The following is a 72,089-nucleotide window of genomic DNA, read 5'->3' as shown; positions in this document are numbered from 1 at the left end:
GAAAGGACTACAAAACTGAACAATTAGAAAGCTCAATCCAATCCCTTTAGAGATATAATACCTCTCTTAGCCCATGACTATCTAAACTGTACCTTCATTCATGCTCAGTAACTTCAGGACAATAGAATAAACTGCAAAGGAAACCGCAAAAAATAGCTTTAGGATATAGCATCACATAACATTTAGAGGATCTGTGATTGAAATTTGTAATACTGGCGTATGTAGATATGTAAGAAGTAATGGAAAACTGACAGCAGATGAACCCCCACACCATTTCTGAAATCAAAAGACGGAAGTTCTTACTTAAGGAAGGGAGAGTTCTGCTGGTCAGGCAGTCTCTCTAAGCAAAGCAAACCTCTTTAGTGGTTTTTTGGGGGTTATGCTGGTTGTAGAGACAGCAATGGTAGGCCTTAGCAGCATGGCCCTGGAGCGAGTCCATGGCCGATCAGCTGTCAAAGTGTGAGGCTGTCGCTGGCTGGCTGTCAGGGGGCTCTATGAAGATCAGACAGCTTTAGAACCTGTTCTGGGGTTTGCTTATCACCATGGCTAGAGAATGGTCTGTCTTTTCCTAGGAATGTGGGGGCTTCCGGTACATTCTAGAACTGTGTGGACTAATGCGGGACACTGCAAAGGCTGAATCGTCATGGCCTTATATGGGAAAAGTCACCATTTCACAGTAAGCTTTGTGAGAAGTCCCTACCTCACGGGGTGTGGCTCCTCTGTGAGGTCACGTCTGCCCAAGTATAAATTCAGGGCCACGTCTCATCTCAACCTAAGACGACGCCCTCTCTCTACACAGAGAAGTGGACCTTGCCCATTGCTGCCCGGGCATTACGATGAAGAGAAGCAAAGTAGTTCATCAAAGAAACAGGCACTCTGAGTGCCTCAAGAACAGAGCTAAAAAGAATAATAAGAGAAGGCGCGGGATACTGAAGAAGAAAAGGGGGAAGAAAATAAGAAAGCAAGGTAAAGGTAAGGTACTCTCATCTACAACTACATTTAGAGTGAGAACAGACTCAGACAGCTGGTTAACTCCAGTTTTTATATACTCGTAGGAAAGAGGGCCTGACTCCCATGACTGACTTTTCCCCCTTCAATAGCACATCCCTAGACTTGGGTGAAATAGGATATAAGGTATCTCCGCAGAAATACGAAGCCCCAGTTAGGTGTCATATGAAATCCCCCTCTCCTGACTTCTCATGTAAAAAGTGTCATAGGCAGCCTTAAGAGAAGATTCCCAAAGAGGGCCACAGGGGTAGGTGAGAAGAGGAGGAAGAACCTGCTGGGCATGCAGTACCAAATGGCAATGCCACATTTTCAGTCTACCCTTATACCTAAAGTCTACCTATCTACCCTTGCAGTATGAAATCTACCTCTACTCCCCACCAAATTGGTAGGATGCAAAGAATGGCCTTTAAGCTATATGACAACAGGACAAGTTATTTCTCACAAATGCCCATACATGCATCTGTTCCTCAAATATATACTGAGCACTTACTAAAGGCAGAGGATTCAAGGCAAAATAGTACCATGGTCTTCATTTGGGGTGATGGGAAAGTTCTGGTAATGAATGGTGGTGAGGGTAGCACATTGTCACTGTGATTAATCCTATGGAATGATATGCTTGCAAGTAGTTGAGATGGGAAAGTTTGTTGTATATATGGTTTTACAATTTAAAAAATTAAAGAGACAGTGGAATATTATGGGGAAGAAAATGCCCAAAAGGACATTGGGATATGTGAAAAAACTTGTGTTCATCACCTGATGAATGGGTAAACAAATGTGGTATAACCTCACAATGGAATATTATTGAGTCATGTTAAGGGTGGAGGAGTGGGGTGAGGGGGGTGAGGGGCATATGGGGACCTCATATTTTTTTAATGTAACATTAAAATAAAGAGAAAAAAAGGCAATGAAGTACTGATACGTGCTACAACACAGATGAACCTCCAAAAAACATTACACACTGGGGAGCTGGTGTAGCTCAGTGGTTGAATACTGGCTTCACACATCCAAAGTAGGGGTGGAAAGGAAAAAGCCTCATGAGGGGGTTTTCTGAGGTAGAAGGGATGGGATTTGTTGAAGGGACACACAGCGGTGAGAAAAATTATGATAAGCTGTGAAAACTGGGTGGAGGGTGGACGGGGGATGCATGGAGACTAGAGGAAAATCAGGTTTCAGGAAGGCCCACTGATGGATGCGGCAGGCATAAACCTATTTAGAAAGCGAGGTTTCCATAAAGAGTGAAGAAAGGGAGCACTAGGAAGGTGTGAATGGTGTGGTGATGGTTAAGCCTGGGGGCGAGTGGATAAAGAGGGCATGAAGGAGTGGCTTAGAAGGTGGGAGTCCGTGGCAGAGACAACTAGCCAGAAGAAGGGGAGAAGGCCATTCTGGATGGAACTAACTAACACTCATGTGGAGGGTGTGTTGACTCCACATGTTTAACCAAGGATGCCTTCTCTGCCCAGCATTCACCTGCATTCCAATTAGTTAAGCGTTGGGAGCATGCTGTGCTTCTCTCTAGAGCTAACAACGTTACTATGGGCAAAGGCCCCATTCAGACAGTGGCCCTCATGCTTCTCCTGCTTGCTTTACAGTTACATTTAGAAGAACGGCTGTCTTTGAAGGGAATGTTCCACCAACTAGAGCAAGCCGGAAGTCCACCCGATCCATGATGTCTTCTAAGAAATAAAGCAGCCGAGTCCTTTCAGTTACCAGGAAAAAAACAATGGTTAAAATCAAGGTCCCTTACTTCAGAAAACATCAAAACCAGACTCAATAAACCTTGTGTGATTAATTCTTTGTGTGGTTCACAGTGATTGTGATAGCAATAGTCTCCCATACCAGGCTTGCCTCTTTTCAGTTCATTCTCCAAAATTTAGCCAGGAAGATATATTTTGAATGAATTTCAATCTTTTTTTTTAAAGATTTATTTCTCTCCCCTTACCCCCTCAACCCTGTCTGTTCTCTGTGTCCATTTGCTGCGTCTTTGTCTGCCTCTGTTGTTGTCAGAGGCACGGGAATCTGTTTCTTTTTGTTGCATCATCTTGTTTTGTCAGCTCTCCGTGTGTGTGGCACCATCCCTGGGCAGGCTGTGCTTTCTTTCGCGCTGGGCGGCTCTCCTTATGGGGCACACTCCTTGCGCATGGGGCTCCCCTACACAGGGGACACCCCTGCATGGCAGGACACTCCTTGCGCGCATCAGCACTGCGCATGGGCCAGCTCCACACGGGTCAAGGAGGCCTGGGGTTTGAACCACGGACCTTCCTTGTGGTAGACAGACGCCCTATCCACTGGGCCAAGTCCACTGCCTGAGTTTCAATCTTTATTTCACTTACTTTAACCCTTGAATGACTTTCTCAGAATAAAGTCCAAACTTTAACATGGCTTATAGGGCACTGAGCAATCTAGCCCTGGTCTCCCTTTCTAATCTGAGTTGAGACCACTCTCCTCTGAACACTTGTATTTCAGAGTGGTCTAGACAGAGGTTGGAAAGGTAGGCCAGTGCTAGATTGCTCAGTGCCTCATAAGCTACAGTAGAAGGCCCTTCTCCTTGATATGACTTTATTCTATGACCCAATTCCACCCCTAGCTATCTACTCAACATTTGTTGTTCACCAAAGCATGCACAGGATGTTCATATTATACTACATGTAATAGCCCCAAACCAGTAACATAAATGAATAAATTGTGGTATCTTCTTCAAAGGGAATACACTATACAGCCATGGAACAAAATGTAACTACAGCTCTACACAACAACCTGAATGAATCTTACAAGCACAGCATTGGGCCAGGTATAGAAACCAGGTACGGAAGAGCACATACTACATTATTCCAATAAGAACAGTCAAAACTAAACAAGTCAGGACAGCGTTACCCTTGAGGCAGGTGGGGTGGGGCTGGGGAGGTCAGGTTACTGTCTGGAATGGGGCACAGGACAGGATTCTGGGGGTCTGGTAATACTCTGCTTCTTGATCTGGGTGGTGATAGTTGCATGGGAGCTCACTTTGTCAAACTTAGGATTTGTGCACTCTTCTGTAAGTCATAACACAGTAGTTTTACATTTTTAAAAAATTCTATGCCTTCTTCTGGAATACTCTTCATCTCTCCTAACTCCTGCTCTTTCAACTCTCAAAATTACTTCCTCCAGAAGCCCTTAACCTGAGTTGCTAAGACTATTTTAACTCTCCCTGCTGTGTGTTCTAAAATACCCTGTTTTTCTCCTATTCTAACAGCTATCCACATTTAATTGCAACTGCTCGTTAAATCAGATTTTGCAAAGTGGCTTTATACATCTTTTCAGACACATTATGAAAGTGCAAAAGTTTTAACAAAAGGCATTTGAAGACAATAAAATTTAATAATTCCCTTCCAAGGGTAGAATAGTGGCCCTAATGCTGTAAAAAAGATAAAAGTGTGTACCGTTAGTTATCTATGGCTGTGTAACAAATTACCATAAACCTAGCAGCTTAAAACAATGCACGTTTATTATCTCACAGTTTCCATGAGTCAGAAGTCCAGGCACAGCTTAGCCGGGTCCTCTGCAACCTCACAAGGCCACAAGGTGTCAGCTGGGCTGTGTCCCTTTCTGGAGCCTCAGGACCCTCTTGCAAGCTCACATGGGTGCTGATGGAATTCAGTTCCTTGCCACTGTAGGACTGAGGTCCCCGATTTCTTACTGGCCATCATCCAAAGGCCACTCTCTACTTCTAGAGCCCACCCACATGCCTTGCTTCCTCACAGGCCTCTCAACATGGCAGCTTACTTCAGGGCAGTCTCAGGGTCCAGTCTTCTAAGAGGGATTGTATTGTAATATAATGCAATCACAGGACTGACAGCCCACCAACATTGTCATATTCTATTGGCTAGAAGTAGTCACAGGCTCCACCTGCACTCAAGGACTGGCATTATAAAAGGGCATGACTCATTGGGGGATCTTTAAAATCTGTCTACCACAAAAGGATAATATATAGAGTGTGGGGAGGGTTTTTCCAGCAATATTCAAATCCCACAGACTAGGGTTTGGGAGCAGCCTCCAAGATGACACCCAGTGATCACACCCTCCTGTATCCTCTCCCATGCTGTATCAGGGTTGGTCTATATGACCAATAGAAAAGGGCAGAGGTGATAGCAGGTGACTTCAGAAACTAGATCATAAAAGCCATTATGACTTCTACCCCTCTGCTGTCACTTGTTCTCAGGGAAGCCAGCCACCATCTCAAGGCGATGCTCAAACAACTCCTTGGAGAGGCCCATGTGGTGAGAAACTGAGGCCTGCCAGTGTGGTCCCCAGATAAATTACAGAATGCCAGTGAAATCTGAAGTTCAGATAAACAACAAATAATTTTTTTGTATAAGTATGTCCCAAATAATGCATGTAGCATCCTTATACTAAAAAAATATTGTTCATCAGAAGTTCAAATTTAACTTAGTATCTTGATTTTTGTTTGTTTTCCAAAATCTGGCAAACATATCTGCCAATAGCCATATGAGTGAGGTGAATCTCCCAGTCCAGCTTTGGTCAAATCTCCATCTGATGGCAGTCCCAGCTAATATCTTGACTGCAACCTCCCGAGATACCCTAAATCAGAACCTCCTGGCTAAGCTGCTCCCAAATTCCTGACACATGGAAACTGGGATATTGCATATTTGTCATTTAGAGCCACTAAATTTGGAAAGCAATTTGTTTCAGTGTTTTAGTTTTCCTGTCTATTACAAATACCACAATATGGGTTGGCTCAAACAATGGGAATTTATTGGCTTATGGTTTGAGGCTAGAAAAGTCCAAACTTTAGGTATCACAAGGCAATGCTGTCTCCCCAAAGTCTCTAACATTCTGGTGCTGGCTGCCAGCGATACTTGGGGTTTCTTGGCTTGTATCTCTGCTTCCCATCATCCTATGGCAATGTCCTCCTTTTCCTTCCAGGCTCCATTGACTTCCAGCTTCCGGCTTCTCATCTAAGCCTGAATTTCTTCTGTTTATAAAGGCCTCCAGTAATCTGGATTAAGTCCCACCCTCATTCAGTCAGGCCACACCTTAACTAAAAATAGCTTCTTCAAGGGATTCTATTTACAATGGGTTGGCACCCACAGGAATGCAGATTAAGATTAAGAACATGGCTAAATGGGGTATGGAAGTCAATCTATCACACAGTAACAGATAATGAATATAAGAGGTAACTATACACCTTTTATCTTGGCCAAGCTGTCTGTCTCTTTTTTGAGACACAACAATAGAGAATGGTTGGGTTATTTAAGAAGCAAAAGCTAGTTAAAGAGTAAGAAGATAGCTCAGAAATGAAGGTTAAGATCATCTTTTTTTAAATGAAATGCCTAAGTAGCTATTTGATTGAATTAAATCTCTCAAATAGGACTTCTTTGTTAGGGAAGTCAGAAGGAATTTTTGTTGTTCTTGCTTACTGAAGTTGGCAACAGCGGCTTCAACGTAACAAAGTCTGACGGCTTCATTCAGCCTCAAAATGCTTTGACAGCCAAGTGATATCTGTTGTAAATAGAACGTTCTGCAGTTCCTCAAGCAAATTGACAGGTAACCTCTCTCCACATCAGAGGTCCTCAGGATCGAATCCCGGTGAATCCTAGAGGAAAGGAAATGAGAAGAGAAAACAACACAGACAGCAAAAACAGCTGGGTGGGAGGGGAAGGGGAGAAAGTAAATAAATAAATAAATCTTTAAAAAAGAGAGAGACACAGAGGAGAGAGAATAAGAGACACAGCAGATCAGGGAGCTGAGGTGGTGCAAAAGAATGATAGCTTCTCTCCCACTCCGGAAGGTCCGAGGATTGGTTCCCAGAGCCACCTAATGAGAATACAAGCAGACACAGAAGAACACACAACGAATGGACACAGAAAGCAAACAATGGGGTGTGGGGGGGAGATAAATAAATAAATAAATCTTTTTAAAAAATGAAATAAAATAACATTTAAAAGGTCCCTTTGAAGGTTACTTCTAATTATTCTAATCTGCACTGTGACTGTTGTGGAATTTAAGAGAAGTTCAATTATTTGAGTATAGAGAGGCCAGGACTCAGGAATGATTTTGAGAAGGAAAAATGGTTTATTGACGGCCGGCCGGACTCGGGAGCTTTCAGTTTGAATCCCGAGCCCCGAACAAGATTTTCAAACGTCTTTTATACAGAGAGGAAAGGCCAAATGGTCCCTTTGTTTCAGTTCTCAATAGGCTTCAATTAGCATATATCTCTTCCACATCTTAGGTAAGCTTTTAGCATGGACTCCAGACATTCTAGATAAGCCTTGGTTTTTGCATTTCCCCTAAATACTTAAAGTTTATAGCCCTTGCATTGTTAAACATTTCCTGGGACTGGAGCCGCTGTCACTGTCCCTAAGGGCAGGACTGCAGCCTCTTACCGTTCCACACCCACAAGTCAAACAACTTAGTTATCTCTGAAGAGACACAGAGCCTTCCACCCATAGCCCACATCATGACCATGCAGTTTTTCACAAGAATTTCATTCTTTTTAGTAATAGAGTAGTTACCATCACAATGGTGAACAAGTACAGGTGAGGTGAGTCCTGAAATAACCATGAGCAAAGGCAAACTCAATTTAGAATAACCATTACTAAAGCAAGCATACACAAGGGTAAGGTTAGACCTGAAGAAACCATAAACAAAGGTAAATTAGTCTAAGATCACCATCACAGTAATAGGTCTAGGCTAAATCCACCCAGTTATAGAAATTTCAGCTTTTGCTATTTTATAATATAAAGGCATCTATGAAACTACAATGTAAAGTATAACCCATGCTGTGTAGCAATGCTCCCAAATCATCAATTGTAATGAATGTACCACACTAATGAAAGAAGTTGTTGATGTGGGAAAAGCGGGGAGTGTGGGGAGTGGGGCATGTGGGAATCCCCTATATTTTTTTAATGTAGCATTTTGTGTGATCTATGTATCTTTTTAAAATAAATTTAAAAATATATTTTTAAAAGGCATCTATATAATGATTTTAACTCTTTGTTACAGTTTCTAGTAAGTTTTCACTTTAAAAATAAATTGGGCACCTTTGTTTATTAACTAAGCAACTAAAATTATTTTATTAGTAGCATTAATGTTGCTGTTTCCTTGCTTTTCCAGCAGTCGAACTAATCCCACTTGTGATTTATACATCAAATCCAATTGCAAGATAGTACTGACATTTTTTTTTTAAGATTTTGTTTATTTATTTATTGCGCTGCCCCAGTTGTCTGTTCTGTGTGTCCATTTGCTGCGTGTTCTTCTTTGTCCTCTTCTGCTGTTGTCAGCGGCACGGGAATCTGTGTTTCTTCTTGTTGCATCATCTTGTTGTGTCAGCTCTCCGTGTGTGTGGTGCCATTCCTGGGCAGACTGCACTTTCTTTTGTGCTGGGTGGCTCTCCTTACAGGGCACATTCCTTGCGTGTGGGGCTTCCCTACGCGGGGGACACCCCTGTGTAGCCCGGGCACTGCTTGAGCGCATCAGCACTGCATGTGGGCCAGCTCCACACGGGTCAAGGAGGTCTGGAGTTTGAACCGCGGACCTCCCATGTGGTAGACAGATGCCTTAACCACTGGGCCAAGTCCGCCGCTCAGTACTGACATTTAAAGACTCATTTTTAGGTTACCTTTCACCATTATCCAGTTTGTTACAGGAGAACCCCAAATCCAATTTACAAGTTCCCAGGACTTGGCTCTTTGTCTCCTGGCTTGGATCAGCCAAATATGTTGGCAGAAGGCTCAGGGTACTGGGCTTCCAGGTTATTGGCTTATGTCACATGAAAGAATTTAAGGACACGCCACAGGGAGTAAAGAGTTTATTAAGAAATATGAAAAGCGTACACAGTCCTAGGCATGGATACATATGTGCTGCAGAGTGAGATGCACCTGTATATTTTAAAGACATTAAATTTGAAAACAAAGAAAAAAGTACTTTATATTTATGCAAATATTTATCCTTACTGATGCTTTTTATTTCTTTTATATTAGATACACCCTTCAACCTAAATAACTTCCTTCCTCATTTCTTGTAGTGCAGTTCTATTTGCAACAAATTTCCTTGGTTTTTGTTTATCTGAAAATATTTTTAATTTTTTCTTTTATTTTTAAAGAACAGGATATAGATTTCTGTGTTGATTTTTGTTTGTTTGTTTTTACTGGCTAAGAATTCTGGTTGAATTTCTGGTGTTTTTTTTCTTCCAGCACTTTAAAATTTTCATTCCATCGTCTTTGGTTCTCTGTTACTTCTGATAAGAAGTCAGTGGTCATTCATATCATTCTTTTGAGATATGTGACATATCCCCTTCCCTATCAGCTGTTTTTAAGTTTCTCTCTACCTTTGGTTTTCAGCAGTTTGATTGTGCTATGCCTAGGTGTGGTTTTCTTTGTATATTTTCTCCAGTTCTGGTGTTCACTGAGATTCTTGGATTTGTAAATTGATCATATTCATTATTGGGAACTTTTCAGCCATTATTTCTTCAAATATTTTTTCCTACCCCTTTCTCTCCAGTCCTCCTCAGACACCAGTTACCGTATGTTAGATGACTTAATTATTGGCTGACTTGTCACTGAAGCTGTTCATTTTTTTCAATATTCTTTTCTCCCTAAACCGCAATTGGGATAACATATATTGATTTGTATTTAAATTCATGGATCCTTTCTTCTGCCCATTCCAAGTTGCTGTTAATTACATCCAGTGAAATTTTCATTTTTGTTATTTGATGTTTCAATTTTAGAATTTCATTTGGTTCTTTTACATGCTTTTTTATTTCTCTGCTATGATTCCCCCATGTTCACTCATTTTTATCATTTTTTCAATTAAGTTATTGAATGTGACTATAATAGCCCTTTCAATGTCCCTGTCCATGAGTTTGGGCCATTTTATCCATTACTTTCTTTCTTGACTTTGGGTCACATGTTTCTGTTTCTTGTATATCTTGTAATTTTTTATTATATAGCATATCTTATGGATAGTGTGTTTTTGAGACTCTGTATTCTGTTTTCTTTCAAGAAAAATGGTTGACTTTTGTTTTGCCAGGTAGCTAAAACTGGCTGATAACCTTGAACATGAGGAGACTTGGTTTTATTCTTTAAGATGGATCTGTTTTGATTTGTCCTTAATCTTAGGGCTAATCTCTTGGTTATAACACCTCAGCATAGCCTTTCTGGGGTTTCGCTAGAAACCCCAAAGTACTAACCAAACCCATATAGGTTGGCAGGGCTAAAACCTTAAACTTCTATCTCTGCTATGGTGAGAAGAGGCTTAAATTGCTGCCCTCCACCAGTATCCTAGGACTCTTCTTGGTACAATGTCAGTTAAGGGATCAGCTGAGGTTTTAAGGGGAGATTATAGGCAGATCTGGGGGCTCCACCTCTGTGACCCCTCCTTTCTATGTTTTTAACCCTCAAATTCCAGCCATTCTTGCATTTCCTAACTGCATTTTCTAACACATCTAATCAATATTCACTTCAGCTTTCTACTTGAATTTTAGCATGGGATAGGGAATACCTTCTGGGGAAAAAAAATAAACTTGAGTTTCATCCAATGTAACTCCCTTCTTGCAAGAGTAAAATCCAGTTTCTGCCTTCTTTTGGTCACTCTTCAATGCCTTCAAACAGTTGTTTTGTTAAAATTTTGTCAAAAGTTTACAACCTCTATAAGGATAATTTGTCCAAGCTATGTGCTGCCATAACTAAAACTGGAAGTCCTTTGTACATACTGTTTGGAAACTTGCTTTGTTCACTTAATGATTTAGCTTGAATATTTTCCTATGTAGTTAGGGTTTTCTTCTACAATACAATTTTTCAAATTCCAGTATAACTTTTCAAATAAACCTCACTACCTTTCTGTGTGAATAATGGAAACCACAAAAATACCCAACTTTAGTTTCCTCATAAGGTCATGACGACGGTCTGATTTGCAGCACCCTGAAGATGAATAGCAGAAAATATTAAGTAACCTTTTGTGAAAATTAAGAACTTCACAAATAATTCCAGACAGTTCAAAAAACTTGTATGATTTCTGTGTATTTTGGCTATACCTTAACTGATATACCAACCTTAAGGATATTGAAAGACTGTGACTCAGATTCTAAAGGCAACCCCTCTCTCTCTTTCTCAAAAAGAGTTCTATACACTTTCCATTCCTCAGTATGTGTTCTCTCTACTCACTAGCATTTTCCTCATGGGAGTCTGAGGTAAGGGTGTAGAACTCAAAAATTGAGACAAATGGCATCCCTTCACCAGTCATCAAATATCAACATTACTTTATATTTCATATACACTCTGTGATTTACAAACACAGTAAAACAAGAGAGCTTGGCAGGATATGCTAAGTCTGTGGGGAATTCTTTACAAATAATACTGACTGATACATCCCCTATCTGATCTGAAACAAACTGGGGTGCTTTTCCTAATGCACTCTGGCGCCTCTCACGTCTTAGAGTAGATAAAGATTTGAAGCCCTAGTTATCAGATCTGACAAGATTTATATTCAGGTTTTACTTTTTTAATTCCAGAATTTGCTAGGCAATTCCATATCCTGAAAAAGAATCTCTCTCTACAGTTTATGTCCATGTTTATTATTCACCATGGAAAGTAAACAGCTGAAATGAAATGACTACAAAATGAGGTCTCTCTTGAATCATCAGAATGTGGGGGACAGCTTTTCCTATATTATCAGTATGCTGTTGGGGTTTCGGAAATGGAGCTGCAATCATCTTTACTCACGACACCTGAGCCCCTGCATTAAAAACCTCAGCATACTGGAAAATATGAGATTCCCCAGGCCTCAAATCATTAAATACTCAGGATCAGGTTCTGCAAGGATCCCACCGCAGTTCTCCATTGCTTGGATAGAAATGCTGGCTGAAACTACAAGTAAAAAATGTTATAAATTATGCCATAGTGCTTACACTAAGATGTTTTAATAAAAAGCATTTAGTTTTAAGGACAAAATGTATGTTTTATCTTTATTGCAATCAACACGTATTGAGTAAGCCACGTATACTGATCAGTGACTTGGACCAAACACCACTACCACCCAGAGGTAAGATGGCTGAATTGCAGGTGAGGAGATAATCTTGTTTTCTGGGGTTATTGTTCGTTTTAGGGATGAATAAAACACCTGAAGCTATCACATCATTCATGAGGAAAATCAGGCATCTGTCTAGTGACTGCCATTAGAATAGCCTATACTCTGGATTTTGGGGAGCTGTTGTCAATGTACTACAATTGTAGGAATTTTCCCAGCCTGCTCTTAGGAAGAGGTTTAATTCTAAGGTACAAGGATGATCTGTAGGTACTCATTAAGCAACACGAAGCTGGCCTAAATAAGCAATAGAGGTTTTTTTTTTAAGGCACAATATGATGTTTCACCCCAAAGCAGAATGTACTAAATGAGCAATGGTGCCATTTGAAGAGCAGGATTAATCAAAACAATCGGAAATAACACCTGCTGTAGGAGAAATAAGGACAACTGACTATGTAAACAAGACCCCCTAGATCTGCAGTGAAAGATGGGTTCATGAGTGCAAAGTGATAACCTGAAGTGACTTATAAGAAAAGGAAAAACTGAGAGATAGTTGTGGGGAAAAAAGTGAAAGACAAACCTGGGTGTTAGACAGCAGCCTAATATAAATTCTGTATTGCCACAAAGTATTTTGCTTCAGCTCATTGTTGGTAAAAACAGCTTCAAACTGTAATCAAGAGAAGGACAGGAGAAACCTCATATGTTCCCAAAGAAGTTTCTGGGGACTGTTTAGGTCTACAATGTAAAATGAGATACCTAGCAAAAAGAGTCTGGAAGAACATTCCCTTTCTAAGAATGAAGTAGTGTGACATTTAGAAAATGCTTCCTCGGAGCTGGGAGCTTTATATGTTACTTCACTTAATCTTCTACTAAAAAAGGAGGAGGTATTATATTCTTTTTAAAAAAATGAAATGAAAGTTTGACTACCATTTACTGAGCTCTTTATGTGTTGCTTTACAAGTATTATCTCAGTGTATCTTCACAACAACCTTCAAAGAGGGTCTATTAGTCAGCCAAAAGGGTGCAAAATACCAGAAATTGGTTGGTTTTTATAAAGGGTATTTATCTGGGGTAGGAGCTTACAGATACTAGGCCATAAGGCATAAGTTTCTTCCCTCACCAAAGTCTATTTTCACGTGTTGGAGCAAGACGGATGCCGATGTCTCTGAGAGTTCAGGCTTCCTGGGTTCCTTTCTTCCCAGGGTTTGCTTCTTTCCAGGCTTAGAGTTCCTCTCTTCCCAGGGCTCCAGCTTAAGGCTTCAGCATCAAACTCCAGCATCAAAACTCCAACATCAAAAACCCTCAACTCTGTTCTTTGCTTTTTATCTGTGAGTCCCCACCCACCAAAGGGTGGGGACTCAATGCCCTGCTGGCACAAGAGGTTTACATAATTCCTTAATCAAGTAAACCTATGAATCCAATATAATCTAATATGCCCAGAGGAAAAGATCAATTTACAAACATAATCCAATATTTCTTTTTGGAATTCAACAATGATATCAAACTGCTACACTCTACCCTCTGAATTCCAAAAAGACATTATAATATTCAAAAAGAAAACCTAAAATCAGTAACAATGCAAGTACTGAATCATATCACAATCAATTTAAAGAAATACAGGTTGTCTTAGGGCAAAGTCCTGTCTGCTATAGACCTCTGAACCTTACAAAACAATTCATCTGCTTCCAATACACACATGGACAGACAAAGGATAAACATTTTCATTACAATAAGGAGAAATTGGGAGGGAAACATGAGTCACAGTTTCTCTACAGTTCAGTAGACCTGCAGGGCATCCTCTATTCCATTTCAAAGTCTGAGAGTCATTCTTAAGATGATGGTTTCTATTCCTTGGGGTCTCATGGGAACCCATCCTTTCCACATGCTTGCCCAATGGCCATTTTCTTGGTTCCATCCTCATCAAGCATCTGGGTGTGGACCAAGCTCCAGACCTCACTCTCCAAGAGTGTTGGGGTGATTGCCACACCTTACCCAAACTTTGGGCTAGTCTTAACTCCCCTCACACAGTGATGTGAAGACAACATTCCCCCTAACCTTTGGCATACAGGCTCAACCCTCTCAGAGCAATGCGTTGACCACCTGGCCTTCCCTAACCTTTGGCATGTAGGCTCAACCTACTCAGAGCAACGAGTTGACCACCTGGTCTTCCCTAACCTTTGGGGGACAGGTCCACTACTGTCAGACCTGTGGGGTGCTGACCTTAACCACCATAATCCTTGGGGAATGTGCTCCACCCTCTCTGTACCCTGGGGCAGCAAAACTCCCCCAGAATATTGGGCAGGAACATCCATCCTCTTCAACTGCTGGGGCAAACACACCCTCTCTGAACACATGAGTGGGGTTCTTCTCTTGGCCCAAGGTGATGTCCTAATTCCAGATCTCAGCTTCCATGGTTTTCCTCTTGAAGTCATTTCCCCTCCATTCTCTCCTTTTGATGTCCCTTTTATTCCAGGCTGACAGTGGTTTTGTTCATACAGCTCTCTCAAAAAGTCTGTTGGTTTAGCATACAAAAAGCAGGGGTCCAAGCCATCAGACAGTAAGACTTTCCATAAGTCTTTCTGACATAACTTCATCTTCAATCCTTATTTACAAGTTCCAACTTTGGTTAAGTCCTCCAGTGGGGCACTTTCATCTGAGATCTTGATTTCCAGAGGTTTGGGATTTCCAGATCAGTTTCTGTTTTCTTTGCACCCAACAGTTCAGTCCTTAGCATATCTCTCTCATCTAACATTTTGCTATAAGCTGCAAGCAGAAGTCAAGCTATGCGCATTCTCAGGGTTTACTTTGGAAATATCTTCAGCTAAATGCCCAGGCTCACCATTTTCAAATTCTGCCTTCCATAAAACACCAGGAGTTAATCTTGCTAAGTTCTCTGCAACTTTAAAACATGAATTGCCTTTCCTCCAGATTCCAATGATAGTTTCATTTACTTCTAAGGCATCATAAAAAGTCTCCTTAGCATCAATATTCCTATCAACAGTCTCTTCAAAGCAATCTAGACCTTTTCCATCAAGCATCTCACAATTCCTCCAAAAAATACCTCTTACCCATTTATAAAACTGTTCCAGCATTTCATTAATTACAAAAGTACTTCCCCACTCCTCAGTACCAAATTCTGTATTAGTCAGCCAAAGGGGTGCTGATGCAAAATACCAGAAATTGGTTGGTTTTTATAAAGGGTATTTATTTGGGGTAGGAGCTTACAGAGACCAGGCCATAAAGCATAAGTTACTTCCCTCACCAAAGTCTATTTTCACGTGTTGGAGCAAGATGGATGCCGACATCTGTGAGGGTTCAGGCTTCCTGGGTTCCTCTCTTCCCAGGGTTTGCTTCTTTCCAGGCTTAGGGTTCTCTTCCCAGGGCTCCAGCTTAAGGCTTCAGCATCAAACTCCAATATTAAAAACCCTCAACTCTGTCCTTTGCCATGCCTTTTATCCCCACTCTTTAGTGGGTGCCCTGCTGGCACAAGAGGTTTACCTGATTACTTAATCAAGTAAACCTATGAATCCAATATAATCTAATATGCCCAGAGGAAAAGACCAGTTTACAAACATAATCAAATATTTCTTTTCGGAATTCATCAATAGTATCAAACTGCTACAGAGGGATTCTTTTTTATTTTATATATTATACAAGTATCAGTAGGAGATAACCCTGCCCTTTAAGATCTATAAAAGCTCTGTGTGGATTCTGGGATGGTGATGCCCAGTCCATCTCTAATTGAGAGGGGGCTTAGATCTCATGGGGTAGATGTATGGGACTTTCTTGCTTGCAGTTGCGGACTCTCTGTTCTTTGAGATGGATGTTATCAGTCATCATCTCCTTGTTAGTTGTCCTGGGTGAATCCAATGAACTGAAGAGTAGGTGTTGCAAGTCTGTTGAGATTCAGGGCCCAGCTGGCACATGGACAGCCCAAAGAGTTAAGTCTCTTGGGCATGCAACTATCAATTCTAGTACTAACTATAGGTTCAAATAGAAGGGCAGTGGAGCCATGTGTAGGGAAACCACAATGAAGTCCAACTCTGTCACCACACTGGGGAGCGTAAATTCCAAAGTAGGGTCCACTGGCACAGCACCAACCTCCTGAGCTGTCTGCCTGGCCTATAGTGTCTGGGTGTCTCCAGAGCCCTCAGGAACCCTGCTATTTGAGGCAATATTTACTGTGGCAGTCAAAGAGATCCTGCTGAGACATGCATAAGCATAACATCTGGAATGACTTCCCAACTCACTTTGAAGTCCCTTAGCCATATAAACTCATTTGTCTTTACCTTTTCTTTAAAAATAAAAATTAAAAAGTATATTTTTAAAATAAATAAAAGCTTGGTGTGAACCCTCAATTCATGATTTATAGAAAATCAGTGCTAGCCCCATTCTGTCTAAAACTTCCTTAAGGAATTGCTTTCTTTTTTTTCTCTCTCTCTTTTTTTTTAAAATTCTACTCAATTTATTCATTTTTTTAAAAAATATTACATTAAAAAAATATGAGGTCCCCATTCACCCCCACCTCCCCCACCCCACCACTCCCCCCACAGTAACACTCTCCCCCATCATCATGACACATCCATTGCATCTGGTGAGTACATCTCTGGGCATCGCTGCACCCCATGGCCTATGGTCCACACCATAACCCACACTCTCCCACGAGGAATTGCTTTCTTATGTTTTCCTCTGCCTCTGAATTTTTTAGTTTATTTGCTGTCTTGCTGGGTCCATGTTCTTTTTTCCTATTCTGTTCCACTCTAAATCCTGAGCCCATTCCCTCTGCTTAATTCACACACACAAACACCACACACCAGTCCACCCAAGTCATTTGTGTTTAAGCAAATTTCACCAAAGGCTTGGAAAGACAAAATCAGTTTACAACATAGTAATGTAAAACTAATATTACCACTCCCTGTTCCTAAGAGTCCTTTAGGCCACCCCAACCTTCCACGTGGCCCCAACCCTTCTGCTGGCTTCTCTTTCCCCTTCTTTCCTTACCCACTCAGGGTCAACAGTAATGAATGATTTCTCCCATGTGCTTATATAATGACAGTATTCTACCTATACCTTCTAGATGCTCTCGGAGGCCTATGTTTTCATAGCCTTATTACTTATCAAGGTTTTTTCCCGAACAAAGACATTTCCATCCTCTAGCTGGAATTCTGATGCCAGCATATAAGAAATATAGATGGAGGAACAGAAGAAGCTTAGAAACTTGCCAGAGATTAAGCAGGTAGTAAATGACAGCCAAGGTCCTTACTCTAGAATTGTGCTGTCCCATAACGAAACCACTGGCCTCGTGGAGCTATTTAAAGTCAAATTGTACCGAATTAAAATGAAGTAAGATGAAAAGTGTCATTCCTCAGTTGCCCGAGTCACATTTCAGGTGCTCACGAGCTCAAGTGGCTAGTGGCTCTCACACTGGACGCGGTAGATATCAACTATTTCCATCACCCCAGAAAGTTCTGACAGTGCTTCTCCAGATCCTGCATGGTTCACACACTCTGCTATCTCTTGCCTATGTGCCACCTCTGGAGGTGACGACATGGTCATCCCATTCTTTTCATGTCGGGCTGCCATCTCCCGCACCTGGTATAAATGAGAATAAACACACCACACTTAGACGGGTGGAGCAGATGCCAAACCCCGCTGCTGTCTTCTCTAAGGACCGCATAGGCCAGCCTCTCACTGCACACGTGTCCTGCCTCTGCAGTGAAGAAACGACCAGACCAGACCGGGACCCTCGGGAGGTTCGACCTGTCCTGGAAGACTGTTGAGAGTGCTTCTCCTATGGAAACAATGGCCCCATTTCATAATCAAGCCTCTAGCTCACTTTCTGAACCTTAAAGAACAACAGGCCTCTTAGAGGGTTATTTTGCCGCTCCTCCCCCATCTTTGAATGATCAGCTACACTTGTCTTTAAGAGAAAGCACACTTAATTGTCTAGCATTGATAATGAGGCCCCATCTGCTCCCTCTGTCTGCCCTGAATTGTTTCTTCTGTAATTCTATGACACGATCTGTCCAACCGCCCCCAGTGCTCCATTTTGCACTTCACTAGCAAGATTCATCAAGAGCCAGTGGGTCGCAACTTGGCTGCCCATTGGAATCGCCTGTGAGCTTGGCCAACTCCCAGTGCCCAGGTGGTACCCCAGACCAATTACCTCCGAATCTCTAGGGGTGCGACGTGCGCATCAGCATTTGTAATGACCCGCAGGTGAGTCCAAGGACACACTGACTTAAATTAAATGAGAGCCCCATCGTAGTTGCCAACCCTGGCTGCGCATGAGCATTGCCTGGGGCGTCTTCGTGAAAACACAGATTCCCCAGCTCCTCACCCACCATCCGAGTCATGATCCTGACTCCCGGTCAAGCTCATTGGTTTTGTTGTTGTGTCTTGTTTAGTTTTTTTTAAAGAGGCACAGGACATTCCCTAGGAAGGAAGACAGCTTTGCCAACACTTGCCTTGGGGCAACTGCTGCTCTCTAGGGGCCAGGACAAAATTGTGAAGTGAGAGTAATGTGCTTCTCCTCCTCTTTGGGCCCTTCAGCCTTGGCGCCCCTCTCCACCCTTGTGCAGACACTGCAGCCTCAGACACTGCTCTCAGGCGGGGGCCCCCTCCCCTGCTTCCTTCGTGTTTGGATTTTATCTCTGCTTTCTAAAAAGAGAAACCAAAATAAAGCTGGCATCTAGAAAATCCTGGGACTCCCTATGCAATGGACTCTCTTCCATTCATCATATAACTGTTCTCCTGTCATATTTGTCTCGTTTCTCCATAGTACCCGGGCCATTTTGTCACTGAGCCCATAGTCTGTAGCATCTTGCCTTACATGCTATAGGTGCTCGATAACTGTTTGAATGTGAATGCTAAATGTGTAGGAGTATTCCCGTGTTCATAATTTGGCATTCAAAGGTTTTTAAGAGTCCCTTTTTTTGTGTGCAATCAAAATAAGTCCCTTTGGTGACAACCAAATTAGTTCAGTGACACATCTTTGCATACAAAGCAGGTAAAGTAAAACTTAGAAAAATTACTTAAATTAGCAGAGGATGGACCCTGCAAGCTGTCTAATTAATGCATTGGGAATCAATGTCATTCTGATTTTAAATCAATTTTCTAAATAAAAGAGCTCACTGAAACTTTCTTCCACATATTTGTATGAATTTTTCTCTTAAATACATTTAAACTAACCAGATGGGGGTGAGTTTTATTTCCTTCCTTTTATTTATTGTACAGTATTACCTGGTTTTCATAAAATAAAAATATGCCTTTATATAATAATAAATTTAAGTGTTCTAGCGCATGAGTTACTACTGGGATGCACCTCAGTTCAGTTTTATTCAAGCAAAAGTCAAAGAGGAGCTTTTCATTTCTGTTTAAAGATGGATTAGATGGCCAAACCAGTATTGACTACTTGGTTGGAATCTTCTTTATTGGGAGCTTTCTGCCACTTTAGGCATTTGGGGATACATTTTAATACATGCAAGAATATTTTCTCCATCACACAACATTTTCCAGTTTCCATTCTTCATGGATACAGAGATTTTCAAAATGAATCTTGAATCTAGCATAGGAAAACAAACTAAACATTAGAAAATCTATATTCAGGAAAATCTGTTTATAATGCTAAAAATTTGAAGACCACTCACATGTCCACGGATAGAAGAATGGCTCTGCAAACTATGATATAACCATCTGAAGAAAGATAAGGAAGCCATTTAAAATGTTGACTATGAAAGAGGAATTGCAACCTGGAAAACGCATATCAGATAACATTTTTTTTAAAAAGTACAATCAAGACCACAGTGAGATACCACTTCACATCCACTGGGATGACTATAATCAAAAAGACAGGTAATAACATGTGGAGACATCAGAACCTTCATACACAACCACCAGGAAGGTGAAATGGTGCAGCCACTGTGGAAAATAGTCTGGAAGTTCTTCATAGAATTACCATATGGTTCAGTCAATCCACTCCTAGGTTTCCATCCAAGAAAAACGACCACATTTGTCCATGCAAAATCTTGTACAGAAATACTCATGGCAGCATTATCAAGAATAGCCAAAAAGCAGAAACAACCCAAATGTCCATCAACTGATGAATGGATAAATGAAATGTGGTCTGTCAACGGCCTATCATTCAGCATAAAAAGGAATGAAGTACTGATACATAGTACAGCATGGGCTAACCCTTCCCTAATGTGGAGTGAAAGAAGCCATTCACAAAAGACCGCACATTAAATGATTCCTGGTATATGAAATGTTCCGAATAGGCAAATTCATAGTGGCAGAAAGGAGATTGGTAGAGTGGGGAGTAAAGGCTAAGGGGTATGGGGTTTCCTTTATGGTGGAAATATTCTAACAGTGATTGTAGTGATGCTTACACAACTCGATGAATATACTAAAATCCATTTAATTGTGTACTTTAAATGGGTGAACTATATCTCAATAAAGCTGTTATTTTTAAGAAATAGCATACCTAGCCATATGAACACTATGATTAAAATAAGAGAACAAGTATGTGCATAGAGAAAATTTTTAATTTTCTAATAATTTATAATATAATTATATTATCACTATAATGGGAAAACTTATTTAAATGAAGCTTAGTGGAGAGTAATCAATACAGGGATTTCCAGGCCAGCTTTGTAAGTGTTCCATATTGTTTTCAGTAGAGATTCATTGTGTTAGTTTCAAGGCACATTTACTACACTTGGGAATGAGGACTTGGGGAGTAAGGGATGACATTCCCTAAAAATCAAATGTACCATAATAGATTAGAAAGGGGACTGGCAAGCACACAGTAGGTTTGCAATGAATCTTAGCTGAGCTGTTATTTCTCAGAGTATATCCTGAGCCCTCTTCTCTCTTCTCCCTGTACTCTCCCTCCAAGGTCATTCTCTTCCATTACCTGGACTCCTTAAGTAGTAATGATTCTCAAACCTCTATTTCCATCATGGGGCTTGTTCCAGAGGTTCAGCCTCCTGTAGCCATCTGCCTCCCATCAGTAATAAATATGAAACTTGTTAATAAACCGTGTTTGTTGGCTATTAAGACTTCTTCCCTTATAATCAGCACTTGCAAGAATATCTTTGATTTTTTATTTGACCCAATGCAAGCTTGTTTATTTGAGAATTCCACCTCAACACAAGTATCAGGCCAGTGGGGTGTGTGTGTGTGAAGTGGGGGGAGCATGAAAGGTGGGGGGGGAGGAATTTAACAGTATTCTGTAGGACTGTCTCCTCTGAACTACCACTTGCTATCTAAAGCAGGTGCACATTCAAAGACAACTCCCTCTAACCGTTTCCTCCTACGACCACACCGTGAAATATTAATATTAATGCTGAGATTGTCAAGAGAAGGATCAAACAAACGGTCTCAAGGACCCTGACGAGGGGCCATAAAGCACTGTACAGCCTGTCCCGGAATAGAAGAAGACATATTTTGGTGTTCCTACTACCCAGCCCCTTGTAGATGCTCCATGTGCACTAGCCCATCGAATCTCACAGCACCTCCAAGGTGAGTGCTAACAATACCTGCGTTTTCAGATGGGATTCAGGCCAGAAGTCTCATTTGCTCAAGGAAGTGGTGGAACCAGAATCTGAATGCAGGCAGGCAGACAGAGCCTCACTCTGTAGATGAGGGTTTTTCCACCACGCCACCACTGACGTTGGGGTGGGGCAACTCTTTGTGGTAGGGACTGCTCTGTGAACTGTAGGACGTTTACCAGCATGCTTGGCCTCTACCTACTAGATGCCAGAAGCACCCTCCCTGTCCAGTTATGCTAACCAAAATGTCACCAGACATTATTACCACGTCTCCTGGATGACCAGATTTTGCACCACCACCACCAGCACCACTGAAAGATGGGAAAAAACATAAATTAGAGATTGGGGGAAAAGCATAGCTTGGACATTAAACAAATTGCCAATCTGTGACAACTAGTAACTAGCCCAACCTTTACTCAAACTAGGACGATCTGACTCCATGTGCCAATGTTGTATGTATCAATGTGGCAGAAAAGACCAAGAGTGAAGAAAAAGGGGGGAGAATTAAAGAAGTCAAATAAGATTATTCTTTTGGAATGGTTTGCTTTTGTTTAAAGCAAAAGAAATAGAAACATTCCCCAAAGGCCATTTTTTAAAAAGTCTGCTAAAGTGGTTAAAGAAAAAGAAACAGTCCCTAAAGTACTTAAGCTTAACTAAGAATAAACAGGGATATTACCTAAAGTGGCATTTCCTACCCTTAGCTACATATGAGAATCATCTAGTGAGCTTGATAAATACAGATTCTGGGTCCCATCCCCAAAAGATTCTGGTTTAATTGGTGTGGAGTGCTGTCTGGGTTTGGGATTTTTTAAAGCTCCCCAAGTGCTTCTAATGTGATGCCAAGGCTAAAAACTACTGCAATAAGTGATTAAACTAGTGCTTTACTTTTATGGGGTTTATCAATTATGCATATCAAATTGATTGCACTTGTTTACCTTAATGGAAATGCAAATGGTTACCTAATAAATTGAGTACATACATTATCCTCAACACTCAGTGATTCTTTATTGAGCTACTGATCATCAAGTTTATAGATGTTCATCACATCCTTCAGCTGGAAGGGAACATCTTCTCTAGTTCTTAGCCTTCAGACCATTTTGTCTCTCATCATCATTTCCAGCAGAAAACGAGCAAAAAAGATGGAAAGGGTATAGGTTATATAGATTTTTTCACCGCACTGTAAAAGTGTGATGGAAGCATTTTTCTAGCTACTGGGTAGAACGTGGCTTGATTTCAGAGCTCTGAACACTTTCTTTTGGATTATTCTAATATGGCTGGTGAGATGATTTTTCTAAAAGTTAACCTTGCCCCTACTACCATAAGTAATCCAAAATTCAATGGATGCATCCATTTCTAATATGTGATTTATTCAGAGAACACAGCAGGACATTGGAGGCTTCCACTAACAGAGCCTTCAAAGACAGAGGAGAGAACCATTCTCACAAATTGGTTCCTATCACAGTGACCTCACCAACCTGGCCTATTCGCAACACGACACTGCTGTTCACTCCAAACGTGTTCCCCTTTGTTCCCTGGACAGTTTTCACCTGCACACGGTAAGTCATAAGAGTGTGGATCTTCTGATCATTTCCCCAGCATTGATATTCATTTCCAAGCACAATGAACAAAAATGTGTCCCGCAATTGCCACTGATTCTTTACGAGATGGTCACTTCTCATATATTGATCTACATGTACTGTCCCTTCCCATGTATTGATCCCTGGACTCTGGAAGGTTCTGGAGAGTGAAGCAATAGCAACCAAAAATGTCGTCCCATTCCAAGTTACTCATTAACCACTGCTCCAAAGATTAGGGGGGCAGGTGTGTGCTTATTTTGTTTTGTGGTCATTGGCCATTTTGTTGGACGGTTTGGAAGAAAGAGAAGGCTAAGGCGTATTATATGTTTTTCCAGGTCCTGGAAGTGCATAAATACCTTCAAGAGTAGGGTGGAATTCAACAGATTACAGCAGAAACTCTCATCAAAAGAGTATCTACGGGGAAGTAGATTTGGCTCAACAGATAGAGTGTCTGCCTACCACATGGGAGGTCCAAGGTTCAAACCCAGGGCCTCCTGACCTGTGTGGTGACCTGGCTCATGTGCAGTTCTGATGTGCACAAGGAGTGCTGTGCCACACAGGGGTGTCCCCTGCATAGGAGAGCCCCACGTGCAAGGAGTGCACCCCGTAAAGAGAGCCGCCCTGTGAAAAAAGCACAGCCTGCCCAGGGTGGTGCCACACACACGGAGAGCTGACGCAGCAAGATGACACAACAAAAAGAGACATAGATTCCTGGTGCCGCTGACAAGAATACAAGCAGACACAGAAGAACACACAGCGAATGGACACAGAGAGCAGACAACTGGGGGGGGGGGGGGGCGGGCAGGGAAGAGGAGAGAAATAAATAAAAAATAAATCTTTAAAAAAAAAAAGAGTATCTACACATCCATCATGGCTAAGGGTGACCTGGAATCTTACTTTAGACACCAGAGCCAAAAGAAAACAGCACCGACCCCTGGGTAGCAGAAATACCTGCCATTATATAGAAATTGTAGTCCCAGAAAGTTGTGAATACTTTAAAATGGCATATTTTTTAAAGATTTATTTATCTCCCCCTTGTTGTTTGTGCTCACTGTCTGCTTTCCATGCCCATTTGCTGTGTGCTCTCTTTGTCTGCTCATCATCTCCTTAGGAGGCACCAGGAATCAAGACTGGGACCTCCCATGTGGGAGTGAGGTGCTCAATTGCTTGAGCCATGTCAGCTTCCTGCTTTGTTGTGTCTCTCGGTGTCTTTTCTCTTTGTGTCTCCTGTCGCATCATCTTGTTGCATCAGCTCACTTCGCCTGCCCATCACACCTGCCCATCGCACCAGCTCACTGTCTTGCTTGTCTTCTCCAGGAGGCACCAGGAACTGAACCCAGGACCTCCCATATGGTAGGTGGGAGCTCAATCGCTTGAGCCACATCCACTTCCCATAAAATAGCATACATTTTAATTAAATTTTAATTGCACAAATGGTCCACTCCACCCCTCTAGTTTATTCTTGGGCAAAAAAAGAAAGAAAAAAGATGGGGGTAGGGAGCCTAAATACTTCTTTTGAGCTATCGCCACAGCATCTAGCAACCTATTTTATATGTTCAAAATTGTATAAATTCAAAATATGGTTACTTATTGGTTGGCTAAAGGAAAGGATCCTTGAATCACATAAGTTGGGAAGCGGACTTGTCCCAGTGGTTTAGGGCGTCCGTCTACCACATGGGAGGTCCGCGGTTCAAACCCCGGGCCTCCTTGACCCGTGTGGAGCTGGCCCATGCGCAGTGCTGATGCGCGCAAGGAGTGCCGTGCCACGCAGGGGTGTCACCCGCGTAAGGGAGCCCCACACGCAAGGAGTGTGCCCCATAAGGAGAGCTGCCCAGGAATGGCACCGCATATACCGCATACACAACAAGATGACACAACAAAAAGAAACACAGATTCCCATGCCGCTGACAACAGAAGCGGACAAAGAAGACGACGCAGCAAATAGACACAGAGAACAGACAACCGGGGTGGGGGGGAAGCGAAAATAAATAAATAAATAAATAAATCTTTTTTAAAAATCACAAGTTATTTTTTATAATTTCCTCCATTCCTCATGCCATTGCTCCTTTCTAAAATTGAGGTGAAGTGTTACTAGGATAAAGTCAAGAATGGAAAGGATGAAATAAAATGGAAACAGAATTGAGCAGGTGTAAGCATGGGTATTTTATGACTATTGATTGCTTGCCTCTGCTTTCAGTTCCCATTGATTTGTTGGCGTTGACTGGATTTACTACAACCATGCTCTCCTTCTGTGAGCCAGTATTTCTTTCCCCTGCAGCAGCATCTCCCTTAGGCAGGGGTCGTTTCCCTGAGAACTCAGCCTACCCAGGAAATGGCCAAGAACTGAGAAGAAAGCCCAAAATACCTCTGAGCAACCAAGATCGATCCCGCCATGTCTCCACTCTGATGACCACGCACTTAAATAAAGTGGAAAGCCCTTTGGAGCTCTCTGCTCATCATTGTAGTCAACTCGACTGTGTGATTTTCTAACAAGACTTGTGAGAAGCAGCAACTTTATTTGGAGGTTAGGAAAGGAAGGCGAATAGAGACTGGGACATGGGCAGCCCTAAAAATGATACCCAACAGACCAAAAGAGAGAAAAAACTCAAGCAACGATAGAAAGCAAACCTGTAAAAATAAGAATCAAGGAAGCAAAAATCAGAGGCGCTCTGATCGCTCTGGGTAGAGGCAAACTGCCCTTTACTTGAACTGCCCCTAAAGGTGCCATTACATTCTAGCATGGGAGAGAACTTGACTTTCAGCATGGTGACCCTGAGATACAAAAGAAAGGATAAAATATGTTCCAGAGACTGTTGAAGAAGGCAGGAAAATACACAATACATTTTAGAAAGATTTCTAGCCCAAATGGTGGTGGTGGGTGTACTTTTGATATTTAGATGAGTAAACAAATTCATGGGTAAAACCAAATTCATTTAAGTATGCCACTAATTCCCTATAATACTGGAAAATTGGGCATTGCTGCATTTTGAACAAACCAGGAAAATCTTCTTAGAGGTGCCTCATTCTACAAATATCTCCGTAATAGCAATAATACGATTTGTTTATTTTTATGGTTAATTTTATTTTTCATCTCCCCCCCCATTGTTGTTTGTACTCACTGTCTGCTCTCTGTGTCCATTCACTGAGTGTTCTTCCATGTCTGCCTGTCTTTCCTTCTCGTCTTTCTCTTTAGGAGGCACCAGAAACTGATCCCAGTACCTCTGGTGTGGGAGAGAGGCACGCAATTGTTTGAGCCACCCCATCTCCCTGGTCTGCTGCATCTCTCACTGTCTCTCCTCTCTGTCTCCCCTTGTTACGTCATCTGGCTATGCCGGCTCTCCATGGCACATGTCATCAAGTCTCTGTGGCGCGGGCCAGTTCGCCCTCACTGGGAGACTCTGGGAATTGAACCCAGGGCCTCCCATATGGTAGACAGGAGCCCAAGCACTTGAGCCACATCCGCTTCCCAATAATACGATTTAGAAAAGAGAGGGGGGGAGGGGGAGGGGAGGGGAGGGGAAGTAGATATGCTAACTCCCTGGCATAGCAAGTGGTTTTTCCATTCCATCTTCCTTGCCATTTTTTCCCCAACCAAGTATGCTCTTGATTTCTACCTAGTTATAAACACGGCCTATCATTTATTCTGTTTTTATTTTGTTTATCATTAAGCAGACTTACTTTTCACGCACCTACCTCAAAGTCCAAATTTTCCTCTTGAAGGCTGCCTGAGAGTCCATGTTCCTAAGTTGCTTCCAATTTCACTAATTATCCATCCATACCACATAAACATCTCCACCTATACAGCTTTTCTGTTCTTTTCTGATTTTGAACTACTCTCCAAGGATAAATTCCCAACAGTGGAGTTGGAAACACTGCTAAAGTCAAGTAAGAAATGTGTGTGAAAGCTGGCCTGCTTGTGAGGTTGGGGACAGCTAAGGTTCCGACCCCCATCAGGCCCCTCCTCCCAGCTTAGTGGAAACTCACCTCTCCCTGCACTGCCCAAGAACCTGGATACTCAGCCAAACCTTCCACATTGAGAAAATCAGAGAAGCCCACCAGGGTCCAGGGACACTTCACGACAGCTGCTATCACCCTGGTTACTCCCACACGAGGTCCCACATGCCCCCATGCAGCTGCTGCACCATGTCCACGGCCCTTAGGCCCTGAAGACAGATCACCCACTGGGAAAAGGGCCCGGTGGCCAGGACCGTTCCTCCAATAACAGGTAAAGAAAGAGAAGCTCTGAGAAGTAGTGACTTGATCGAAGTCACCCAACCATCCCCTAGCATAGGCCTTCGTCCGTGACACCACACCGGCTCATCGTGCTCAACCTCCGTGCCCAGCAAGGTCTGAAAATATGGGGAGGTGAGCCCGATGGAGCTGATCTTTCTTCGCCACTAAAGTTGAGGCTGCCCAGGACATGCACGTATGCTTGACTTCTCTGTCAATGGCCCGTACACCATCCTGTGAGGACAGATTATGGAGCATGGATGAAACTGTGCTCTCCAAAAGCCTGCCAGGGAAGCGGACTTGGCCCAACGGATAGGGCATCTGCCTACCACATGGGAGGTCCACAGTTCAAATCCAGGGCCTCCTGACCCGTGTGATGAGCTGGCCCACGTGCAGTGCTGATACACGCGAGGGGTGCCCTGCCATGCAAGGATGTCCCCCGCATAGGGGAGCCCCACGCGCAAGGAGTGTGCCCCATAAGGAGAGTTGCCCCACGTGAAAAAAGTGCAGCCTGCCCGGGAATGGCGCCACACACACAGAGAGCTGACACAGCAAGATGACGCAACAAAAAGAGACACAGATTCCCAGTGCCACTGACAAGAATGCAAACGGACACAGAAGATCACACAGAGAGCAGACAACAGGGAGGGCGGGAAAGGGGAGAGAAATAAATAAAAAATAAATCTTAAAAAAAAAAAAAGCCTGTCACCTTGTTGGGTTCCAATGGCTTTAGTCAGGAGGTGAAATGAACAATATTGTTTCGAGATGAACTTAAACCTAATCCTGATCTTGTGGAACATGGAATCACTTTTCAAACAATGTGAAAGACTCGAGTTGGAAATGCAGTAATGGAAAACCATCTACAAATGATATATCATTGACCTTTAGATGTATAATTAGACTCATTTACATATGGGTGACCTGTACCACTACAGTATGTGACTGGAAAATGAACACCCTTTTTACTTTATCTGAAAGTCTTTCTCCATCTGGAGCTATGCACAGCTGCGCCCTCTGGTGGATGATAGTTGGTACTATTTTGTGGAATTAGACATAGGCAAAAGATAATGCTTTATAGTTGTATCTATTCAAGCAAAAATTTCATTACTTGAATTCTGAATAATATTTCAGTAATTAGTTGGTTCTATTCCACACCAATCTCCTAATCCTCTTTTTAAATTACTGATAAAGAATCTCTTCTACAGAAGATTCAAGACACTGTTAAAGCTTAACTCAGTGTTGTTCAGAATTATCAGCTACCAGTGACTCCTGTTAACTTGGCAAAAAAGTCATTATCATTAAATAGAATAATCTCGATAGGGATTAATCTTTTGGGAGGTTCCCAAGCCCGAAGAAAATGCAAAATGAAGCCTTCCGTTAAAGCACTTAAGATTGCAAATAGCCAAAGAACCACAGCTATTGTCCCATCTCATTTCATTGTTTCCTTTACCCAGTATTTCTTCCCATGTAGTATACTGGGTTTGATGATACAGCATTGAATAGGGCACCATCCCCTTTCTCAGGATTGTGATCATTTAGTGGAAGATGCTGGAAAAGACGTGAACAATCGTAGTGGAACACACGGTGTGGGCACTGGGGTGACCCAGATCCCCCTTCAAGGAAGGGCTTGGTGCTCGAGTCACAGTCTACCCCTTGCGGGGGGGGGGGGGGGGGGGGGGGCGGCCAGTCGGATGACTGATCCACACAGGAAAACAAAGACCAGCCATCTCAGCCCAGCTTCCAACGACCCCAAGGACCCTTGCTGGCTGCACACCCATCCCCCTGGGGACCACCAAGGCTGCCTTAGGGCCACATCACAGCTCAACATTTCCCTCTACCCAATGGTTCTTAACTAGGGTGTGATTTTGCCCCCAAGGGACAGTTAACAACATCTGGAGAAACAACAGTTGACAACATCTGGAGAAGGGATAGTTGCAAGTCGGAGAAGGGGCAGCTGACAATGTCTGGAGACATTCGCAGTTGTCCCAACTCGGGAGAGAGTGCTCCTGGCATCTCTACTTTAGAGGGAAGGGGCACAGCCCTGGTTTCCCCTTTCCCCTTCCCACTACCTGGAAGGTAGGTGGGGTGGGCGCCATCTTGGGCCACGTGGGCCCAGGCAATCACCCAGGGGTGGCGGGGCTCCAGCTTAGGTGGAATTTGAGTGTCTGACCCCGGGAAGTGCTCCTGGCATCCAGGGATGCTGCTCAGCTCCCCGCCCCCTGGCAATGCCCAGGATGGCCCAGGCCTGCTAGGGCATGTGCTTGGGAAGCTCCACCCAGCTTCAAAGAAGGAACTCAGGACTGTTTGGGGGATGGCTCAGTACCACACACATGACACAGGTAAGGGGCCTGGGTCCCAACCAGGTGGCATAAGGGTACCGGATGGATCCAAAGTGCCCCTTGAGATAAGCTACAGCATCCCACACATGACAGGGTCATCCGTATCTCCACATCCCTGAGGGGCGCCGGGTCCCCGGCACCTCGGTCTGGAATCATTCTGTGCCACCGCCTGGGCTATGGAAAGGATTTTGTCGCTTTTCTTCCCGTGGGGATTTAAAGAAACTCGGCGGCCTCTCACGGTGCCTTTTGTCTCCCTCACCGCCCACGTTGGGACAAGCAGGCCGCAAGGTTCTCCAAAGTGTAAGGAAAAGGACATGGCCCACAGCAGGTGGCACCTCCCGGCACTGTTCCCCATCCCTCCCCCATACATTCGCCTTTCCCAGTGCCAGGAGGCGCTGACAGGAGCCTGCTGTGGGCTATGCATGGCCCTACAAGACCTCCAGTGGAATTTCAGGGGCTTTGTTTAAAGAAGTGGTTCTCAACTGGGAGCAGCTTCCCTGCAGGGGACATTTGGCGGTGTCAGGAGACACTGGGCAGTCACAGCTGGGGCATGTGGGGAGGGGGAGCTGTGGGCCACCAGTGTGTGGAGGCCAGGCGTGGGGCTACAGCCTCCCCTGCCCCGTACAGCCCCTGCAAAGAGTGCTCCGGCTTCAAATACCCGAATAGCAAAGGTGCCGTGGTCTAGAACCCTGATCTAAAGAGTTCTGTATCTGAAAGGACCCTTTAGACTTTTGCTATTATCCATTTAAGAGTTATTTTTAAGTTGAGTTTATGCCTGGTACAAATGAGAGAAATGAACAGAAAAGTGGCTAACGGCAGGATGTATGCATTTCCACCAGATGGCGCCAAAACACAAGTTAAAAATCCAACCTCCTCCAGCTCTCATTTCAGAATCCAGTTTCTCTCCCTGGTCATCCCTCTTGAGTAACAACGCCCATCATTTTCAAATGGGATTGCCATTTTTTAGGCACTTAGCACTCCCCATCACCAATATTTTTTATGCAAGTGAATGAAAATGAATAATTATTAAAACTCATCCTGGAATTCCCATTCACTGTAGCAACAAGAAGGTGAGAGAATCTGCAAGCATCGCGCTTTCTGGAGCTAACTTTTAGCTAGGCATGTGGCCACTGGAAAGAAAGACAATTCCTAGCCTCCTTTACCCTTGGGTGGGCCGAGTGATGAGCTTCTGACCATCAGTGGGATGTGAGCAGGTGTGTTGTGGGAGACTGCCGGGTAGGATCCTTAAAGCAGTGCTTCTCAACCAGCGCTGACTGCATCCCCCAGGAGACATTTGGCAAGATCTGGGGACATTCTTATTGTCAAAACTGGGGGGTGCTACTGGCATCCAGTGGGTGGAGGCCAGGGATGCTGCTAAACATCCCACAATGCACAGGGAAGCCTTCCCAAGAAGGAAGCACCCTGTCCCAAATGTCAGTAGTGCCGAGGTTGAGAAACTACTTTAGCGGGAAGGGGCACACCCCTGGTTTCCCCTTCCCACTTCCCGCTGCCTGGAAGGGGTGGGCGCCATCCTGGACCACGTGGGCCTAGGCAGTCAACCAGGATGGTGGCGCCGCAGCTTAGGTGGACTTTGAGTACCTGACCTCAGGGAGCTGCCAAAGCACTCGGATTCCTGACACTGGGAAGCTGTGCTCACATGAAATACATTCCAAAGGGTATAAGCCACTCTTCTGGGTCTTTGTGACAGTTACCGAGTTAATATCCTATCTAATACTCAGAGTACACTGGTGACAGCACGCCCTGAAACATACCCACTCTGGGCCAGCCTTGCCCTCCTCGTCCAGGAACCCCTTTGCTTAGCCCTCTTCTGTCCTCTCTTTCCTTCCGCTCCTGAGGTTGCTTACTTCCCTGCAGCAGGGTTTCCACTAGGCCCCATTTGGCTTTTCCACTTCAATCCATACCTGCCTTTTCCCAGAAGACACCCCACTCCTGCTCCCCACTCCCACTCCTCTAACCTCCCCTTCTATCCACAGGTATCTCGTTTCCTCCCACATCCCCTTTCTGAACCATCAAGGAAGAGTCCGCAGACTATTAATGCATGATCACCTGTGTTTCTCATTTTTTGAAAATCTTATCATCCGATTAATCCTCAGCAAATTACAGCCCACGGGCCAAATCCAGCCCATGGCCAGATTTTCTGAAGTTTTACTGGAACCCAGCAAAGTCCATTCCTTTATGTATTGTCTATGGTTGCTTTCATGCTCTGACAGCAAAGTAGTTGAACACAGACAATCCATGCCCCCAGAGCTGGAAACATTTGCTCTCTGGCCCTATCCAGAAAAAGCTTGCCGATCCATGCTCTCAGTCTTCACTGCCATACCTGAGCATCCTTCAACTGCATTTAGGACTTCAGCACTTATAGATATACTTGGGTTTTATCCCGTCTCCTACTCTTGTCTTTGAGCTTTATTATCTGCCTGACCAAGCAATTGACCCCAGGTTCTGACCGTCCTCTCCTCCCTTGTTATTTCTATGACACATGGAGTACGCATAAGCTAGACCACAAGCTCCCCTCCCCCTCCACGTAACAAATCTGATGCTTCTCTTTCTCGACCATTAATCTATTCATTCACCCAGTAAGTATTAAAGGTTTACTATGTGTTTAGCACTGTGGTGGATACAATGAAAAAAGTAAGTTCTTACCCCTCCTAGAGCTTACGGGTCAGTAGGCTAGACATTGGGTACTTGCGAATGAACCGGGGCATTCAGAATAACAGATGTAAGCTGAGGGGCAGTGGGCAGATCAGGGAGCGCTTCCTAGAGGAAGGGGCATCTAAGCAGTCAGCCTGTTTGTCTAAACACCTCTGGATCCTAGGCCTGCAGCCCTGGCTATTGTTCCACTTCTAAACCACTTGGCACTTCCCAAAGGCCTTTTATTCTATCTGTATCAGTCAGGCTTCTCCAGAGAAACAGAATCCATAGGAGAGCTATATGGTTGATTTTCGAGGACTTGGCTCGTGCACAGTGGGGGCTGGCAAGTCTGAGAGCTGTAGGGTAGGCCGGAAACTCAGGCAGAGCTGAAGCTGCAGTCTTGAGGCAGACATCCTTCTTCTCCAGGAAGCTCCAGGGTTTTGCTCGGAAGGCCTTCACCCCATTGGGTGAGGCCCGCCCACATGGCGGAGGATGCTCCCCTTTACCTACAGCCACCTGGCTGTAGATGTTAACCATACCCACAAAATACCTTCAGAGCAACATCTAGGGCTTGAACAAACCACTGGGCCCCATCGCCTAGCCCAGGTGACACCTAATTAGCCATTACACCATTCCGTGTGCTTGGTTCCAAACCCAGGATGAAGCTAGTCCCTTCAGCAAGGTCCTCGTCAGCATCTCAGAGCTTCTCATGCCCCTGGTCTTATGCCGTGACGATCCCAGTTCCACCCCGTACCCTCCTCCTAGTCTAACTTCCCCACGCTGGGCCTGCGCCTCAGTGTGTTTCTAGAAAAAACCATGAAGCCACTGCCACATTACCATTTCCCCCATCTTTTGTTGCCATCCTATGCATTTCACAAACAGACCTGTTTTATACCTTCTGCAAGGTTTAGTATCCACCAGGGATACTGGGAAGACGGAAATCATTTTCACTGTCGAGTTGTAGCGAAACGTGTGGGAAATAATGTATGTTCTTGGTACCTAGTAGCTACTTCGTACTTGCTCATTTCCTTCCTTCCTTCACATTTTTCCCAATGTCCTTAAACCCCCACAAACTGCTGCTCATTCCCTCATTCCTGGGAGATCCCACTCTCCCACTTTTTAAACTTTTATTTATTGTGAAATACAATGTATAAAAAAGGTAATGGAATAAGTATACAGTTGGATGGATACATGTAATGCAAACGCCCATGTCACAACCACCCAGGTCAAGAAATAGGCCTTGTGTGGTCCTTCCTAGTCCCAATTCTACCTGCTCGCCAGGGGTAATGAATGTCCTGACTGCTATGCTCACTGTTTCCTTACAGTTTTATTATCTATGGATGCACTCACAAACAGTACAGTTTAGTTTTTAGATTTTTGCCTACTTTTTCTATTGGGATTTTCTTTTTTATTGATTTGTTGTTCTTTATATATGCTGGATACTAACCCTTTTTTTTGTTTCATATATTGCAAATATAATTCTCCACTCTGTGGCAAATATAATTCTCCACTCTCTTAATGATGTCATCCATAAGCAGACATTCCTAATCTTAAAGTAGCTCAATTTATCAACTGTTTTCCATTATGGTTGTCCGTGGTCTTGTCTAAGAATCCTGCCCCACACTGAAGTCATGAAGATGTTCTATATTATCTTCTTAAAGCTCCTTGGTTTTGCCTTCCTCATTTAGGTCCTTGATCTATCTAGAACTGACTTTTGTGTATGGTGTAAGAGAGGACAGAATTTAATTGTTTTTCTCCATGGATCCCCCAAAGCCCATCATTTCTGCTTTGCAGTCCTACCTGTCATGGCCCAAGAGTACCAATCTGTTGCATCTGGCAGTCAGGAGCATCCTGGCTCTGTCACTCATGGTGTGATCTTGAACAAGTTACTTGACCTTTATTCTACAGGGACAAAAACCGAGGCATATCTCATTAGGTTCTTCTGTGGCTTAAGAGTTTAAAGATGTAAGGCACTTAGAACCATATCTAGCACATGGTAAGCCCTATTGCTTTCTCCCCCAAATGTTATATTATGCATATTCTTTATTTCTATGTGCTTTCTCCAAAATAGTGACTATTTATATTTATTTATATATTCACATTACAATTTATTTCTATATACTAAACAGTATTATTTAAACATTATATTCATCTCTAGGATTTTACAAAATTAAGTCCTAAACTGGGAACACCTCCACTTGCTAGCCCCATAGTTTTAAATACATAGCATCTAGAGACTGATGACTCCCAAATATAAGTATTACTCCCCAACCTCTTTCCTAAGATTCAGATTTTACATTTCATGGCTTGTTCACATCACCACTTGGATATCTACTAGGATCTGTACCCATTAGCTTTTGCTGTGTAACAAACAACTCCAAATTTAGTGAGTTTGGGTTTATAACCATAATAATACACACCAACTATTTCTCATGATTCTTTGGGATAGATACATGGTTCTTCTAGTCTTGGTCAGCATGGCTATGGCTGGATGGTCTAATATGGTTTCAATCACATGCCTTGGGCCTCATTCCTCATGGACTGTTATTCTCCAGGCTAGTGCCAGCTTGTTGACATGGTAACAGAGGGTTCCTAACAGCAAGAGGGTAAGCCCCAATGCAAGAGCTGTTGCCATCTTTCTGTGTGACATTTGTTGTTGTCCCGTAGGTCAACGGAAATCACATGGCCAAGCCCAGTCAGTGTGAGAGGGAATATCCAAAGATGTGGAAGAAGAGGAACTTAACTACTGCATCTGTATCAGTTAAGGCCGGCAAAACTACAATAATGAATAGACTTCCGTTCAGAGGCGTGAAGGTGCTGAGTTAAGTGAGAAGCCCCACTTCCACGTCCTCAGCCAGGTACCCAGACTGATGATGGCTTTTACAACTTGTGGCTCTGCCATCCCCCAGGGCCTTGTGATCATCTACATCTAACTGACAGGAGTGTATTTAGGAGGTTTTGATGAGCCAAACCTGGAAATGGCACACATCACATCTGTTTGTGTCCACTAGAGAGAATTCATCACAAGATCACACCTTATCTGCAAGAGTAATTGTTTTAGTTGGCTAAAAGGCTGCCAAGCAATATACCAGAAATGCATTGGCTTTTTAAATGGGGACTTCTTAGCTTAAAAGCGTACAGTTCTGAAGCTGTGAAAATGTCCAAATCAACTCTTCTTCAGGCCATGCTTTTTTCCTGAAAACTGGCCCCTGGCAATCCTGGACTTCTCTCTCACATGGCAAGGAACATGGTGGCATCTCCCTTCCCCTTTGGGTCTTGTTGCTTTCAGCCTCTGGCTGCTCTGTCTGTGGCCTTCTCTCTCAGCTTCTTGGTGTTTCTCTCCGCTTCTATAGCCCCCCTCCCCATATTCATCTGTTTATAAAGGACTGCAATAAGAGGATTAAGACCCACCTGCATTACACCTGACTGAAGTAATCTAATCAAACGAAGTTCCCACCTACAGTAGGGTCACACCTACAGGAATGGGCCAGTTTAAGAACTTAATTTTCTAGGGTCCAAAAAGTACTCAAACTACTACAGAAATATATTACAATTTTGTGCCCAAGGAATGGGAGAAGGGATTTTGGTATCCTGCTAGCAGTTCCTGCCAAAAACTGAACATGGTCAAAAGGAATGGAAGGAAGAGATGAGATGTGGAGGCATTTTTGGGACTTGGAGTTGTCCTGGGTGGTGCCCCAGGGACAATTGCCGGACATTGTATGTCCTCCCATGGCCCACTGGATGGAACGTGGGAGAGTGTGGGCTATGGTGTGGACCACAGTCCATGGGGTGCAGCGATGCCCAGAGATGTACTCACCAGATGCAATGGATGTGTCATGATGATGGGGGAGAGTGTTACTGTGGGGGGAGTGGTGGGGTGGGGGCGGTGGGGGTGAATGGGGACCTCATATTTTTTGAATGTAATATTTTTTTAAAAATGAATGAATTGTGTAGAATTTGGAAAAAAAAAGAGAAAGAAACCTTCCGACACAGGTTAAAGACAGACTTCCTGCAGTATAAAAAAAAAAAAAAAAAAGAACCCTGTTTCCCAGCCCTGCCATCTCTTAACCCGAATTCTCCTCCAGTCTTTCCCACCTCAAACACACACACATACAAACACACACAGAAATCACCTCACTATATTCATCTCAGAAGTCATCTTTGATCCTTCTCATTTGTTATTCATCACATCAAATCCCTCAGCAAATCCTGTTGACCTTATTACCAAAATATATTCCAAATCTGTTCACTTCCCAGCATGTCCACCATTATCAGCCTAGCTCAAGTCATCCTAATCTCTTGCATAGACCAGAGCAATCGTCTACTAACTGGCCTTCCTACTACCACTTGAGGATTCCTCTGGGCCATTCTCTACGTCATAACTAGAATCTTTTAAAAACATTAATCAGATCATCACCTTCCCATGCTTTCAGTTGTTGAATGGATTCCCAGTCCATTGGCAATAAACTCATTACCATGACCACAGTGACACACCCCCACCTAACCCTCTAACATCATCTCCAACCATTCTCCTTTGCCCTCTCTAAGCTCCAGCCCACGGACCTGCTTTCAGTTCCCTGAAGGCTGCTATTCAGCCTCCAGGCTTGGCATTTGCTCTTCTTCTGCCTGGAATATTCCTCCTCCTGCATTTCCATGAAGCTGGCTTATCATCCTGTCTAAAAGAATCCCCCTCATTATGCACACACTTCCTAGACTTTACTCTGCTATATTTTCTTCATATAACTTACCATGACATACAAGGATAGTATCTGTTTACTGTCTAGGCTCTACCCAACAAACCGTTAATTTTATGACGCCCAAAACTTTTTCACCACCGTGTGACCAGTAAGTAGAATACTGCTGTCCAACCGAAATGTAAGTCATGCTGCATATGTAATTTAAAATATGCTAGTAGCCCCATTAAAAAAAGATACAGGTTAATTTAATTTTAGCCATGTACTTCATTTAACATACAGTCCTTACCTAACATATCACTATTAAAAACTAGAAATATTTTACATCTTTTTCTTGTATGAATCCTCAAAAATCCAGCATGCACTTTACACTTATGGCACATCTCAATTCTGACTACATTTCAAGCACTCAGTAGCCACATGTAGTTAGTGGCCAAATCAGACTTTGCAGATATAGAGTAATATTTGGCACAAAGTAGACATTGAATAAATATCTGCTAAATGAATATGTGAATATTCTTCCATATTCTTTTGATGCTTCTATAGTATAGGAATAGTGTATTAAAAATATCATCCATATCAGCACTAGAACCAAATTGAATTAGCCATCTCCTCCTGTTGGGCATTTGAGGTTTTTCCCAATTTTTCACTTTTTCAAGTAATTCTGCAATGAACATCCGGTTCACACCTGTTATTTCCTTGGGATAGTCACAGAAGTGAAAATTCTATAGGACAAGAGTACGCCCCCTCTTAGGGCTCTTGACGCATTTTGCCAAATTGTGCCAGCAAGCATCTGCCACTTAACACTTCCAGGAGTTCCTGCTTAATTATTATTGAATCTCCCGCGATCGAGCAAGGCAAGTATTGCTGCTGCTGACAAAGTATACTAATGGCCACTCTTTTTTTGTCTGCTATAAGGCACCAGGCACCGAACATCAGGTATTATTCGTGTTTTCAGGGTGCGAAGCCCAAGGCTCAGTGAGTTTAAATAAACTAAGCGTGGGAACCGCATCCGACCCAGATTTGGACGAGTCTAACTCCAAAGCCCGGGCAGCTTTTCGAGGATCCTAGCCCCCGCGCCGCGCTCCCAGGAACAGGAGCCCCAACTGCTGCGCGCGCCCGCCGGCCGGGCTCAGCCCGCGGCGCGGGCGTGACGTCACGGGGGCGGAACTTCCGGTATCGCTGCGCTGCCAAGTGAGCCACAGCGGAAACGCATTTCGGGTCGCCGGGGCAACAGCCTCGTCCCTCCCACCCCCTGCGTCTCCGCACCGGAAACTCGACCCCCTCCTCGGCCACCCCCCGAGATCTGCAAGCTGCGCGCCTTCCCACGAGGTGACTGTGGGGATGGCTGGGTGTCCTTTGGGGAATGAGGGAGGCGCCTGGAGGCCGGGGGCCTGGCTTCCTCCGAGTCGCCGAGAGCGGAGATCTCGAGCGGTCACGTTGTCGTCTTAAATATCATCCTCACGTGGCAAAAGATGGGGCCAAGGGCCCAGGAGGTTCCGAAATCACTGCTAGTTAAGTGCCAGAAGGGACTGGTCCCAGAGGCTTTGCCGCGCATTGGAATCGCCTTTGACCATTCTGATGCCCGGGCCCCCACCCCAGACCGATTAAATGAGAAGCGCTGGAAGTGGGGGACCGGGGATTCGGATGTGCCGAGAACCACCGTGTTCGGCTAGGTCTAGAGGTGAATTCGGACTTTGCCCATCCCGCCTACTTAAGATTTGGGGAAGGGGGGGGGGGGCGGTTCTTTCTTTTCCCTTGCACTTTGACCTCTGTGGGAGGCCAGAGTTTTGGGTGGAAGTTATCTTGAGGACACTTGGCGCCTGCTGTCGGTTATGCCCCTTACCAATTGAGGTGAAGAATGTCTTGGCCTACCCTTCTGTATCGGTCTGGCGGTGGAGTTGAACCAGCAGCCACCGAAGAAGGTTTTAGCTCCGAAATCCTAAGATGCCCTTAGCAAAGTTTGCATGGTTCTGGACAGTTTTATTTTGTTATTTCAGTCATGATTTTTGGAATTGTTTAACAGGCTAGGCTCTGTATTCAGTTGTTTTTCACCTTAAGTCGAAACATTACTTGAATGTCTAGACTAAAACTTAAAAACTCACATAACACTTCTGGGGCTCCCATGCATTGTTGGGTGGGGGAGTATACTCTTTGAAAATATATCAGAGTAGTAGTTCCTTTGGGGTAGCGATGTGAGTAGGAAGCTGTTTCTTTCAAGAGTGTCAGTAGCTTTGGAAAAGCCTAACTGAAGGCAAGGTCGCAGTAATAAAGATCCCCTCTGTGTGTTCATTGCTGTACTGGAAAAGTATACAGATACAAACCAAAGCTCCAGAGAGAAATTTTCATTCCAAGTGTCTTACAGATGTTGAAGGCTTATTTTGTTTTTTGGGATTCAGCATTTAGGTTTGTGAGAAGACGAGAGGAAACAAGCTGAACAAATCAGGCTGCAGTGATGCTTAGAGAGTTTACAAACTAGGTACAGAACTCTTGGAGTTACTTCTCTCCAGTCTGGCTATCCAGTACTTGGACAAGTGAAAAAAGAACATAACTGTAATTCATCAGGGGTCAGATGGATTGAAAATATCTTTGTCAACATAATAATGTTTTTAAATGTCTGCTTTCTGAACAGATATGAGGCCTTTTAGAGTTATTCTAGTTAACTAGCTACTTTATTTGTCCCTTGAGATGAAATTAGGAGGAGTGTATCAGTAAACAACTGACAATCATGAGCATCCAAGGACAAGAAATAATAGCTATTATTTTTATGCCGGAAGGAAAATTGGAAATTTAAAAGAAATCCATTGCAGAATCCATGCCTACAAGTAATTAATGATATGCCATTTTAATTCAGCAGGGAGGGTTTCCTGTATACATTTATAGAAGAGATAAAACTTGAAATAATACTCCTGAAATCTACCGGTAGTGTTTACCACTTTAGTCATGATTTTTGCTGATTTGCTCTCCATTTGCTGTGCCTGCCTGTTCGACCCTAAGCCTCTATGGTCCTACTAGGTTTTGCTGTATGGAGGATACACTTGCACTGAAGTGAACTCACCTGTTTCGTCTTTTGTACTGTGTTAACATTCTGTTGCTTTCAGTTCTCCCATTGCCTGTTGTGTTCATATGTCAGAGGGTAACTGTTTTTGTGCGGCCTCATATTTCACTTCTGATACCGACACTAGTCACGTGGGGATTTCAGTGAACTTGCCAATAAATCCATTCACAAATCCATCACCCTTGCTGACAAATTGAACAGTGCCCTTCTGTGGGTGGAATGTCCTTTGTATGGGGAAAAAAGACAAGACAAATAATTGTTAGCCACATCCTCTGAGTCATTCTTCCTCATGTTGTGCATTCTTTGTGGTCACTCTTGGTACTGAACCACCCACAAGATGGTGATTTGGAGTTTGGGGCTGAGGGATCGAAGGGTAAATACAAGTCAGTGTTTGGGCTCCCCCGCCCATCAGTCTTTATGGCAGCTGTTGGAGACAGGGAGGTGCGGGCTTTAGGAACATGGAGGCATGTGCACTTGCGGGAGGCTCCCGTCGGCCAAAAGATGGAGCTTGGACTCTTGAGGGTGGAGGAAAGCCTTTCGGATTTGATATCCAAATCACTAAGCAGGGGCCATGCAAAGCCACAGGAGGGAGCCCATGAGGACACCACACCAGATGAGCTTGCCAGGCTCCAAGTGAAGCCGGTGGTAGGGACAGGGCCTGCCCAAGTAGGTGGCAGGAAGCAATGCTTGCAAAAGCCACCATTTATTTTTCTTGGTTACCAGTGTGTATTATTAAAAGCCGTCTTCTCTGATGGGGTGATTACCACATATACACAGACTCATTGGTGTTGCATAAGGATGAAATTTATATAATTTAGATTTCTCCCTTTACCTTTATTTTGCTGCAGTTTCTGGCAGACCCCCTCTTCTTCCTGGAAACAGTTCATACTGGAGACCTACCTAGGTGCCCAAAGTTATCTGGTAGGCTCAGAGAACCAAGTCGATGGGAGCCTTTTAGGAAAGACTCTGCTCTTGGTGCTTTAGCCAGATAACTTCCTTAATGACTGACTTTTATTGTGACTTTTCTATGCAAATATTAAAACAGGTAAGTTTTCATGCATTTGATTTTCAGAATTCTGGTGGAAAACGAAGATAGAGAGGAAAATCCAGTTCCAGAGTATAAATTTTCATGTTGAGGGGAATTTGGGTCTTTATCTGATTGTTATGACACGTTCTATATCCTATATCTACAAGAATATAAATCTGCTCTAAAAAGAATACACAAGATGGCACTACCTTTTACCAAAGCCACATTATTTGTGGAATTTATTAATAGCTCAAATGGAAACAGTCACATTTATCCATTAAAAACTACAAAACTCTTGTCTGTTTTTCTTCTTGTCTATTCATGCCTTTAAAAATATACCAGTACAGATTCATTGAGGAGAGAATGCCATTTTTCCAGAAGGGCTGTATGGGAAAATACATCTCTCAAGCCTTGGAGGCTGTGTCTTGGGCCCATAGGCCTCGGCAGCATTTAGTGAATGACCTCAACCCTGTTTTTTTCCTTCCTTCTTTGGAGGTTGAGGACAGACAATGAATTCGGTGTCTGTCTAGCTGGGGCTCAGCTGGGCAGTGACTATTATGCCATTGTGCTCACTGGGGCCGGCTGCCCGGTTTGTATTGCCATGGATTCCAGCCTTCCCTGACATGGCCAGTCGCTTTTCTTTCAGCTCCACCATCCCATTAGGCGACAGGTTGTTGTTCAGTTCCCGAAGGCTCATGCCACTAAAGAGTAGAAGACACTCCTAGGGAGGTGGGGGTATAAATCCTAAAATTAAATAACATCAAAAGGACAGCTAAATCTGCTGCCACCCAAAGCGTTCTTTTCTTTGAGCTGGGGGTAGTGTCGGAAAGTGTTGCTGTGATGTCGAGAATGACTGGCTGCTCAGAAACCCCGGCTGTTCTGTTCTTATTAGAGCCTTAAGCTCTCTGTGTGGAAGGAGTAACCCGCTTTAAAAAGTTAGCAGGACCCATTTTCAGAGGAGGGTCTCACCTTGCCTTGGAAGCTAACTGGTGAGGTTAGCAGGGAAGAGCGTGCCTGCCTGCTGCCGGGGAATGGTGGCCCCGAGCCCTCTCCTGTGTCCTGTCGTGTTGCTGGGTTCCCGGCCAGCACGTGGAGCTAGCAGAGACTCAGACAGAAATCGTGGCACTGAGGCCTTCTAAGCCTGGGATCAGTGGTACTGCCTTGCAGGAAGGTGTGTGTGTGTGTTTAAGTCTTTGCATGTCTTTCTAGCTCTTTAAAAGAAATGGTCCGATTTCCTTAGTTTGCCATGGAGGCTGTTGGGGTTTTTTTGGTTCCAAATATTAGGAACTGGTAACCAAGATGGCTGCTGGCCCTAATCACAGCTTTCTTGCTTCCAGTGGGCCTCTGCTGAGTCTAGTCATTGATGAGGCATGTGGGAAATGCGCAGTTCCTCTGCTGAGTTCCAAGTGGAAAGTGAGGCACTATTAAGATGCTCAACGTATTGATGGCAGAATCTATACAGCCTAATAATGTGTTAACAGAAAACGGGGCAAAGATAATGACCCACAGCTGTGGCTTGTTTGTTTCTTTCTATTTGTACTACCAGGGAGCTAAGAACAGTTTACATTTTTAAAAGGTGGTTTAAAAAAAAGAAACACCAAGAAAATGCCACAGAGACTGTATGTGGCCCGCAAACCTAAAATATTTACTATTTGGCCCTTTACAGAAAAAAGTTTGCTGATAGAAACCAAGAGTAATATTGGAAATACCAAGCTAATAATAATCCTAAAGCTCTCTGCAAACTGCTATTTCTTTTAAAATGTTTTTATATACCTTACCTTATTTGATTTTTGAGATTAATCATCCATGCCCACAGACTGTTTAAATGATTAACAATAGGATTTTAGAGGTCTTACATGTATTTTTGTAAAAGGATCTAATGTGTAGGTGAAGGAATTGGGTCAAGGAAAATGACAAACCCAAAGGCAATGTGAGCATATTTGACACACAGCCCAGGGCTCTAAACTTCCTGGAGGATGGTGGCAGATTTAATTATCAGGGTCCCAGTGGCCAGCACCATAAGGAAAGCATAATCAAAACTGAACAGATTTGCTTACAAAGCTGGCTGCATTCCACCGTTCCCTAACTGCATCTTCTCCCAATGGCCTGGGTCTTAAAGAGTGCTAACACCTAAGATGATTAGTTCAGACATTTTCTAGATGTCAGCAGTGCTGGGCTGAATCTGCTTCTGGTTCCATCACTGGAATTGGCTTTCTTTGGTCATCTCAGCTCATTTCCCTGGCCTCTTTCCTGCAGAAAGTGAAGTGCTCCGAGCACCCCTGGCATGATTTCTGGGGCCGTGTAGCAGGGCTTCCCTCCTACCAAATTTTGAATTGAACCAAAGGCACAAGCAACCCCCCCCCCAACCCACCCCCATTGAACCAGCCTTTGACGATTGAGCAGTGTGGAGAGCAGCATGCATGCCTAAGCCTCTCGTGGCTTTTCAGAGTATTGTGGCTCCCGCCTTTAAAGCCAGGCTGTGCTTCCCAGTTATAAAGAGAACCAGGATCCTCAGAGGTCTCCAGTGCTGTCCAATCACGATGGTGACATTACATCTTTGTAGCCATCAACCTCCCAATTCGGAATTAGTTGATCCTTAAATCTGCTTCTAAGTATGTCTTCAGAGGCATAAAGGTCTGGATTCAGAACTCTTCATTTCCAGAAGACATGCCGATGTCTCCTAGGCTTTTCTAGTTTCATTCCTCTGCTGCTTGTTAATCTATAAAAGCAAATTTGATTAAGATGCACATGGGATTCACTTTAACGTCATTATGTGCTGTAGACTGTGAAAGCTCTGCGGACTTTAGTGCTAGGAATATGAGACCTGGCTGCAATGAATAAGCCACTTAAAGGCTTCTCCTCACAGCCTAGCACTCAAGGATGTGCTGATCTCCCCCATAATTTCATTTGTGTTAGTCTTAATTTTCTGGGCCCTTTGATTGGATCGCCTATTCTATGTACTTTTTCAGTAGCCTGTAAAACACAAAGCAGTTAACTGGGTCTTCAGGGAATTGCTTGTGTTTTTCAAAAATGTTTAAACTATAGTTTAAAAGCAAAGTGAACTTATTTTACACTTATATTTTTACTGCATCTGTTAGCTCCCAGTATACATTCACTGCATCCCGAATTTAGAACAGGGACCTGGAAGCATGGGCTACGTTTAAGATAAGTTTACAGATGGTCATGTCGGCCTTCTTGGAAAATACCCTTTCTGGGAGTGTATCTTATTAAAAAGAATGTGAAATGATCTCTTTCAGCTAAATCTTAAAAGAAGTGGTCAATTTAACATCTCAATTTTTAATATTAACCGTAGCAGAAACATCTGATAGAGATTGCTGAGTAAGTTGTTTGTTTCTTAAGTGTGAGGATATTTCAATTCTACCCTGTAATTAAGTGAAGTTGGACAAATAAGACTCCTTCAGGATCTGACTTCAGAAGTTTCAAAACCTAAAGAATGGTTTGCTCTGCATTATACTGTTACTGGTTTCATCTCACAGATTTGTAAATTCTCATTCATTTCAAGATATTGTTTTTGTTTTTTTTTAAAGGTACATACCAGGGTAGGCTGAAATTTTAGTAACTTGGAATGCCTCAACAGGAAAAAAAATTAAATTCCTATTTTTAAATAGGTTGTTAGCTGCATATTAAACTTTACTTTTTGGTAGTTCATGCAAATGAATCAGTAAATAAACAGGTAGGTAATAGTAGCAAAAGGAATAAATCCCAGCAGAGCAAAGCTGTTTGGAAAAGACAATTCATGTGATCACTCTGTGTGGAATCTCTATGGGGACACTTTTTCCTGGGAGCAGAGTCATTGGGCAATTGGAGTGTGGTCTCTCACGTGGAGAGATGCTTATTATAATCAAAAACAAACCAAAAGGGCTCATTTGGGGGGAATTAAAATCTGGGGCACAGCCAAAGCTGGAGAGGTCTCTTTAGGGAGGCTCCTTCAGGTCCCAAACCTAAGGCAAAACACAACACAGGTTTCTGGTAAGTTGGAAAGATGTATTCTATTCGAGTCTTGGGAAATCCAGGGTTACTTTTTTTTTTTTCTCTTTTGTATTTTTTGGCTTTTTCTTTTTTCTTTTTTTTTCTTTTTTGGGGGGTTAATTTAAATAGGCAGTGGCTACAGTTTGAGGATTAGTAAATGAAGTGATAGTTGTTAACTTTTAGTTTGCATTCTGTATATTAGCTTTTATGTACATACTAACTCCTAAATATTTATATGGTTATTCCCATAGACATTACTTTCAATAAGGAAACAGGTAAGTGGACGGCAAATCTTGCAGTGTACCATGGCCCAGTTAATCATACCTAAGGGGATCCCTCCTTTTCAAACCACAAGGTTATATACCTCAGGTGCCAGGGTCTTGGGGGATATGTTGTATCACAGTCAGGCATGGTACTGGGATGAGGCAACCTCTGGAGAGCTGGCTAGGCAAACCAGGAAGTAGCCCCGTGTCTCCCAATCCTGTGCTGATCAGATGTTTGCACTGCGCTTTTTCTGTCTTAGTTTCCGTGCCCATTTGGACTTTCACAGTCAGAGATGGAAGCACAGGTAAGTTTTTTTTCTTTTTAACTCAGAAGAAAAGGTAAATTTTAGTATTTAAAATCTTGGCATTCTCATTCCATGATGGAGAAAACCAAAGAGATACATCCAGAAACGAAGAGTAAAATTTCCGTTGGGTGCTTTACTAAACACCCTTTTCCCCAGGCATTGAGGGGGCCGGGTGAGCAGGTGTTTAGGAGGCACAGAGGGAGGGACCAGAGTCCATGTTCATCAGTCCTTGTGGTTCTTGGCAGATCATTTTTAACTTGGAACTCATCACTCAGTTGCACTGTGGAGAAATGGCCAGTGCAAATTGTCGCTCCCCTCCCTGAATCTTATCTAAAAATGATCCTTATTAGCCTCTGTCCCCACTGTCCAGTGTGCTGCCGTAACCTTAAACTAATTGTCCTGTGTGTACCTCCTGTACACATATTTAGAGAGTTAGTGTGCCTACCCTTGGTGTCCATTGTGGGTACGGGCCGGTCAGATGTTTTTGGCCCAGTAGCCTCCTAATGTCGGAAGGCATTTAGTAGTTACTCAGTATCAGTTAGTTGGCAAACCATTAGTTGATTTCTCTTGAGCATGAACTGTTTTGTGTCTACCCTATACTTCCCTTCATTTTATAGGCGTCGTCATCGCAAGATGCTGAGCCTTGGTATTTTCATCCTGTGTATGCAAGATACTGGCAACATTATCATCAAGCAATGGCGTGGATGCAAAGCCACCAGCGCGCCTACAGGAAGGCCTTAGAATCCTATTACAGCAGCCCCTGGTTCTCCCCCCCTGCCGTTTTCCCCCCCAGCTCTCAGCAGCGGGAGTATCCTCAGTCCTCTCACCATCATTTGGCCTCCCAGGATTCTCCCTATAGATACCCACATTCTAGAAAGTCTGGGCCCCATCCACATGGCAGCCGTAGGGCCCAGGCGTCCATGAGAGTAGTCCAAGCTCCGTCCGTGGAGGAGGAGACAGAGAGCGAGTCAGACATGGAGATAGAATGCGACCTGAGCAATATGGAAATCACCGAGGAGCTCCGCCAGTACTTTGCAGAGACCGAGAGGCACAGGGCCGAGCGACGTAAGTTTGGGCCTTCGGTCTCCTTGCGCCTTTCCTTTCCTTTCCCTGCTTTTGGCATTTTTCTTCCCGGACATACATTTATTTTATAACTCCTCGTTTGGGTGCTGATGATATTCCAAATCCAGTCCTAAGCCTGGAAGAGCTGTGGTGATGTTTCACCTCAGTGATAACAGCTTCCAGAGTTATTTTCGTATAGGGCTTTATTTTTAGTTCCAGAACAAAGCTTATCCTAATAGTACCTCTACCAGTTATTGAATGTCAGACACTCCACCAGATGGTGTGTGTGTGTGATCCCTAATCTACACAACAGCCCGTCAAGGTAGTAAACTTGTTAGAAATGAGGGAAACCAAGCCTCGCAGAGGTTGTCTTGCTCCTTGGCACACCGCTGTTAGGGCTAAACCAAGGGCTGCCTGGCCCCAGCTCCTGTGCTTGTTCCTCCCCACCAAGATGTTTGCCTAAGAGCGCCTGGGCTTGCAGTTCAGAGGCTTTCCCAGTGCTGCAGAGCTCTGGAATCTTAAGTAGCTCTCTTCAGAATAGAGAGCAGCATGAAACTAAATAGAATAAAGAGTGCCTCGCCCGGAAAGCGTTCCTGTTGGGTCCTCTTTTGAGGCTGGCTGTCCCTGGGCTTAGAGAATGGCAATAATGGTCTTATATCATCAGTCAGAAAGCAAGCATTTTCTTTTTTCAATTTCTTGCTAACTTGCTACAAAGACCAAGGACTGCTTTTTGTGCTTTCCTTACAATTAAATCCCGCCAGCCCATTTACATTTGAAGTGCTTGTGACAGATATACAAATGCCTCTCTCCCTGTTATAGCCAGTGTCCAGTCTCCATATTTTTCTGGCTGAGGTTTAGTTGTATGACATTTTACCTTGAATTTTCTAATAAACAGAAATGGAGAACACTGGGAATGGGAGAGTTTCATTTCCATCTTAAATGATCTGTATTTTCCTAACGATGTACTAGCATTTATTGAGCCCCACTGGGGGCCAGGAACTGAGCAGTGGGCTTTGTGTAAAGTATTGTGACCTTTAGTCTCTTTTACTGTGACTCTAAACTAAGCTACTCATTCAGTTCTTTTACTTCTCATCTTTTGATTAAACTGTTGTGTTTTTTGGTGCATGTGAGAAAGTATATCCAAACAAGTATTTTCTATTGCACATAAGTCCATTTCTTTCCTTGATCTCCAGAAATGAATTTTACCTTTTTTTCAAAATACATCCAAAGCAACTCTTAGTCTAGTTTAAAAATATACAACACATGAGGGAGAGGAGGTGTGAGCATGCCCACATTTGACTGGAGTCATCTTTGTTATGGGCTTAAAAAAAAGAAAATGTGATCATAGTAGGGCTTATTTCTGTTGCCCTTACCGGAAAGTAGAATAACATTTGTTTTCCCTCCAGAGATGGACACTCTTGTGATGGTACTTGTAATTAAGGATGGAAGCAAATTCCAATCATCTGTCAGGCCATTTCGAATGATTTGCTGCTTTCAAATAAACCTGATCATTATTCAGTAAAAAGTGGATATGAATGAAATGAAAATAACAAAATGTGTCTTCTCAATCTAGGAAAAATCTTTTAATAGTTCTGTTACAGATATGGTTAAGAGCCATCCTTGAAAAACAAACAAACAAAAAAGAACCATCCTTGTTTCTACCTCTTGCCTTTGTCAGATGGAATTCTAGGTAACTAAATGCAGTCGTGAAAATTACCTGCTAAGTTGTGCCAGGCACTTGAGATTATTTTAAATGAATAAATGATATATCTCAGTATTAATTACAAGCCTTAAACCAGAGTTTTTCAAATCGTGTTCCATATAGTTCAAAATTTGCCATGATTCCATGGGACATTTTACAAAGTGAATTAGGCTTTGAGTGCTTTATAAACTTTTTGAACTTCATGTTTTAATTTGCTATTATTCCCAAATCTGTTTATTTTACCTCAGAGTTCCAAATTGCACTATCATCATCACCCTCTGAGAATTATCTTTGTTCCCAAACGCAATCTGTGACTGAGACAAAAGTAAATCATCTAGATCTTGCCGTGTCTGTGAAGAAAACACATTACATATGTCTTTTACCATAATCTAGAAGATTAAACGAGATAACTTAAAAAAGCTCATAGAACAGTGTCTGGTACAAAGTCAGTGCCCAGTGTTCATTGTTACAGTTAGTTGCTAATAGTTGCTAATAATCCATTTTTTAATGTGCACTATTAACCATAAACCAGTCATGCCCTGATGCTCTTTGCCCTGATGAATGCTTGATTGAAATTCAGTATATTTTTTAATATAGATGTTCTGTGAATGCAAAAAGTCCATACAGTTTTGCTCTATACAGCCCTTTTCAGAGTATTACATTGATTTAGAACATTAAAAACTTAATTGTTTTGGCATCTGTAAGATGTAGTTATCAACACAGTTTGGCAAAAGTAGTCATTAACACAACTTTTAGTTCTGTTTCAAGGATGTGCCTGATATAATTAAATAGAGTAGAACTCATGGTATAAGAAAATGAGGCCACTTTCGTATCACTGCTAACAGCACTAAGCACATCCAGCTTCTGCTTCTTTGTGCTTTTAAACTTGTAGTTATAGCATAATTCAGAGCTCCTTGTCCTGGAGAGTCACATCCGGCAGAGCAGAGGAGCCTCTCTGCGATGTGGTTATCTCCCGCAGTCTTCCCCGCAAGTGTCATCAAGCAGCACCACGGCAGTGGCAGATGTGAGACTTGTCCAATGAGGCCTAGAACAGGCAGTGGTATCAGTTGATCAGAATCAAGTCTGATGCTGAAGACATGGTCCTGGTTAGAAGAAGCTGCCCCAAGAATGAAATCGAGGCCTTAGGTTTTCACCCCCACTTTTGGTGGTGTGTGGGATGACCGTGTCCCTTCAGGCAGGAAGTGAAGGAAAGAATTCATATGTAAACAATTCAGATGGCCATGGCACTTTCCAGGCCATTACGGACAGGAGACACGCTCGTGGAGGTTTTGTTACAAACACAGTTGGGAGATGCTTTCATAAAGAGATAAGGGACTCAGAAGTGGCAATACTCAGTTCAAGTTTTTTTGTTTTGTTTTGCTCTTTGAACCATGAGAACTTGTTCAGGAAGTGCAAATTCAACTTGGAACACGAATCTTACAGAACACAGAATTTTATAAAATATGACTAGCAGGGAAAAACTCAGCTAAATTTGAGAGATTTGAAGTTTTCATTATTATTCACTTCCACAGGAGCATATATATTATACAACTTGTCATCTGGGTCTTGTTAAATCTTTTCTGAGGATAAAATCCTTCGGATTGGACAGGATGTTCTTGTTTGGGAATACTCTCCTTCCAGAAAATCTCTAATTTAACATATTTCAACACAGATTTTAAGTAGGATAAATAACTCCATTTGTGCAGTGGGAACATACATGCTTTTGATTATGTTATATGTCATCATTTCCTAATAAGTTATTTCCGTTATTTAAAACTTCAATGATAACATTATTTATGGGAAAGTAGACAGTTTGGAGTTTTCAGTGTTTAGTTTCAACTGAACTGAACTGAAAATAAACTGTGTTTTCAGTCACTTGTGAGAAAAAGTATAATTTTTAGACATGAAAATCAGGCCATCGATCGAGACTTGCAAGATTATATTCCTAATACTCAGAGGCAATAAGTTAAAAGATATCGTTCCCAATAGAGAATAAGGCCCTTCAAACATTGTTGTCTTGGGCTTGAGTCACTCAGACATTTTATCTGTTGTGTGGTAGGGGTAGAGGTTGGGTTAAAATGGGGACATATCCTCAAAGAGCACCCTGCTGGGAAGAGAAAACAAAAAGAAATTTAGAATGAAGCAGGGAAGATTCATCTATGGTGTGGTTCATGATTCGTTATACAAATGAGGGGTAGAGCCAGTGAAATCAGCAAAGGGCAAGCATCATGAGGTAGTTGTAGAGAAATGGGGTGTGCTTTTGGCCTTGAGGGACAGGGGACATTTGGAATAAGAGGGAAGGAAAACAGGTTGAGTCTACTACTCCCCACTTCCAGAGGGCCCATATGTCTTTTGTCTACATTTGATGCGAGGCATCTCCATTGTGTGTGTCCACCTGAATAGGAAGATCTAAACTCTTGTTTCATGCTAGAGGCCCTTCTGGTTCTCCCGCAGTATACCCTCTGTGGGCATGCAGTGAGCCGTTTGGGCCTGGTCAGTGAGGTTAAAGTGTGGGATTGTACTGATTGTACTGATTGAAGATAAAATCTGCCATGTATGTGTTGGGGGTGGGGTGCTGAATTCAGATGCTGGGAAGTTGATAAAACCAATGAGTTGGATGATCCGTGTGAAAGATGATACATGTAGAAAAGTGGAAGGGAGAAAATGCACTTTTCCCATAGTGGGAATGGTGACTGTCCACTGACTTTGTGACTAAGTTGCTAATGGGACGAGAGATGTGCAAAAGGGATGTCAAGCCCTTTAGGAATGGTGGCCAGTTCTGCTAGCAAGCACCTGGGTTCTGGGTTTGTTGCCACCAAGCCAGAAATCAGGTATTTGCGAATTTACACCAAGTCTGTCCTTACCCTCAGTCATGCTAAGATCATTAATTCTGTCAGGAAGACATGCTGGTCTTAGAAAATTGGGTGGGGGGAGAGCATTTCTAAATACTAGTACCTTTGTATGCTTTGTCCTCCAAAATGTTCCACCTTTGGTCTAATTATGTGCAGAATGTGGAGTGAATGTTTTCCTGCTATGTATGGAAGGTTCTCCGAAGTCCAAGTAATTTCCCATGAGTTCTTTTTCCTTTATGGGCTCTAAGGCTATGTTGGTAACATCATGAGGATGTATAGGTTGAGGCAAAAAATATCAAGATTTCATATCCAAAATCCAGGTGGAAGCTAGTAAAGTTGCTTCTTATAATATTCTTTTTCTTGTTTAAACCTACATGCATATTAGCCCAGTTTGAAAGCTAGGATCTAAAAGACTACTTCTGATTTGTATGTAACAAAAAATTCATTTGGCCAACTATCCTGTAAGAAAAAAGTGCTTGGAAACGTTGAATCCCACAGCTGTTTTCAATAAAAATGACCAAACTCTCAATCACAAGGGAACCATCCGATTCTTTGTGAAGTGTGAGGTTCATACTGCTTTAGTCAGATGATCCTCCATCTGGTTGGCTGAGCCCTTACCTTGTTTTGACAGGGAAGAAAAACTGCCAGTGATTGAGAACCCTTTCTTTCAGTGGGAGGAGGGAAGCGACACAGGAGAACAGAATAAGCAGATGCCTTCAAAAGACTGTATTACATTCGAAGGTTTGCGTGGCCCCCTAAATCAGTATGAGGTAAAGCCCTTGTAGATGCTAGCTGTAAGCCCCAGTACCTACCTGCTCCGAGGGTTTTCGGTTTTAAACTGGTCTTCAAATCTGTAGTCCAGCCTTAGAAAGAACTCTCTCTCTTTTTTTTTTTTTTTATTGTGTGACTAAGTTAAGGTGACTCGACGGAAACAGGCTCACACCCCATCTCCTCCGCACCCCTTGCCTCCCCTCTTCCCCCAGCTCCTCCGCTCTGGTGGTTCTGAGGAACCCATGGGAGAGCCGTCCCCAGCACCGTTTGAGGTTTGAGCATCTGTTTCCCTATTTCTGGGTTGTCATCACTTTGGACTTCCTTTAACAGCATCTGGAAGGAAAAGAGTTGCTTTCAAAAAATAGTGAATTGGAAAAAAAAATCATAATAATGAATTGCCTTTGTCCAAGCATGCATCGTTTCCTGAGCGCCTGCTTTGTGTCAGGCGGTGCGTGGTGCTGGGGGCCCAGCAGCCAGCGGAGACCATAGCGCTCCGCACCTCCCGAGACTCCCGCGCTGGCGGCCCCAGGGATGGCGGGCCCGGTGGGGCCGGCGCCCAGGCTTCTCTCCCGCTGTGTGCAAACCCACGAGCTCTCCAGAACTCTCTCCAGAACTCCTGAGGGGTGGGGAGGGGGCCAGGGTTAGGCCCTGATTTGTACTATGAAGCCTGGGATGGAAGCCCAAGCAGAGAGTCAAGGGCAGAGGGCTATGCTTTTTATTTTATCCTAACACTGTGCGAACTTGACGGATGGTGAACACCTGTGATGGCAGCCCACGGGTCATGCTGGGAAAACCGCACAGGCTTGGTTGACTGCTGCGCTGGGTTGCTTTGTCTTGACCGTGCATCCCATGCACAGACGTCAACACTAACGTTTCTCTCTGTATCTAACTGTTAGGCCGGCTTGATATTTCAGATCGTTTTTGTCAGCAGCATGGACTAAGAGAAGCATAACTCTAAAGCTGTTAAGTTAGAAGGAAAAGAAACGAGAGATGCCAAAGTCGAAAGGGTAAATTCACACATTTTAACAGCGGGAAACAACACTTACTAAGATAGCTCAGACGCTGGTGTTGATTAAAACTTCTGAACTCAGAGACCCCAGTTCAGACAGGAAGCGAAACCTCTGTTGTGTAACAGAAACCCATTGGCAAGGCTGATGGTGGTCTTGGGGCAGACTTACTAAGAGCGGCGGGAACAGGGTTTTGGGTGCCCAGCAGCCCCACTGGCGGGGGCATCTCCTCCAGGTAGACAAGGAAGCTAGAGCTGTAGGATGGGCCACGTATCCAGGTCTGCCCGTAGGTGGACCAGTGCGGCACCCCAAAGCCTGCAGAAGAGGTATCCTGGGATCAAAGGAAAGGCAGGGGCTCAACCACCAGCCCCACCACCTGCCCGGCCAGAGGTCTTGGAGGGTGCTGTTCTCGTGACGTTTGCCAGAGGCGAGTGTGAAGTACCTGTATCTCCTCTGAGAGGCTCTGGCACATCTTCAGGCCTATCACTGCCCACCCCCAAAGCCAGTTTCTGAGTCACCTTCCCTCTTCCTTCTGAGAGCATCAAAGGAAGCTCTCCCCTTCAAAGTCTTAGGGACGAAATGAAGAGCAGTGGTTAAATCATCACAGGACACAGCGGGAGCTCTATACTTTCCCGTGGATTAGGTTCTCTTTCATTTCCTTTGTTTGGCAGGCATTCAGCTCATCCCTACATTACTTCCTCATGTGAAAATAAACTGCAGGTGTTCTGAGGCAGAAACAGCCCCATATCCGTGATTCTCATACTACCTCCACCCCCACCTAGAGATGTTTGGGTTCACTAGTCGTGCAGACATGTTTAATAACGTCTTCAAGTGCCTAAAGCGCCATGCCTGCAGTGCCAAGGCGATCTTTCTCCATGGCGGGATTGTGGAGCAGGACTGGTGCCTCTGCTGTGGAAGCGTCTGCCTGTGTCCCCTTGATGCGCTCGCCGCTTCGTTCCCCCCAGATGCTGTGGGGAGGCCCTGTGTTCCCACTGGTCTTTTCTTTCCTGAGCAAAGCATGACGTGCGTCATTGTCTTTTTCCCCTACACCCGTTTTCACTCCTTCAGCAGTAGTGTTTCCTTCTGTAGCAATAGCAGTTAGAGATCTGTGCATGCTGCTGTCAAGTTCTCTGTTTTTCTTGACACTGCTTCCAAAATCTGCAAGTTGGCTGAATTTTACCTTATGCAGCATTGTTTTGTTGCCATTTTTGTGTTGCTGTTTACATAAGGATAAAAATTAGAATACTGGGACTTGCCCTAGTAAAAAATACAGAGGAGAGAAGAAATTGAATGAATAAATGCCTGTTGCTTTACCAGAATATATTTAAATGAGTAGGATTCAAAGTATATAATTATATCACTTGGAATTTCACCACGGCTAACCTGTGACATGAGAAGTCCAATCCCATTTAAGGGAAAATGAACTTGCTATTGCACATTCGTTCAACATACCAGGAAGAGTAGAAGTCAGAGGTCTTCATTGCATTTGCAGAATTACCACTTCTTCACCCTTTTACCTTCAGCAAAGTTTGGCTCCCTTAGCCTTTCACTGCCTGGTATGTTTGTGTTTTGAATCTATTGCAGGGTCTTTGTTGCATTAGTTCTGAACTTTTTTTCTTTCCCAGGTTACTAAAAGCAATGCCTCTGCCAAAGGTGTGGCCTCCGCACCCCTCTACCACCTCATTGGTGGTGGTATATTTCTGGCAGCCTGGATTTCCCTGCAAGCTTTGCATTTCCCTGCCGGCCTGGCACACTGTTTCAAGCTACGTGAGCTCCATGGTCCGACCCTACCTGAACAGGTTGTGGGGTGAGGCATCTAGGCGAAAAGGGAGAAACCAAGGTGGTTTCTAATTGTTCTCTACCCCGGTAATTTCTGATGCCATGTTTCCTTCTGGCTTTTATCAGGGTATTATAACCACTGGTAAGTGAACTGAGCTTCCTAACCAAGTAGAGAATGTGCAGGCTGCACCTCATGTCTTTGTCTGCCAGGGCCGCTGTTACCAAGTCCCGCAGACTAGTTGGCATAAATAGCAGGAATGGAGTAGCTCATGGCCCTGGAGGCTAGGGGCCAGAAGTCTGAGACCGAGGCACCAGCGGGGCTGCGCTGCCTTTGGCAGGGGAGATGCTGCTCTGCGCCTCTCTCCTGGCTTCTGGCGGGCAGGCAGCAGCCGGTGGCATTCCTTGGCTTGTGGCGGCATAACTCAACCTCGGCTCCTGTCACACATCCGCCTCTCTCTCACTGGTCATATTGGGTTAGCACCCCCTATGCAGTCCAGTTTGGCCTCATCTTAACTACTAAGATCTTCAAAGAGCCTGTTTCCAAATAGGTCACAGTCACAGGACCCGGGGCTAGGACTGGAGCATGCCTCTCTGGGGGACCCAAGCCAACCCAGAACCCCTCCAAATGGAGTGAGCATGTCTCAGCGGGCACAGCTTGAAAGCTGGGGCCGAGGGAACTGAGGGCCTCCGCCGGCTGGCCAGCAGCACAACTCACCTGCCCCTCTCCCGCCTGCGTTCATTCCCAGGGCGGCAGCAGCAGCTGGACGAGGCGCGCCTGGACGACTACGTGGGTGCCGACCACGACCTCTACTACATCACCCGCCGCTCGGTGGAGCCCCCATCCGAGAGGCCCGGAGAGAGGCGCCAGGCCGAGATGAAGCGACTGTACGGGGACAGCGCCGCCAAGATCCAGGCGATGGAGGCCGCCGTGCAGCTGAGCTTTGACAAGCACTGTGATCGAAAGCGGCCCAAGTACTGGCCGGTCATTCCCCTGAAGTTCTGAGGGCGCCCCAGGCACAAGGAGCCCTGAGAATGCTGTCGAACAGGGTCCCCGGCCGCCACCCCCTTCCATTCGTACACACTCCCTTCCTTCATCTCTCCTGTGTATTTTCTCAGGGAAAGGGGATTTTATTTTGAGAAATAACCATGTTCACCCAAGTCTAGGTGCACCTGTCACAAGGATAGGTACACGTCAGCCACATAGAAAGGCAGGCAGGATACATATTGTTGCCAACCTAAGACATTTTCTCTTGACATAAAATGACAATTTCTTATATATTAAACTGGGTTTTAATGTCACCGATAGTGTTCATGTTATTAAAGTTCTTGCCTACAGGTACTGCCTACTTTTTCCATTTTTTATATTTTCTTCCTAATGCAGCCAAACTCTACAAATGCCTTAAATGAGCCAGATGCCTTCTCCAGCTAATTCCTGTAGACCCCACTGAAAACGATGCAAACCCACAGTAAACCAAATGCTGCAGCTCATCACACTTCTGTAAAGGGACAGAGAATAAATATTTTGGGGTTTCCAGGGCATATACTCTGTGTTGTGACCGTGCATCTCTGCTGCCATCACAGGAAAGTAGCCATAGACAATATGTAAACAAATGGGTGCGGCTGTGTTCCAATAAAACTTTATGTATAAACACAGGCCGGGGGCAGCATTTGGCCCATAGGCTGTAAAGCCAACTCCTGCTCTAATGAATTGAGAATCCTCTGTCTGAGTATTCCTGTCACTATAGAGCTTGAATGTTATTCAGAACTGAGAGCAGACATCAAGAAGTCCCAAGCCTGGTCACCTCTGCAGTCTCCTCTGTTGTAGAAAATGTGTAATTGAGCTTTTAACTATAAATAGCAAGTATATATTTTTTCCTGCATATATGCAAATTATCAAATATATTCTCCCTCTTTTTCCTGTTAATGCAGTAAGTTAAATTGGTTTATTTTCTAATGTTCAATAACTTGCATTTCTGAGATAAACCCAAATGTTCATGATATATTCATTTTATATATTGCTTTAGTGCAGTTCATCTTTTCTTTGGATTATGAGATTGGCCCACAATTTTCCTTTCTCCTAATGTCTACTTCAAGATTTTGTAGCCTCATTACATAGTTTTGAGAATGTTTCCTCTTTTTTTCTATACTCTGCCAAGTTTTGTGTTTGCTTAAAATTGTTCCTTCACTGACATTTTGGTAAAATTTGCTATTGAACCCAAACCATGCCTGAAGTGTGTATGTGTGTGTATATCATTTTGTTTTTAAGGTGGGTTTTATATTTTAAACTCAAGTCATTGTCTTTAATGGTTATATAAGTCTTCAGGTGTTCTCTTTACTCTTGAATATAGAAAAATATCATCCATTCATCTAGATTTTCGAAATATTGCAATGAAACTTCCCATAATATCCCCATATTATCTTGTTAATATCTGTATCATCTGCTATGAGGTCCTCTTTATTTCTGCTATTGTTTGTGTTTTCTTGCTTGCTTATTTGTATGCTTGTTTCTTTAATTAAAAAAATTTTTTTTTCTTTACCAGAAATGTTCTAGATTTGCAGAACAACTATGCATAAAATACAGGATTCCCATATACCATCCCAACAACAACAACTAGCATTGGGGTGGAAAATTATTAAAATTGATAATAGCACATTCCCCCAAGTACAAGGGCAAAGACCAGAGAAGAACGATGGTCCAATGATGGACCCTTAATACTGATGACTATATTTAAGAGCCTGTGTGCTTGAAATTTCAACTAGGCCTAAAACTGCAGGGTGCCTAAGAGTTACTTCCTGAGAACCTCTGTGTTGCTCAAATGTGGCCACTCTCTAAGCCAAATTCAGAATGTAAATGCATTACCTTCCCCCCAATGTGGGACATGGCCCCCGGGATGAGCTTCCCTGGTGCTGAGGGGTTACTGCCGAGCAACAGCTGGTGATGCAACTAGAAAAAGACCTTGAATAAAAGGGGAAAATTGTAAAGACAATGAGTTTATATGGCTAAGAGACTTCAAAACAAGCCGGAAGGTCATCTGAGGGGTCACACTTAAGCACATCTCAGCAGGATCTCAGAGATAGCCAAAGTAGATACAACCCCAGGTAGTGGTGCTCCTGAGGGCTATAGAGACACCTGGGTCCTAGAGTCATGATAGGTGGCTCTGGGGCTTGGTACTTTCCCAGTGGGCCCTACATTGGAATTTGTGATCCTGAGTATGATGGAGTTGGACTCAGGTGTTACTTCTCTACACATGCCTTTTCTGTCACTTTTACAGAACCTCTGGTTGGCACTGGGGTTGGTGTATGCTCAGGAGACTTGACTCTCTGGACTGTCTATGTGCCAACTGAGCCCTGAGCCTCAGCATAATTGCAACAGCTACTCTCTGGTTCATTAGACTTAACCCAGGTCAGCTAACAGGGAGGTGAGGATGGTCAGGCACCACACCAGGGAACCGAGAAGGTCTGCAGCTGTAAGCAGAATTCCATCCATCAGCCATGTGGGATCTAAGCCCCCTCTTGATTTAGAGGTGGAGTGGACATCACCATCCCAGGGTCCACAGGATGGAGGATAAAATATGGATTAGAGTGAACTTACTGGTATTCTACTATAGAACTATTGTGACTCCAGCAATTGAAGAAACTATCATTGATGTGGAGACTGCCTGTGGGAGTTGCTGAGAGCAGGGAGAGGGGGAAAAGAGGTGTGATGTTGGGGCATTTTTGGGACTGGGAATTGTCCTGAATGATATTGCAGGGACAGATGCAGGACATTATATATCCTGCCATAACCCACTGAATGGACTGGGGAAGAGTGTAAACTACAATGTAAACTATAATCCATGCTGTGTAGCAATGTTCCAAAAGGTAGTCATCAAATGCCATGAATGTACCACACTAATGAAAGAAGTTGTTGATGTGGGAGGAGTGGGGGGTGTGGGGAGTGAGGTATATGGGAACCTCTTATATTTTTTATTGTAATGTTTTGTGTGATTTATGTATCTTTAAAAAATTTTTTAATTTTTTTAAAGTCCAAGGTTTAATTTTGGGTTCACTGTGTAGTGTTCCATGGATTTTGTAAAATTCCTATTCTGTTATCACCATCTGTACAAGCTAAGATTTCCCCTTTTGATCATATCAGATATATATTTCAGTGCTGTTAATTGCACTCACAGTGTTGTGCTACCATCACCAACATTCATTACCAAAACATTTCCAGCATTCCAAATAGGAACTCTGTATATTTTTAGACTTAAATATATTCTTGATAAGAGACTACATCTCATTTCTGAGAATGAAAGTTTAAAACTTGATGTAGCAGTCTACTTATAAAAATCTAGTTGCCTTTGAAATAACGTCATTGCAGTGTGTTTCCAGGGTGAGCCCATGTTGACCTGAGAAGATTAGCACATCCATCAGAGGTTGGCAAAAAGATTTAGTATTGACATGTTTCTCCCTAAGAGCGCTTAGCTTCCCATTTCAGCCCTTGCTCTGAGACAAATGCATTCCTTTCATCAGCCCCAGTGCTTATTTTTCCCCAGGTCTCATTTTATTATTCAACTTTCAATTTGTACTTGGGTATTGCTGGCAAAATTCAGAATTAACTTTCCCCTGCAGTGACACATGATTAAAATTTCAAATCTTTGTTACTTCTCTTTTTTTCTTTCTAAACTCATACGCCAAAATATAAAATAAATGTGACCCAGGTATAATACAAACCCAAACCAGTCTGTAATTGCTGAATTGCCATGGGATTTTGAGCCATTTGAGAGTGAATTGTTTCTCTTTACAAAGCCCTCTCAAACCTTCCCCCAAAGTAATTACCATGGCAGTGCCATGCCTGCTGGCTCTGTGACCGCAGGCAACTTACTGTCCCCTCTCAGTGCTTTGTGGTCCTGTCTTTGCAGTGGGGTGCAAATAATTCCCCCTTGTGGGCTCTCTGGGAGGACACATTGAGTTAATCCCTATAAAATTCAGTGATGGCCACATGGGAAATAGTCCATCACTGTTGACTCTTATTTATTCCCTTTCTTGAAAATATTGGCAGAGAGAGTGCCGAGTATAAAACTTTCTCCAGGTATGGGGGGGGGGGGGCGGGCTGTCCTGTGCACTGTACGTACGGCGCTGAGCAACATCCCTGATGGCTACCCATGCAGTGTCATAGCAACCCACTTTTCACCTGATCATGACACCCAGAAATGCCTCCAGACATTGCCAGATGTCCTGCAGGTGGGGCAACAGTGGTGGAGGAAGGTGAGTGGCAGCGAGGGCCCAGGGCTGCCAAAGCTCCCTGGGCTTGGGGGACTACAAGTGGTTTGGCAAGGCTGGAACAGAGAGTGCCTCTGGGTGCGAGCTGGAGAGAAGACTAGATGCATAGGCACCGCTCAGATTACCAAGGGCATGCAACAAATGAGTTTGAACTTTCTCCCGAAGAGCTATGGGGAGTGCTAGAACATTCTGACGGGAGTGGGGAAATGGCGCAGACCTGCCCGAACAACAAGATGGTGCTGGTGGGAGGATGCTGGCAGACGTGGTGGCATCAGCCTAGCAGAGACTTCAGCTAAACTCTCAAGGGGTTCTGGAGAGCCCACAAATAGCTAGAATCATTTTCTTCGATCACACAAGGCAGCTCGCTCAAGGGTGGGCTGTGAGGTCTGACTCCATTACTGGCTGCCAGCAAATCAGTTCTCCCCTTTCTCTTCTAAATCCGATTTTTGCTGTTGCCTATTGACAACAGTCTGATGGTGATTCTCCCTTGCGTGTATGTGAGGGGACCTGAGCAAACAGATCTTAAGTGTCTCTTAGCTCTTTGGCCAGTCATAGAAGAATCTGTGGCTGCCTTAATTGATAGGAACAGATGGCCTTTTGCCACTGAGGGAACACAGGCCTGAGGAGGCAGCTAGAGGCATGACACCACTTAGGAGCCAATTGCAGAAAAGAGGTTCATTCTCACTGGTCACTGGAGAACCAACCACAAATTAAAACCAAAGTGATATCTCATACCCTTCGGATGGGAAAAGCTTTAAAAAGGGTGGCAATGCCAAGTGCAGACAAGGACAGAGAGGCAGAACTCACAGGCTGCATTGGTGAGCAGAGTGGCGTGATCTTGGAAAGTTAAAACATGCATGCATGAGCCCACCTTCCTACTCCCTGGTGTATGCCCAAGAGACACACTCTTCCATGTGGACTGGGGAGCTGCACACGACAACTCTCACTGCAGCATTTAGTCACAGGCCATCAGAAGCAATGTAAGTGCCAATTAACAGGTCAGGGCTAACCAAACTGGAATGTTCACATGATGGCACACTACCTGGACCCTTCAGAAACCCACGCTAGATGACCTGCAAGAAAATAGTAGGGTCAAGTAAAAGGAGAGGAGGTTGCAGGAGGATGGGTACAGCATGATGGCATTTATACAAAGCTACAAAAAACGCATACCGAGGAATACACATGTATCTACTAAAATCTAGAAACATGCAGGAAAAGGACTCACGCCAACCTCAGAAGAGTGGCAACCTCTGAGCAGCAAGAGGGTTGGGGGCCCCTGGACAGAGATTTTCATTTCTTCATAACAGAAAAACTATGGTAGAGACCCAGCATCTGACGATGGAGGCCCCAAATTCGTCAAACTCGACAAGCAGAAAGGTATTTCTCTCACACTTTGTTCCTGGGTAAATGCTACTTGAAAAGTTTCCTTTATTTATCAGCTGCTTGCATAGGGCTTACTGTGGGCTGCGCCCTGTTCTAATTGCTTTGCAGCTATCAATTCCTTGAACACCTGTGGCAGAACCATGAGGTAGCCATTACGGCTACACAACTGGCTTCCCAAGCCCTTGGGTCAATGTGAGCTTCTGAGTTCAGACATTTGTTGGTACTTTTATAATGCCAAGCAGCACATTACAGAACTCATCCAGGCATCAAAGACAGAGTCAGGCAGTGAGGTGGAAGAATACTCCAAGTGGGATAAATAAACACCATAAACATCCTCAATTCTATTCAGGTCAGGTTTTGTCACCAAATCTTTAAGGTCAACTCGGTTTTGCTGCCAAATTGAAAAGCAGCTTCCAGTTTCTAGAGGCTTTAAGACATCAGAAATTTGGTGAAGGGATATTATTATGCCCATTTTACAGATGAGGAAACTGAAGCATGGAGAAATTAACCAACTTAACCAAGATGGCTTCAAGTGGTAGAGGTAGGCTTCAAACACTGATATCCTGACTCCAAAACTCCCTGCTTTTGGCTGCTTCTCCATGCTCAACTCTGGCTCCGCAGCTCTATGTGCAATGTGTGTAATTCTAAAGCATGATGGAGCCGCAGCCCAGCCAAGAAGCAGGAGCTGATCACCACTCTCATGCAGGAGCATAGGGGTAGGTGCTAGTCCTGGCTCCACTTGCAAGGGTCTGTCACCCTGGGTAACACGCCTGCGCCCTTCATCTGAATTTTAAAACTGAGGCTTTGACAGTGATAAGAAGGGGGAACACATTCAAGAAATACTGAGAAATAAACAGTCTGTGGCTTAACGATTTGGGGCCTGTGATGAAACCGTCTAGGATGGCGCCCATGTCTGTCATGGATGGAGGTTTGTTCATCGAGGTGGAGAAAGCACAGAGAAACAGGCTTGGGAGGAAGGGTAATTACTTCCATTTGGGGCACAATGAATTTGAAGAGCTCACAGGTATGTCCAATGACATCCTGTAAGTCACTGGCTATGTGGCTTTGGAATTCCACCGAGAGGGTCCGCATGACAAATACAGCTTTTTGTGTCATTGGCCCAATACCTGTGGGAAAGGCATTGGCATGTAGACTAAGGAATGAGCTGGTGACAGTGGAGCCTTGAAAAACAATGACTTTAAAACACGGTAAAGAGGAGCCTGTGAAGGCAACTGAGGAGGGAAGGCAAAGACAAAGAGTGAAAACTGTAAGTGGGACAACCAGACCCCCTGGGCTGCACTATCACTTGGTCAGCACTGGTAAAGTATTTTTAGGAAGGAGGGAAGGGAGGGAGGGAAAGGAAGGGAAAAGGAAGGAAGGAAGGGAGGGAGGGAGGGAGGGAGGGAGGAAGGGAGGAAGGAAGGAAGGAAGGAAGGAAGGAGGGAAGGAAGGAAGGAAGGAAGGAAGGAGAAAGAAAGAGAGAGGTGGAAATGAAATCTGATCAATACTCTAGATCTAATTACCAATTCACAGGAAGTTCCAGGGTAGACTAACATGTTAAGACACTGTGAAGATGCAATCAGCCAAATTCCAAATGAGAGAAATTCTGTAGAAGAGTTGACCCGGTTTCTTTAACAAATGGACTTTTTAAAAGTGTGTATTGGGGTGAGAAAGAAGGGGGGAGAACTCTTAGAAAAAGTGAAATATGGACTTTGTATGGATTCTAAGTGGAACAAATTAACTGTTATATGAAAGACATTATTTTAGATCATTGGATAAATTTGAACGTGGACTGGGTGCTGGAGCATATTAAGGAAGTATTAATCTTGTTAGATGTGAAAATTGTTTTTGTGGTTAGTTTTTTTTAAGTCCTTATCTGCTATAGAGACTGAAATAGATTTACAGTGGAACTGATATGATGTCTGAGATTTGCTTTAAAATACTCCAGAGACAGAGAATGGGGGAAGAGTAGTTGGAACAAGATCCGCAAAGTATTGAGAATAGTTGAAGCTGGAGGGGTGGATACATGGAGAGTCATTCGACTAATCTCTCTAGTTTTGTTTATGTGTGAAAATTCCAACACACATTTTTTAGTGAAATAGAATTTAAAGGAAAGAGAGTAACAGTATTAAATGTCACAGAAAGGTCTGGTAAAATAAAAATAGAAAAGTAGACTTTGGCCTATGATCTAGAAACCATGACATTCTAAAGGACCTTAAAGCAGTGGATAGGCAGGGAAGAAAACCAAATTGCACATCAAGAGCTAATACATTTGGAAAAGAATTAAGGACAAGGGCATGTGAAAGGGACACAGGAGGCAACCTGAAAGAGCTGCCCATGTCCAAACTGGAACAACTTGTGCAACAAAGTGAGTAATGTGGCACTGGATTGGATTGCAACCCAAAGTATAAAATAACATATATGAGGGTCCCCACAAGTGCCGCCATGTTGACAGCCATGAACTTCAGGACTAAGACCCCTGGACAAGGAAGCTTCTCGCTGGATCACTTCAGTGAAGGCAAAAAAGAAATTCATAAAGAGTCTCCGTGACAATAATTTCGAAAATGCTCTGTGCAGAAATGAAACCAAAGACTATTCAGAATGCAGAATGGAGAGGCAACTAATGGCACAAGAACCGCTGGAAAAACTGGGATTTGCAGATTTGAGAGATGGAAAATGAGAGGCAAAATATAAATCGTAATGGAAAGAAGACAGTGGACTGTATGGAAGGAAAGGGAGCACCCAAGGTCCACAGCAGACCTCTGCAGCATTGCTGAGGCCCGCTGGCTTTCAGGAAGTGCCTGGACATACTTGACAAAGCAGAGCATGGCTGGCTCTCAGAGTCAGGGATCTGGCTTACCTTTTCAAGTTCCCAGAATTATTGCCAAAATTTATTATTCCTTTTTTTTTTTTAAGATTTATTATTTATTTCTCTCCCCTTCCCCACCCCACTCCGAGTTGTCTGCTCTCTATGTCCATTCACTGCGTGTTCTTCTGTGACCACTTCTGTCCTTACCAGCAGCTTCAGGAATCTGTGTTTCTTTTAGTTGCGTCATCTTGTGTCAGCTCTCCATGCGTGCAGTGCCAGTCCTGGGCTGCCCAGTGCGAAAAAAGTGTTCTCTGTCAAATGGTAATTTTGTATTATACTGCTCAGGATTGAATGTCTATTAACTATGTTTTAATGTGTTAAATTTCAAATTTAACAAATATCAGTCTGTTATATAGTTAGATGTTGCAAGAAAATAACCATTCCTTAGCAAAATGTTTTCCTTTTTGCACTCACAAATATTCATGCGAGTTTACTTCCTTCTTTTACAAAAACAGCACAAGAAGTGAAAAAAATTCTGGCATATATATACATATATATATATATATACATATATATATATGACTTCTTGAAATTTTCTGGTTATGCCTGAACAGCTAGTATCTTTATAATAAAAGGACCATTTTCTGGTTTGTATCAGACTGTGTTTATGAGAAAAAATAAACATACATGAGTCCACACTGATAAAAAATAAATGATTCAACAATAAAGAAAGAAAGAAATGGGGAGAAGAGATAGATCTTCCTTATAGAAGAATTCCAAATGATATGTGTAGATACTTTGCTCAGTCCCTTCTCCCCGACTTGAGTGTGGGTTAGACTGGTGACTGGCTTCCAAAGGACAGAGTATAGAATGGGAAAAACAGCCACTCGATAGCAGAAAAGCCTGGCAGATACCACCTTAGCCAAGCGATCAAAGTTAGCATCATCAGGGAGAAGTCATGTCAACATTTTGGCTCTAGCATGCTGTGATGAGAAGGGCTCTTCACTTTTGTGGTTTCCTGGAAACTCACAGCCCCAGTCCAGTCACAAGGAAAATGCCAGACCCAAATTGAGCGCATTCTACCAATACCTCACCTGTACACTTCAAAACTCTCAAGGTCATGAAAAACAAGGAAGGGCTGAAGAACTGTCACAGAGGAGACTGAGGAGACCTGACAACCAAACGCAGTGTGGGATCCTGGACTGAGAAAGGGCATTAGTCAGGAAACGGGACTCCAGATCCATTACTGTAGTGTTATTGAACAGCGATGAACCAACGTTAATCTCTTAGCATTGACAAATATTCAGTGGCTATGCATGAGAACTCTCTGTCCTATTTTGCAGCTTTTCTGTAAATCTAAAATAATTCCCAAATAAAAATTTATTAAAGTAGAAATTAATACTGATTTTTGCAAGTTGTATTTGTATCGGTTACTCTCGTTCCACCTTTCTAAAGGGGAGATCTATTTTTATTTTTCTCAAGAAAGACTTTCTAAAGCTTTTTTCTTCATGTGAGTGGATCCGACATCTATGCCACCAGAATGAAGAGATTGGAGGGAAAGTAAAGTAGAGATCCAACCCTTATTAGATACCTAATGTGTGTTAGTTACAGCACCAGGCAATTCACACACATTACCTGCTTCATTCGTCATAGCAAACTTGTGAAGCATGAGCCCCCATTTTCTGATGAGCAATTCCATTCACAGCAAGAACAAACAACATGCTGAGAGCCACACAACCGCGGTGTGGATTTTTCTTCATAGTGGTCAAGTTTCCTCCTGACTTTAATACTCATCATGATTATTAATTTACTTCTTGTCTCCAGGATCCTTGAAATGCGTGCTTTTTATGATCCTTTTAACAGAAAAGATACCCGTCGTATTACCCACCCCCAAAACTTGGTGGCTTAAGACAAGCATATATTAGCTCATGATTCTGAGCATCCATAGTTTGGGCTAGGCTCAGCCGGGTGGGTCTAGCCTGGGCTCACTCATGTAGCAACAGTCAGCTGATAGGGTCGCTGGGGATTAGTTGGTCTAGGATGGCCTCACTCACAGGCCTGGGGTTTGGAGCTGGCTGTTGTGATGATTATCTGCTGGGAAAACGGGGGTAATCGGGCCACCCATCTTCAGCAGACTAGCCTGGGCTGGCTCACCTGCTGGTAACCACAAAGGTCCCCAGAGCAGCAAAAGAGGGTAAGCCCCTGGCAGTAAAGCACTTTTCAGGACTCGGCTTTCTTCACATTGACCGAAGCAAGTCACATGGTCAAGCCCAGTTTCAAAGGATAGAGAAATAAATTCCACCTCTGGAAGGGAGGAGCTGATAAGTCACAAGGCAAGGGAGTATGACCGTAGGGATGGGGGGAATTATTGCTACCATTTTGCAAGCCATCTACCACGCCCCTTTTTTGTTCCTCTCCACAGGCTAGCTTATAAAATTTAACTGCTAGAACACGGGCTTAAGATTCTTGCGTTCCATTCTTCCCCTGAACTCCTGTGTGATTCCCTAGACCGTTTGCCTGGTCTTCTGACTTTTGGAATCACAGAGTTGGTGGGAACTTCAATGAGCCCACTCAATAGGGGACCCTCTGTACCACCTTTAGGATGAGGACTGTCTTGTTTTGTTTGTCTTTTGAACAACAGAGTCCATGCGATAGGCATTAAATCCTTGAAAACAATTGGCTCTAAGGGTTCTCCTTCCTAGGTTAAAGATCCCCAGTTTCTTTCATCATTTCCATTTTATGTAATTCACAGAGTCTCCTGGCCTAGCACGCCCCTCTGTACACTACTTTTTTTTTTTCAGTCCTCCAGAGTGTGGTACTGAGAGCTGTAATACTTGGTTTCTCCATAAATATTCAGTTATGTTATTTCTTATCTCTCTACAGTGGTTCCTATGGATTTTGAAGCTTTTTCAACAATTGCTTTTCTGTAAAAACCCCACATTGAAGGTTTCCTTAAAATGAGATACACTGGACTTCCATGGAGGAAGAGGTCCCTGGGAAGCTCTAGCTACTTCCGGGTGATCCTTGCACATTTTGTCCTTTATGTTTTTATATGGTTAGAAAGAAAGAATAGGGGTGGCGGACTTGGCCCAGTGGTTAGGACGTCCATCTACCACATGGGAGATCCGCAGTTCAAACCCCAGGCCTCCTTGACCCATGTGGAGCTGGCCCATGCTCAGTGCTGATGCGCACAAGGAGTGCTGTGCCACGCAGGGGTGTCCCCTGCGTAGGGGATCTCCACACACAAGGAGTGCGCCCCGTAAGGAGAGCCGCCCAGCATGAAAGAAATTTCAGCCTGCCCAGGAATGGCGCCACACACACGGAGAGCTGACACAGCAAAATGACGCAACAAAAAGAAACACAGATTCCCGTGCCGCTGACTACAACAGAAGTGGACAAAGAAGAACACATAGCAAATAGACACAGAGAACAGACAACTGGGGCGGGGAGGGAAGGGGAGAGGAAGGGAGGGAGGAAAGAAAGAAAGAAAGAAAAAGAAAGAGAGAGAGAGAGAAAGGGTACATGTACTTTACATGTGTCATTCTACCCTAAAGCAGTGTCCATAGATAAAATGGCCTGGGTGGGCCCAGGGATGTACCTGGACAGAGTGTGTTTTGGCTTCCCTCCTGCCCTTTAGAGAGCAATCATTTTTCAACCCTGAGAATAACCAGGGGATTAGGGCTTGGGACAGAGAGACAAGTGCTCCTGTACAAATCCAGGTCATAGGGGATTTTATTCCATGTGCGTTACCTACGACACTAGAAGCAGCTTAGGGCTGGTTGGGTGAGAGGTTTTAAACTCTGTTGTCAGCTAAGGGCAGGAAATAATTTGAGAAGAGGGGTGGGGACTGGAGAAGGTTAGTTCTGGACACTGAATTGAGAAACCTAGACATACCAGGGAAACGTTGTCTATTTACCAATATGCAGATCTTCCCACAGTGCTTTTCCTCCTCACCAGCTAGATTTAATTGAGTCAAGAGTTAGCCTGAAGCAGAGTGGGAAGTTAGATAGAAAATGTCGGGGGAAGGCCTGGAGATCAAGGGGTGTCCTAGTGATGGGGCGGTGGGCAGAACAGGGCCCTGCAGAAAAAGATGCCCATGTCCTAATTCCCTGAGCCTGAGAATATGGCAGCTTACATGGTGAAAGGGACTTTTCCAATGTGATTCAGTTACGGATCTTGAGATGGGGGGATTATCCTGGGTTATAATAGGGGGGACCAATATCATCACAAGGGTCTTTAAAGAGGGAAGGGGGAGGATCAGAGAAGAAGACATAATGAAGGAAGGAGAGCTCGGACTGATACGGGCATGAGCCAAGGAATGCAGGCTGGAAAAGGCAAGGAACGGCTTCTGCCCTTGAGCTTCTAGGAGGAACGCAGCTCTGCCGACACCTGGATTTTAGCCCCATAGTACCCATTGCAGATTTCTAACCTCCAGAACTGGAAGGCGATAGATTGGTGTTGTTTTCTGCAACTACGTTTGCAGTAATTTGTTACAGCAGCCATAGGCACCTCATACAGACAGGGCACGTGTGCTGGGTGGCAGAGCATACTGAAACGTGCTTGCTATGTGCTGAGCACTTCCCAGACGAAACCTTCTTCAATCCTCACACAACATCCAGAGGTCAAGTCCTCATGTTCCAGATATAGAAGCAAACTCAAATTAAGTAACCTGCCCAAAGCCATAAAGCCAGTAAGTGCAAAGGGTGAAGATTCAAACCCCGACTTCAGATCTTTCCAAGCTCACAGCCTCTGTGCTATACTTACCACCCAGATATGGAGGGTGAGGAAAGAAAAGATGGGTGAGCCCCAGGTTTCCAGCTCAAGAGGTTGGGGAAAATGTCACCACCATTGGCTGAGCTAGTGAATTCAAGAAGAGGAAAGGAAAAAAAAAAGGGTATTTCCCTGTGGATGCAGGGCATTGAACCAGGGCAGTCTGGTGGGCACTTAAATAACCAGTTCTGGACCAGGAGAGAAGTTTGAAGTGGAGGCAGAAATTAACCAACTGTGGGCCTACTCGTGGTAGTGGACTCCGTGGGAATAGAATGTACCTCTTAGGGAGACCGTAAAGGTTCAAAGCAAAGGGAGTAAAGCCCTACCACTGAGAGAACCCAATCTTTGAAGCATAAGTAGAAAGAAAAGGAACTGGGGAAAGGGGCTGCAAAGAAGCAGCCAGGGGTAGTAGGAACACTTGGAGAGTGGTGTGCCGAAACCATGGGGCTTGTAATTTTCCCCAGTTTTCTTTTTTGGCTGAAGAACCGTTTTCCCACAGAATGGGCATTATAGTATGTGGAAGAATACCAGTACTCCATGGGCCCTAGCCTGAGACACACTTGTCCTTTCACTGATGCCTCATTTTTCACAAGGAGAGCCACGGGGATGTCTTATTGGGCTACATGCCTCATAGCGACCTCCCATGTAGCTTCCATACAAAGCGAATTCTCTCCTAGGCTGCACGAATCTGTCTTTCATAATGAACATTTATTAAGCATCCACCATTTTCATTTCACCGGGAGATAGAAAATGGATGAGAAATGGAGAGTACCACGAACACTGTGGAGTAAGAGATGGGAAAAGAATACATTTAAGTGATGAATAGAGGTGGGAAAGAGTTTGTGAGCTGAGAAAGGTATGGATGAGATGCTGCAGCTCTTCAGAGGAGGAGCTGTGTATGGGCTCTACTGGCTAGAATGGATCAGACTTGGCAAAATGGAGATGGCACAGAGGAGCACTCCAGGAAGGGAGAGCAGCGTGAGGCAGGAAAATCTGGTTGTGCATGGGAAACAGAATGTAGCTCCATCTGCCAGACTCACAGGGTTCGCAGACCTGGCTGCTTGGTAGAATCACTTGGATCCTGCCCAGCCCAATTAAAGCAAAATCCGGAGCTCTGGGTTTCTTTTAAAGCTCCCAGGTGATTCTAGCATGTGGCCAGGGTTGAGACCTACTGGGCTAGATAGGCTCTTCTCGGATACGACATAAGGAACCTAGTGATGTTCAATTGGAGGTGTGATCAGAGTCACTACTTCTCCAACTTTAGCATGCGTAGGAATCATCGGGGAAGCTCATTAACACACTGATTCCTAGCCCCACCCCTGGCAAAGATTCGGATTTAGGAGTTCTGGGGTAGGGCCCGTGAACTTGGATTTCTAACAAGCTCCCAAGTGATGCCAAAGCTACCGTTCCATGGACCCCACATCAAGTAGTCCCAATGTAAATAATTTAATACAACAATAATAAAGGAACAACGTTTGCCAACGGTTCACTTTTCTTAAAATACATAGCACAAAAGTAGATTAAAGTTCTTGCATGGGAGAGCAAACGGCATTAGCATTGCCGTGTCAGGGCTGGCAAATCTCTCACAGCTCAAGGAAGTGGGTGGTATATGGGAACATCATCCTTCATGTCATATGTGTCACGGTGGAAAGAAGGCATGACCCCTTGGGCGAGAGCAATGGGTTCACGGAGGGGAGTGATGATGTCAAAGGAGTGTGGGAAAGGGCCCGTTTCTCAAGGGTCTTCTGTGCTAGACTGCAGACTACGTAGGCAACGGCAAGGTCTTTAACAAAGGCTGGAGCGGAACAAAGCCATTCCTCAAGAAGAAGAATATGTTAGCACTATCCGTTGGAAGGCAATTACAGTAATGAGAATGAATGGGGCCTGAGCTAGGGAAGTGGCAGTGGGACTGGAGGGAGAAGATGGATGTGCCAGATGGGGTAGAAATGGCAACTCCATCCTTCCACATGCTCACACAGCTCTTCCCTTTCACTCCTCAACCCAGTCCTCAGGAAATCCTGTGGACTCTACCTTCTTATCCCCTTCCCACTGCTACCTCCCTGTCCAAAGCCCCAGCTCTCACCTGGATGAGGTCAATCCCTTCCTAAGCTGCCGTCTCTTCTCAACACAGCTCCTAGAGAGGGGCTTTGAAAACGTTAGCCAGATCGCGTCACTGCTCTGTCCCCATCTCATTTACAGTATAAGCTCAGGTCCTTCCTGCCGGTGGCCTATAAGGCATCGCAGGACATAAGCTGCTATTCTCTTTCTGGCATCTGTTCACTCTCTCATTCTGCTCTGGCCGTATTGATTGCCCAACTCTTTCCAGGCCAGAGGCAGGCAAATTGCCTAGAGCTCAGTAGAAATGCAGAGGCTCAGGCTTCTCCCCTGAACCACTCACTCAGAATCTGCTTTTTAACGAGATCCCCAGGGAATCCTCTGCTCATGAATGTTGGAAGTGCACTCCCACCCCTGGGTGCTTCCCCCAGCCATTTTCCCTCCCTTCTTCAGTTCACCTTCTAGGTCTCCACATAAGTCACTCCATCCATCCTTTATTCAATGTCACCTTCTCAGTGTTCTATCTACAGTTGCAACCCCCCTCCCCACAGGGCACTCCTCACCCCTCCTGCTGAAAATGGTGGCCTCTGGGAAGTGAAATCAGGTGTGGCGAGACGGGAATATGGAACTACTACTGTTTTGACTCTGTCTTGCAGGATTATTTGACTTTTAAATTATGTGCATGTGTAGCTTCCCATCAGTTTGTCTGTTTGTTAAGATTTTTTAAAAAACTGCCAGAGAATGATGGCACCTGGACGCCAAGCTAAGGTCCCCTGGTTCTAGCAGAAGCTGCTGCTGCCAGAGCTATGGTGAGATAAAGAGCTGAATCTGACAGGGAAGGTCCAAATCCAACGAACTGTAGAAAAAGAAGAAAGCAAAGCACAGTTTGGTTGGCTGTCTGAGGGAGCATGTGGGTCATCAGTGCTT

General features: G+C 43.8%; 1 protein-coding gene and 1 long non-coding RNA gene across 2 annotated transcripts; both read left to right on the top strand.

Moving 5' to 3' along the window:
* Positions 1–644: 644 nt before the first annotated feature.
* On the top strand, positions 645–2,797 carry LOC131277296 (uncharacterized). Its single transcript, XR_009184482.1, has 2 exons — positions 645–972; positions 2,598–2,797. It is a non-coding gene; the product is annotated as an uncharacterized lncRNA (long non-coding RNA).
* Positions 2,798–38,248: 35,451 nt separating this feature from the next.
* On the top strand, positions 38,249–59,526 carry GEMIN8 (gem nuclear organelle associated protein 8). The gene is made up of 4 exons (XM_004484315.4): positions 38,249–38,399; positions 45,666–45,710; positions 46,328–46,775; positions 55,630–59,526. Exons 2-4 carry the CDS (start codon positions 45,699–45,701, stop codon positions 55,884–55,886), a joined length of 717 nt encoding a protein of 238 aa, XP_004484372.2. The 5' UTR covers positions 38,249–38,399; positions 45,666–45,698; the 3' UTR covers positions 55,887–59,526.
* The last annotated feature ends 12,563 nt before the right edge of the window (positions 59,527–72,089 follow it).

This window comes from Dasypus novemcinctus, chromosome X (genome assembly GCF_030445035.2).
Source record: "Dasypus novemcinctus isolate mDasNov1 chromosome X, mDasNov1.1.hap2, whole genome shotgun sequence".
Classification (NCBI taxonomy): domain Eukaryota; kingdom Metazoa; phylum Chordata; class Mammalia; order Cingulata; family Dasypodidae; genus Dasypus; species Dasypus novemcinctus.
Note: the sequence above shows the minus strand (reverse complement) of the source record. Positions and strands in the feature narration are given on the sequence as shown.

What these genes read in the sequence shown, in the direction of transcription:
- GEMIN8 (XM_004484315.4), top strand. An exon ending in GAGGCACAGGGCCGAGCGAC is followed by an intron (nt 46,776 to 55,629) that starts GTAAGTTTGGGC and finishes GTTCATTCCCAG; the next exon opens with GGCGGCAGCAGCAGCTGGAC.